Source organism: Urocitellus parryii, chromosome 11, assembly GCF_045843805.1.
Source record: "Urocitellus parryii isolate mUroPar1 chromosome 11, mUroPar1.hap1, whole genome shotgun sequence".
NCBI lineage: Eukaryota > Metazoa > Chordata > Mammalia > Rodentia > Sciuridae > Urocitellus > Urocitellus parryii.
The window spans coordinates 96,844,709-96,916,797 of NC_135541.1; the positions used below are offsets into that span (position 1 = coordinate 96,844,709).

The 72,089-nt window shown below is 39.2% G+C and overlaps 2 pseudogenes; both read right to left on the reverse strand.

Moving 5' to 3' along the window:
• Positions 1-9,284: 9,284 nt before the first annotated feature.
• On the reverse strand, positions 9,285-13,300 carry LOC113177243 (ruvB-like 1; annotated as a pseudogene).
• Positions 13,301-25,309: 12,009 nt separating this feature from the next.
• Positions 25,310-50,247, reverse strand: LOC113177244 (transcription factor AP-2 gamma pseudogene; annotated as a pseudogene).
• Between the last annotated feature and the right edge of the window lie 21,842 nt (positions 50,248-72,089).

Below are 72,089 nucleotides of genomic sequence, written 5' to 3' on the forward strand. Positions count from 1 at the left end.
TTTTTCCAAAAAGAGCCGTCATATGGCTTGGTGTCATGGCATTTTACATCCTCCTCTCTTCTGCTTGTGATAGTCTAAATTTTGGGGGCCAAAAGAGGTGAGACAAAGAACCTCACCCCCCACTGGCACCAAGGCCAAACTTGGGTCCAACAGAGGTGAGGCAAAGAACCTCACTCCCCCACTGGTGCAAAGGCCAAACTTGGAGGCCAACAGAGGTTAGGCAAAGAACCTCACGCCCCCACTGGTGCAAAGGCCAAATTTGGGGGCCAACAGAGGTGAGGCAAAGAACCTCACCCCCAAACTTGTGCAAAGGCCTATTCACAAGTATGGCTGTATGCTGGACTGGTAGTCAATGACAGGTAATATCCAATTACAATGGTACCAACCTAAGACAGGAGGCTCATGCCTTGAGGTCAGCTCATCCGATGATGGGTAAGGACCATATGTAGACTTGGACAACTTAAGACAGGCACGGTCCCTAAGCCATATGCTCTTGATTAATTAAACAGAAGGGGGGAGATGTTGAGAGCCACAGCCCAGTCAGAATGATGCCTGGCATTTGCCAGAGGAAATGGTTGAAAGGTGAAGCCAGAGAACCATTGAGATGATGATTTGAGTTAAGCTGTATATTAATGCTGTGATGCTGGATTGATTGTATTGTATATTTGACCTTTACTGTAGGGCAATAGGGCAGATCTTGCTGCCTAGGGGGCCTGCTACTTTGGAGTTTCTGTGAGTTCTCCTGGGTGTTCGGGGAGATTAGATGGAGCCTGGTGGAGGGCGTGTGTTCCTGTGTGGTGTGTGCAGTGCCAGTGAGAGTTGGGGAATAAAGAGTTGCTGTTTGAATCTACAAGGCTTTGTGGTGGCTTGGTTATTTGTGCCTAGCCAGACTGCAGCAGGAGACTGTGGCACATGGGGATTTTGTCAGCTGTGGTTCCTCTACTCCTCTGGATTTGGCAGCTGCAGCTGTGACAGGAACAGTGAGCGCTGTCCCCATTTTCTGTCTGACTTTGGTTTTGGCCTCCCCTCCCCCCCTCAGTGATGTGTGCAGCCACCATGGAATCCCTGGTCCCCACAAAGGGGCTTTTTGACTCTGGTTGGAAGCACAATATCTCTGTGTGTGGCCTTAGGGTGGTCGTTCGTTGGGTTACACCACCTCTGGGGACATGGACAGCGTCACTAGCATGTCCCCATCAACACAAGTGGTGGCACTCTCTGAGTGTTGAGTGTTCTCTTGGGGGGTGTTGGGGCCTCTGGGCTCAGGGCGACACAGTTCCCTACCCAGGCTTAGTGGCTGTGCTCCTGCCAAGGTTCCAGACAGGCCTCAAAGTGGGGCAGAGCCAGAACTGCCTTCCCCACCACTTCATGGCCACCTCATGGCCAGGGAGCTTTGTCCTCATCCAGGGGAGGCCTGGGGTCACCACCTCCACCCTCGCCTGGCTGAGCTCTGGACTCTCAGGGGACCACCCCGTCAGGTTTGCTTGTCCAGACTTCAGTCAGCCATGGTGTGTCCTCACTGTGCAGCTGCCCCCATGCCTCTGAGAAGGAACGTATTCTGTCTCCCCCTGTGTTTCTAGAATGTTCTTACTGCACTTAGGGACCAAATGCAAGTAAGGGGCCAGCTCTCTCGGCTTTTACCACATTCAGCCTCCACCACACTCGGAGGCCCAGAGAGAAGGCTCAGGCTAAGGGCCTGAGCTCAGGGTCTGGGGCTAGGACTTCCCGGGAAGGTGCTCTGGTGTCTGAGACAAAAAGACAATGACATCTGTGGTGACAGGTGATGTAGACCATGGAGCTGGGAACCTTCCCAGAGGTCTTGAGGCCCATCTCAGATGCAGCTGCAGGTTGCCTCAGGAGGGTGCCCCTATTCTACAAAGGTCCTATAAAGGCTCAATAGAGGTGTCACACTGTCCCCAGAGACCTGGGACAAGAACAAGGGGGGTCATCGCCCCAGCCAAGGCCCAGCACCTTCTCACACATGGCTTCATTTAGACCCAGTCTCCAGCAGGGCAGCCTGCCACCAGTCACCTCCTAGCCCACGGGGGCCTCCACTGTCTATCTCCTGCACCTGTTAGAGGGCAGGGCCTTCCTAGGCCACCAATGGGGACTCCATGGCCTCTGGCAGGCAGGTCTAGTCCCTGGCTCCCGGCCTGTGGCTGAAGAGTGCCAGACCTCAGAGGCGCTTGTGTTCCTGCTGGCCACATGTGGCCTGGGCTTACAGCCTGTGGGTGGTTATCACAGTAGGTGGGTGTGCAGGGGCTGACCCAGCTTCCAGGGCACTGTCACTGTGGACGCCAAAATGGCATAAATCAGATACGGTAGATAAATGATAAATAAAGCCAACATTTTACAAACTGCTGGTTCATGGTCTCGTTTCTGCTCAGGCTTATCCCCAGAGATTTGCTGGCCTGAATTCTGGCTCTCCTCCTGCTGGGAGAGTCCCTTTGTGCTCAAGCCTGCACCCACGCCTGCATCCCAATGACTCCGAAGGCTGAGGTAGGAGGATTATGAGTTGGATGTCAGCCTCAACAATTTACTGAGACCCTAAGCAACTCGCGAGACTCTGTCTCTAAATATAAAAAGGGCTGGGGTGGGCCTCCATGGTCCAGAAGCTCTGGGATTTAGTCCGTGATACAGGGAAAAACCAAAACCCCAAGTCGGAAACCTCCTGCCTGGGGAAGCACTGTGCCTTTTCTCTCTGCCCTGGGGACTTGGGGCTGTGCCTGGGGCTACCACCAAACTGTCTCAGAGCAGAACAGTTGGAGCCCAGGGTCAGATAGCATGTAGGTGTGTGTGTGGGGGGGTGTGGACTGGGGCTCAGGCCCCGGCTTCATCCACCCCCCCATCATGTTTGGAGCCGACTTCCAGCGGCTGGTGAAGAAAGTAAGGCCCCGGGCAATAGGAGGTCAGGAGGCAGCAGGGAGGCAAAGCTCCAGGCTCTGCCTACCCCAGGCCCCTGGCTGGAGGGACCTGCTTGAGGCCAGGAATGAGGGGTCCTGGTGGTTGTCAGCTGCTACCCCTGGCTCCCATCCCCTGGGTGTCCTTCCCACCGCTCCTTCCACCGCTGACCCCCACCTGCACTCTGGCCTGGCCTAGTCCTCAGGAAAATAATATCCATGAGCCTCCAGTCCTAGCCTCCAGGTGGGTGGCCCAGGGAAATGCACAGCTTCCTGATGAGGGCAGGTGCCTAAGCATGTAGCACCATCAGAGGGCCGTCATGGGCCCAAGCTTCAGCACCCACCACACCCACCACTGCGTCTCCTTGGAGGCTCCCAGGGGTGGCCCCACTACGCCAGCACCCACCTCACCCCTTGCCCCAAACCTTCTGGGGCCACAGAACCCATCTGTCCATTCTAGAAGCATTAAAGCCTGGATGAGAAGCAAACAGACTGGTTTCAGGAAAGACCTAGCAGTTTCCATGAAGCCAGAACATGTGCATGTCCTCTCTGCTCAATTCTGAAAAGAATCGTGCCTACAAGGACTTGAACAAGAGCCTTCATAATCCCAGGCCTGTGGCACAGCCTTTAATCACTGCAACTTGGGAGGCTGAGGCAGGAGGATCACAAGTTCAAGGCCAGCCTCAGCAACTTAGCAAACTCCTGTCTCAAAAAATAGGGCTGGAATGTGGCTCCATGATAGGCCATCCCTGGCTAAAAATCCAGTCCCTACAAATTAAAGAGAATATGCTGAATACCCAGTGATGGCGTGTATCCTGAAGTCTTCAGGGATGGAGGTATTGCGTGTGCAGTTCCAAAACGCAGAACACTGGAGGTGGCATGGACAGCGCAGAGGATGATGGGATGACAGGGAGTGCCTGGCGGCCAGGTCTCTGGGCTCAAAGGTGATTCTTCAACCTTGCACTTGATAAGTCTCCAAGTCAATGTCAGACAGATGCCTTGATCTGGTTTGGGGGTCTTCAGAGAGGAGGCCTGGGGAGCTTGTGGTTGGGGACCAGAGGCGGAGGGCTGGCACCATGGGGCAACTTTCACTGAGAGCCCTTTCCATGCCTTCCTGGGTTGTGGTCTCAGGGACTGAAACCAGGGGCGCCTACGGGCAGACCTGTCCCAGCTCATTAGAGACAGGTCCTCACTGAGTTGCTGAGGCTGGCTTCCACCTGGCGACCCTCCTGCCTCAGCCTCCAGAGCCACTGGGAAATACAGCCGCGCCCCACCCGCCCCACCGGCCCCACAGCGCCCTGCTCCTTCTATGTTTTCTTAAACATTAACCATGTTCCAAGCCGTCTGCCTCCCCTAGGCCTGCGCACACCTACTGAGGGCCTCGCCTGGCTCCCACAGGGGCAACTCGCTATGCTCTGCTGTGGTCCTGATGCGCAGGAGCTGGGCGCATGTGGCCATGCCCCGGTGCAGGGGAGTGGGCATGGCATGGGTGGAGCCGGACCCCGCAGTGCCTGTGGTCTGCGCAGGGGCATTGCAGTCTTGCGGTTGCTGGCCTAGCGATGGTGAGAGGCGGTGGCGGAGCCTCCGAGAACCACGAGGAGGGGACAGCATTTCTCTGCTAAGGGTGGCCTGAGGCCCAGACGAACAGGCCAAGGTCCATACCTCCTCCCCGCTTGCAGTTCGGTTCCTCTAGGGAGGGCGGGGCTATCCCCCACCAACTGGCCAGCGCTGCCACTGCAGGACATCCCAGGCCTCTGTGGACCAGCCAGTCGCGCTGGGCTCAGGGCAGCGGGGAGGCCGCTGGTTTGCAGGGACTATGCCCAGGGGACAGGTCACCTCAGGCCTCTCCCCGGTCCCCTGGAGGAACGCACTGCAGTACGGTGGGGTGCGCAAGAGCCCCGGTACCATGGCAGCTTGTCGCCACCACGCCTGAGTGCTCCAAGTTCAGAAGAGTGCAGGCGGCAGGCGGCCAGAGCTGCCCCTTGGCAGCCGAGCACGGGTGCCATGGGTGTGGCATTCACCTCTGAGGTGGAGACCCCTGCGACAGGGTTCTTGTGCAGAGGACTGAACACAAGGGCGCTGGCCACCACGCCACATACAAGCCCTTTTGGAATTTTTAAGACAGGGTCTCACTAATTTCGGAGGCCAGCCACGAATTTGCAATCCTCCAGCCTCAGCCTGCAACCTGGGTTGACAGGCGCCCAGCTGGGATCTGGGGTTCTCCAATGGCTGGGACAATGGAGAATAGGGTCCACAAGGGACAAGGATGGTGGCTGAATCTCTCGCAGGCAGGGGTGGGGTCGGGAAGCCTGCCTGGTTGTCACTGCACTCCCGCCCCCGCCCCCGCTCCTATTGAAGTCCCTTAGGTTCTTGAATGAGCGCAGCGCCGGTGCTGAGTTCTAGGGGTCCCCCTGCATGTCCTCAGGCCCACAGCCACCCCCGCGTCCGCGTCCCCTGATCTGACCCATACAGGGTCCCGCGACGTCCCTCCCCATGGCCGCCAGTGTTCCCATGAATCATGCGACTCTGATGGTGCCAATTTGTCCACGGGCAGCGTGACTGTGATGGCGACATCAGGTGATGGAGCAGGCAATTGGCGGGAGCCCATGGGCCCATCTTATCACGCTGGCCCAGCCTCCGCTGCCCATGGAGCTCACAGGGTGGGGCCGCCGGTCAAGGGCGACAGAGGCCCCACTGCAGCCTCCTGCACCAGCTGTCCACATGCAGTCCTCCAAGTGGGAGGTGTCAGTTTGGTGAATCGCCCTGGGGAAAGGACAAGGCACGGTGCCAAAGGATGGGTGAGCAGGGAGAAGGATGGCCTCTCCACTCAGTCCCAGGCTCTGCTTCCCAAGGCCTGGGACCCAGGGAGGACACTGCTCCCTCCCTTGGTGCAGCCCTGTGCCACAGTCTGGCTGGGCACAAAATCACGAGCCACTCACAGCCTTGTAGATTCAAACAGCAATTCTTTATTCCCGAACTCACACCGGCACTCTACACACGTTCTGGGGAAATCCACGTTCTAGCCAAAATCCACGTACTCCACCAGGGTCTGAATCCCAAAAACTTTTTGAATCCCGCAAGAACTCAACTGAAACTCAAGGAGCAGGCGGGTGCTTGAGGCATCAGGATAAGCCCTATTCCCAACAGGGTACACCTTAAACCTGGAACCGCCCTAAACCCAAGGAGCGGGGATACTCCCTAATCCCAACAGGATACACCCTAAACCTGGATCCGCCCTGGTCCTTGAGCAAGGTCACCTAACTCAAGCATACATGCAATGTCACTGCAAATGACCTGGGTCCAAAGGCAAGCCCATTTCCACAATGGAGAGTCCTTCCTCTAAGCAACATGGAGTAGGCTGACAAAGAAATTGCCATGCATCATTCCTACATGGCAATGGCTCTCAGAAGCCCTGGGGCAGCAGTCCAGGGTCTTTCTCCCAGTGGGGACACTGGCATCAGGCCTCCAGTTCTTATCCCCCAAATGGAGATTTTTCTTCTAAGCCCAGCGTCTGAGAGGGGAGGGTGGAGCTGGCCAACAGGAGTCTCCTTATTGACAGACTGCTAGGTCCTCTTCCTGGAGCTGCCAGGATTGGGGGCTCCTCTCAATCCAGGCTGCTTGGGGTGCTGATCACACATCACCTCCCAGGTCCATGGGATATGGTCACACATCCCCAATGATAGGAGACAGAGGCCCATCTTACAGATGGGGAAACTGAGGCTCAATAACAGAAAGGAGCTGAGCTGGATTGCAAATATCTTTCATCCCAGTATTTTGGGAGGCTGAGGCAGGAGGATTTAAAGTTGGAGGCCAGCCTCAGCAACTTAGAGGGGCCCTGAGCAACTCAGTGAGACCCTGGATCTAAATAAAATATAAAAAGGGCTGGGGACAGGGATCAGTGGGTAAGGGACCCTTGGTTCAGTCCCTGGTGCCAAAAAAAGCCCTTCCTGTTCTGGGTTCCCACTCCCACAGGGGCCCCTGAGAGCAGGCAGGAAGCTGGGATTTGATGGGCCACCCAATCCTGTGCTGGGAGGCACCCAAGAGCCGGAGCCCAGCTGTGACCTCCTCAACCACTTTCGGGGACCAGCCTCTCCCCCTTCACTTAAACATCCACAACGATTTTCAGGCTCAAGTTGAAATAGTGAAAAAAATGGGGGTGCTGTCATGGCCGCTAGATGGTGTGTCAGCACAATAAGATGAGACAAATCCCCTGCTCCCGCCTGGTCTGTGTCCTGCCCATAAGGGATTGAGACACTACCCACCTTGGGCGATGGGTCGCTTGTCAAAACTTCCTCTGGGAGATGAATGTGGTCATCAGGCCCTTCTGCCACCCTACCTGCCCTCCTGGGGCCACCTCTACCCACAGCCAGTGGGCCACCTCCCCGACACCTGAGGAGCAGGAATGAGAAGACCACTCTGGTCACTAGGGCATCTCTGTCCCAACCCACAGCTGGGGCCTGCTGTCACTGCGGCCTCTGGCCTGTTCCTGGGAAAGGTGGGGGCCTGGGTCAGAGGAGGGACCGGGGTGAACCCTGCCCTAAGAGGTCAGATCTGAAGACACACAGCGACCTCCAAATACCCAGGACTCTAGTGAGGCCAGTTCCACGCACCAAGGGAGGGAGTGTGGCCCAGGGCGCTCTGGGCTGTCATGGCCAATCAGCTTCCATCTTTTTTGGGGGGTATCATGGATTGAACCCAGGGTCGCTAAACCTCTGAGCTGCATCCTCAACCCTATTTATATTCTATTTAGAGACAGGGTCTTGCTGAGTTGCTTAGGGCCTGGCTAAATTTTTGAGGCTGTCCTCCAATTGCAATCCTCCTGCTTCAGCCTCCAGAGCTGCTGGGATTATAGGCCAGCCCCACTGCAATGGCTTCTTGGAACTTTTTACAACCATGTGAGGCCCTGGGTTCAATGCCCAGGGCCACAAGGGGGAACTTAGAATTTTAGAACAGTTTTAGATTTGCAGAGCAGTGTGACGATGGCAGTGTGTTCCTTTGAGTCACCCATCATCCTTTGTAGTTGGCACTCAGTCACCACCTAGACCCACCACCTTCTCTTTTACCTGATGCCCTCTTTTTCTGTCCTAAAATCCCAGCTAGGGGCCTTGGTGTCTCATCTCTAGAGGGTTCTCTGGGCCGTGACCTCTTCTTCAATGCCCCTTGTTCTTGGTGTCTTCAACAGTTTGGGGGAGGACTGGTCAGGTGCTCTGCTCGTGTCTCTCAGCTGAGCTCATGGCCTGATGGGGACCCTGGGTGTGGGGAGTCTGCCGTACCCTTGTGTCTGTCGAGGTGCTTGCTGTGGATGTGTCTAGTTGGCATTGAGTGCCAGCTCCTGGCTGTGTCGAGGGGACACTTCAGACCCACACGGTCCCTCCTCTCCTGTCCACCTCTGGAGGGCGGTGTCCTGGGCTCAATGGCTGCACATTTACCTCAGTGACTTGGAACCCACAGATGGCTGAGCCCAGTCCCCTATGTTGACCAAGATCCTCTGACATCAGCATAACTTGGGAAGTCACTGCATACTGGGTGAAAACCTAGAATGACTCTCTCTGGTTGCTCAGGCTGGTCCAACTGGGCCGTTGAGAGCCTTCTCTTGGCTCCTGCATCCCTTCAGTGTTTCCCCATCACTGACCACCTCAGGGTTAGAGGGCCACTGAGTGAGTGGGAGGGGGCAGCCCCTGATAGCTGGTCATTCCAGAAGGTTCCTCCCCAATAGGTCAAGCACATTGTGCATGAGCACACGGTGGCATTCCACACATGGGCAGGACCTCAGCTGCCAGGGTGTGGGGACATGGGACTGAGTGGACGAGGAGATGGTGAGCAGAGGTGGAGAAAGAGAATAGAATTTCATTGGATGAGACAAATGGAAGGGAGGAGCAGAACTGGGAGACAGGGAAATGAATGGATGTCACTTTCCCATGTTCACATAGGAACACATGACCAGGGACACCCCAGAGCAGGGCCAGCCACGGAATGAAAGTCACACCCCATGTGGGTGATATGGCAGGATGCACGCTGCTGTCATGGGGAGCTAAGATGAACAAATTCACAGACAAACCTGTGTTCCCACCTAAGACAAGGGACAAGGTGCAATATCATTCAGTGTCCTCAATAAAGATAAAGTGGGCTCTGCTGGGGTCTGGGAGCCAGTGTGAGGGAGCTGACACTCAGGTCACCAGAGCAGCCCCACCTCCTCAGGCCTTTGCTCCCCACAGAATGTCGAGCCTGAGAGGCCCGCGGAGACCCTGCCCATCAGGGACAGAGCAGCTGCGGCCTTCAGTCACCCTGCTGACTCCTTGCAAGGGCAAAATGTGCTCCCTTTGTCCCATCCTGACTTCTGACATCACAGGTGGGACAGACCCAGAGAACAGGGACAGCCGGTAGCACCTACCTGATAACACAGTTGCCTCAGTTGGAGGCAAAAATCACAATTGGGGCGATGGAAGATTCCAGAGCTCAGTGCAGGGAGGTAAAGCACTCTGTGTCCAGCATGTGCACCTCGTCCACAAACAGCACTCTGGGGACCAGCTCAGCCATGCCCTGATCAATGTACTTGTTCACCACCTTGTTGATCTCGCCTTGGACAGGGTTACAGCCAGTGTGGGAAATGTCACCTGCTCTCTTCTCCCCACCTCAATTTCCTTCAGACCCAACCCTGCAGCCTGGTTCTCCTACTGGCTCTCTGACCCCTGGCTGGGTACTGGATTCATTCCAGGTTTGATGTCATCATTTGAAAACAAGAATCATGCCAGGTATGGTGGCACACGCCTATAACCCCAGCAGCCTGGAGGCTGAGGCAGGAGGATCGCAAATTGGAGGCCAGCCTCAGCAACTTAGTAAGGCCCTGAGAAACTCAGTTGACACCCTGTCTCTGGATAAAATACAGAATAGGACTGAGGACAGGGTTCAGGGGTCAAGAGCCCCTGAGTTTAATCACTGTACCCTCATATAAAAAAAAAACAGGCATCATCACCCCCAAATGCCACAAAAAGCCTTTCGTGGAGCTGTGTGGGGTGCAGTGTCCAGGAGCCCCAAGCCTGATACTGAGATATCCCACTTGGGAGCCCCAGAGAGATGTGTTTTCATATGCAGATTCTCCTCTGCTGCACTCAGTCAAGCTGCCCTTTTGGGGGCCCTGCATGACAATGCTCAGATTCATTAACTTTCCATCAAGTGCAGTTAGAATCCTCTCCGCCAGAAATCCTGAACAAAGAGGGTCAGAGCAAGCCCAGCCTCAGCCCCCAGAACCCCCAGCCCCTGCAGAATGGCAGACCTGCCTCATGTCCTAGCCCTCACCTTCCAAACCAGCGCCCCCTGTCATCAGGATGGAGCTGTTCCCAAAGAAATGGTATCTGAGGCCTGTCTTCACCCAGAGCCATTGTCGCAGGGCTGTCAAAACCGAGTTCAGAGACAGATCTGCTCTTGGCCACTCATGGAGGAAGCTTAGGCTGCTGCGAGGTCTCAAGGCAACAGTGGATTTATGTTGAACTTACGTTTTCAGGGAGTAAAGTGGTAATGGGCCCGAGAAGGACATTAAATTGGGGAAGAGCAGGGTGCGATGGCTTATGCTTGTCATCCCAGCAGCGGGGAAGGCTGAGGCAGGAGCATCACAAGTTGGAGGCCAGCCTCAGCAACCTAGCAAGGGCCTAAGAAACTCAGCCAGGCCCTGTCTCTAAATAAACAATAAAAGTGCTGGGACAGGGCTCAGTGGTCGAAGGCCTCTGAATTCAATCACCGGCATCAGAAAAAAAAAAAAAAAGTCCAAAAAAGAGCAAGGGAGACCCACTGCCTGGTGTCAAAGTAGGCATCTTTCTGGGACCTCAAAGGAAGCAGATGCTGACCTCAGCAGGTCCAGAGCACACAGTGTGGCTACGGTTTCTAAAGGGAGTGAAGACTCAGAGCTGGGATCATGTTAGAGGCAGGGCCTCAACTTGGCTCTAGGCTCAGGCTTTGCCAGGCATCCTCCTTGTAATCTCTGTCTTCTTTGGCTGCATCAACTGACCCATCATGGACAGGATGTCTTGTCCTCCCTGTAGGAGAGAGGACTTTCTAAGGCAGCTACCAAAGCCCATCCTCCTGCCTCCTGCAGGTCCCTGATGTCACTCAACTTGGAAGCCTGAGGTGGACAGGCCCAGCACAGGTCCCCTGGAAAGAATGAGGGGCTCCTGAACTCAGAGGGATCCCCTCAAGGTTTCCTCTGACCTGCAAGAATCAAGCAGAGTCATGCGCGCGGGGGCACGTGTCTTTAAAAATCCTGGCAATTTGCGAGGTTGAGACAGGAGGACCGCAAGTTGGAGACCAGCCTCAGAAACTTAGTGAGGTCCTGAGCAACTCAGCAAGACCCTGTCTCTAAACAAAATATGAAAAGGTCTGTGGACGGGGCTCCATGGGTAAGCACCCCTGAGGTTTAAGCTTCAGTACAAAAACAAAACAAAACAAAACAAAAAAACCTGCGGCCAGGTAGGAAGAAACTCCAATCCCAAGAGTATCTGGCCTCTCCCAGGCAAAGCTCCAAGGGACAAAAAGCAAAACCAGATTCCCAGCAGAAAGCCCATTCCTGGTGGGGAGGAGGAGGCCCCCTTCAGGATGAAGAGCAAACCTGACTCTCTGACCAGCAGAGCCCAGAGCAGCGCCAGCTGGGAGATGGAGGATTCGAATCTCAGGCTCTGTAGAGGCCGGAGCCTCCATGAAAATGTAAATGCTCCCACCAGGAACCTCCAGTCCAGGGTGGAGAGCAGCCCCCAACAGGCTGGCAGGTGGCCAGCAGCAGACCATGGCCAGAGTTCAGCAGTGACAGCATCTGGACATTGGGACAAAGGGGACAAAGCTCATGTCGTGCTCATTGCTGAGTCTCATGGAGGGCCTCCAGAACGACAGAAAGGCCCTGACCAGTGGTTCCCAGGGCCTCCGGCATGTGCTGGACCAACAGGGCCTGTCCCTGGTGCCTGGTGTGGGCCACGTCCAGGTCCTGCAGCGTCACGTCCTAGATGACCTCCTTCTTCTTGTGCACGTCACCCTTGGGCAGGGCATGTCCTCCTCTTCTTCCAGGGTGAACTCCGTGGCCTAGGAGTCGCTCCTGCCCTGCCTCTGCCAGCAGACCACGGGGCACACGGACCACATAGAGCTCAGTGACAGAAAGGTCCCTGCTGCCGAATGAGGGCCCCCAATGGCGCCCTCTGCCTGCGCCCCACGGCCTGGTGCCACGCTGGGCTCCCAGACGCATCCGGCCAACCTGGGACTTTCTGGAGATTCTCTCCCCTTTCTTTTCACTCCTGATAAAGGGGCAACCAGGGGACTCACTGGAGCTGGGGGCCCGGGCTCTTCTAGGTGGTGATTTGTGGGTGACACGAGGCCTTAGGCTCATCCATGAACCAGGGAGATGCAGTAGCAGATAGAGAAGGAGCCACCTGATGCAGTCCCCAGGCTCAGGATTCAGGGAGGGACACTAGAGAGATATAAAAAAAGATGGAAGATGCCACCTGGTGCAGCAGGAAGGGACGAAGGCTGTCTGGTCCCTGTCCCCCACAGGGTTTGAGTCTTACACACTCTGCCTGCTGAAGTCACCAGGAGAGGAAGACAGAGAAAAGCCAAGGTGACTTACTTAGGTAAGGGGACAGCTGCTGACCTTCCCCCACCCACGCCCACTGAGCAAGTGATGCCCTGGTCACCCAGGTCTTCCTCTGTCAGACCTCAGGCGTGGTGCTGTCCCTGGAGAGCATACCGTCACAGCCCCGCTGTTGGCCTCCATGTAGATGACATCACTGGCCTCCACTCGCTTCTTCTGCAGACTTTCAAAAATGCTGGGGTCCAGCTAAAACCAAACCAAACCAGACAAAGGGGACTCAGACAACCATGATGCACATTCCAGTACCTTCTGACCCTGAGGGAAGGCACCTTTCTGTAAGAGACCTGAGGGGCCAGGCAAAGCGTTGCACACCTGTCATCCCAGGGACTCGGGAGGCTGAGGCAGGAGGATCACCAAGTTGGAGGCCTGCCTCAGCAACTTAGCAAGGGGAGTCTCTCTCTAAAAACAATACAAAGCAAAGTAAAAAGGGCAGACTTCTGGCTCCCTGCTTAAGCACTGCGGGTTCAGTTCACAGAACTAAACATAATAGAGGGACAGACAGACAGATAGACACCTGAGGTAGCCAGGCACCCCAGGAGTGGATGGGTATGAAGGTTTGTGGCAGGGCGCAAGAGCCTGGACTGGGGGCTTAGCACACCAGGAAGTGAACCTGAGGGTGACCGTATTTGCCTGCAAGAGACAAGAGAACGTCACCATTACTCTTCCTTGCCTTGCATTCTGGGGTTGCAGAGTGGTAGGAGCATTGCCACAGGGACCCACCTACCTTTAGAGGGGACATGTGTCCATGGCCATGCTCCACAGCAAACCCCAGGATCATCACTGCATCTCCAGTTTTTGGGTTAGGGACACCAGAACTTCCTGCTTAGCCACCTGAGGCTGCATTTGACTTGGCCCATGATTCCAGCTCTCTGGGCCTCGGTCTCCTCCTCTATGTGACAGCACCCAGAAGCACCCACAGAGGAGTCCAGCTCAGAAGGGAAATATAAGTTGGAATACCCCCAAACTGTCTGGGTCAGGAGGCTGAGGAAGGAGGATCACCAAGGTGGAGGCCAGTCTAGACCACATATCTAGTCCCTGGGGCTGGGGCACAGCTTAGTGGCAGAGCGCTGGTTCACTATGGCCACACCTTTGGGTTTGAACCCCAGGACCCGAAGAAAGCAAATTCTAGCTGTGCACACACATCTTGGGGTGATGGTGCTCAACGGGGCCTTTCTCTTCCCTAGGGGTGTGCACTGGGCAAGGACAGCAGCCTCTGCAGGACTCTGCATTGGCTCAGGCGTTTACTCATCGCAGCTGCAGGTAGAGCTCTGCCCACACACTCCCCACCCCGTCTCTGGGTTGGCTTGGCAACAGTACTTCTGGCTCACTCTGAGGGTGTGAGAGCAGAAGGAAGAAGCCCCGAGTTTTGCTCCCTAGCTGAGGAGCTGAGCCCAGGGTGTGGGTGGCACCAAGGAGCATTTTTCTGCATGTTTGTTTGGTGCTGGGGATTTAAACCAGGGGCTCTAAATCACTGAACCCCAGCCCCAGCCAATTTTTGTATTTTATTTAGAGACAGGGTCTCACTAAGTATCTTAGGGCCTTGCTAAGTTGAAGAGGCTGGCCTCCAACTTGAGATCCTCCTGCCTCAGCCTCCAAAGCCACTGGTATTAGAGGTGTGTGACACCATGCCTGGCACCTACTCAGAATCTTAATAAATGAGTGAGAATTTATCAGAAGCAAATGGCACTGCACCATTTTGCAGATGAAGAAAATGCATCTAGAATAAAACAGAACTTTCAGAGATAAGTGAGTTCACATGGGGTTGAAGACGCGCCTGAGATCCAGTCCAGCTGTGGGTTTTGCTGACCCCCATGTGATTTCTTTGTCCTCTTTAGTCTGACTTTTAAATCTAATTATTTTATTCTGATCATTGACATCATTATTGAGTTGATGTTTGCTTCTTTCCCTATACTGCTTTACATCATGTAGGTGGAAAACATATATTTACCATTTTAACTTTAATTTTGGAACATGGTACACAATCTACAAACCAGCTTCTAGATAAGACTCCTTATGAATTCAAAGAAGGTTCTAGAAAACACACCCCCTGCATACACACACACATACACACACACACACACACACACACACACACACACACACTGTTGAATCCATGCTCTTTATTTTTATACTATGGATTGAACCCAGGGGCACTTTACCACTGAGCCCCATCCCCACTCTTTTTTATATTTTATTTACAGACAAGGTCTCACTGAGTTGCTTAGGTTCTCAATAAGTTGCTGAGGCTGGCCTCCAGCTTGCAATCCTCCTGCATCAGCCTTCCAAGTCACCGGGATGATAGGCATATGTCACTGTACCTGGCTTCAATTAAGTTTTTATTCACTAATAGGTTCTAAAAAGCCAGACCAATGCAATGAAACATACACAAGTAATCCTATGGAGAACTACCTTCCAGAACCGTGCACTGGACAACCCATCTCCACCATCTCTCAGTTTCTCACTCCCATCAACTTTCATCTTAAGTTCTTCCACCTCTCTTCTCTCCAGCCAAAGACTAAGGCCCTCAGTCACTTGGTTACCAACTCTTCTACTCCATGCCTGTCTTGACCTCTGTCCCATCTGACCTTTGAACCCCAAAGCCCAGGGTCAAGCCTGCTTTTCCTTCTGTATTGCTGCTCAGGAGGAGAAAGTCATCCAGGGTTCCCAAGGAGCCTTGGTGTCATCATAGCCTCTGACCTCAGCTGAACACTCACAGCTGTACAAATGATGGTCTAATGTTGTATTAGTTAGAATGTTAGTATAACTGCATTAACGGAGAGACTCCAAACAATGGTGGATAAAGCAAAATAGAAGTTATTTATTTTTCTCAGTTGGGCACATTGGTGCACACTTGTAATCACAGGGCTCAGGAGGCTGAGGCAGGAGGATCACCAGTTGGAGGCCAGCCTCAGTAACTTAGTGAGACCTAGTCTCAAAACATTAAAAGGGCTGGAAATGTGGATCAGTAGTTAAGCACCCATGGGTTCAAGCCCCAGTATATATATATATATATATATATATATATATATATATATATATATATATATATATAGAGAGAGAGAGAGAGAGAGAGAGAGAGAGAGAGAGCTGCAAGGGATTTCCAAGAAAGAAAAGCAAAGCCCAGGACCCAATGGCTTGACTCGATTGTGAATTCTATGATATATTTAAAGAATGAACACCAACCAGGCAAGGTGGTGCACTCCTTTCATCCCAGCAGCTGGGGAGGCTGAGGCAAGAGGATTATAAATTAAAAGACAGCCTCAGCAAAAGCGAGGGCCTAAGCAACTCCTTGAGGCCTTGACTCTCAATAAAATATAAAAAAGGGCTGGGGATGGGGCTCCATGGATAACACCCCTGGGTTCAAACCTTGGTGCCAAAACAAAGAATTAAACCAAATGCATCTCAAACCCTTACCAAATAAATAAATAAATAAATAGAAAGATATGTTTTCTAATATGTTCCCATGAAGCCAGCATCATCCTGGTAACAGCATCAGGTAAAAGATTCTACAAGGAAAAACCAAACCAAACAAAAACCCAGGTCAATATCCCTGTGAACATAGACACAAAATTTGTCACAAAAATCTGGTGTTAGTAAGCCAAATTCAGCGACAGGTTTTCTTATTGATTGTGATCTTAGGGAGGGAACCCATGGATGCTCTACCATTGTGCTGTATCGCTCGCTCTCTTGGTGTTTCTATTTTGAGTCACTGTGTTACTAAGTTGTGGAGGCTAGCCTCCAACTTGCTTGCCATCCTCCTGCCTCAGCCTCCTGAGGCACCTGGATGACAGACAAGCACCACTTTGCCCTGCTGGAATGAGATTCTGCCGCTGCATCAGACTTCCTCCACCTCTGATTCAGTGTGGCATTAGCAGATCTGTTCAGTTCTGGGGGTGACAGGGAGCTCATCTGGAGGCCTGACAGTCTGCTATGAGGTTGGTGTATGACCCACTGAGGAACACACAGTGTTAATGGCAATCGCTGGCAAGGTAGGTACCCTCTGAGAAAAGAGAAATTTTCATTTCACTCCTGAAAGCATCTTTAAAGCCCAAATTCCAATCAAAGGGAAAAGTATAATAACTTCCTCTGGGCATTACCACCCTTTTCCAAATACTAATATTCCTTCACTTAACATGGCATTACAAATTGGTAAATCCATCATTTAAAAATATTGTAAATGGAAAAATGCATTAAATACACCTAACCTACCAAATACCACAATATGCTATAGAGTACAGGTTGTTCAACCTTAATATTAGAGCATGTGGCCCAAGATATGTTAAAATACAAAATTCAAAGTACAGTTTCTACAGAATGCATATCACTATCACACCATAGTAAAGCTGAAAAATCACATGTTGGAACATGCCAAGTCAGAGACAGTCTGCAGTTCCTGGTTTTACACTCCCTGGCCATGTAAAGCTTTCATTTTCCATGCCCTCTGTGGTTTCATAGGGCAAAGTGACTAGTTGTTGCAGCTGAGCTGATGGGTTAGATCTGAGCCTAACTCGCCAGGACAAAAACCAACAATGCTTTTTTCCACTGGCTCAGAGTGACCCAGAATTCCCATCAAAAGGTCATCAAAAAGAGGCAAAGAAGTAAGCTGAGTCCAACAGAATCTAAACAGAAGGTCAACATGACAGGGGCAAAGTAAACATAATCCAGGCCCTGACTTTCTGCTCAGGCAGAGACTCACAGATTTCAAGGAGATCACACCATCAGCAAGAAGCCAAATGACATGGGACACATTCAGCACAGGATGATGACTGCTCCCTGAAAACACTTAGAAAGTCCACTACAGGGTTAAGGAGAAGATGTAACTAGTCTTCAAGGTTAAGGCCAGGCAAACTCCCTCAGCATCAGAAAGAGCCAAGGACCAGCATGAGGTGCTGACGTATACCATTATGTCTCCTGCTATCATACAGTTCCACAAGGGCAGGAGACTGTCCTGTGCATCCAAATACCATCTTGCAAGGAAGGAACAGCACTAATAAATCTAAGCATTCCTGGAGAGTGTTCAACCATCCAAAACAGGCAACTGAGTACAGCAGAGCCCAGATTCTGAGGGTAATTCTATAATTTGACATAGTTGGAGACAAAGTCACACCTAACACTGCCTCTCTGAAGGCTGATGACTACGACAAACCTGGCTGGTTTATTCTGTTTGTCTCATCTGGTAACTTTAGCTCCATAGAGAATATGGAGGCTCTTAAACTAGAGGAGGAGCAGGAAAGAACCAGAGCAGATGCATGCTGACCTTCCATATAATGACTCCAGGGCAGATTCTGTCCAAACCTTGTTGTTTCAAGATGCTTCCCCATGCTACCATTTTGCAGTTTGTAAAGCTGTCTAAATAAAGCTATGAAGCTGCCAAGAAAGGGCTGTGTGCTAGCACAGGGACATATTGAAAACACACATTTTTAACTTTGGCCTGTCCACAGCACTTCACACCCATAGTGCATCTTGCAGGGTTTAAATTTTTTCCCCCTCAGGACAAAAATAATGGTAGCTTAAAAACAGAAAATTTCTTGGCCCTCATAGGTCTAAAATTTTAGAAAAAATAAATAGAATTAAATATCTGATGTGCAAAGGCAAAATAATCCCTGTTTTTCATTCACCTTTATAGAAATCTAGTTTGCAAGTCCCTTTGCTGTGATTTGAATTGACCCACTTGATAGAACATAGGCCAATTCCATTAGGCACCTGCCTGTACATAATGATGGAAATACAAAAACAAAACAAAGCAAAACAATAAACAAACCTAGTTTCTGTGGAAAAAATGTGAGGGTAAGATTCACATTGAATATTTAGTAATATTCTGATTTGTATCACAGATTGACATACTTTCAGACATTTAAAATTATTATTGAAACTCAAAAAAAAATATTTGACATGAAAAAATCACCATCCTAGGTAGGAAAGTTGGTGGAATGAGATGGATATCATTAGCCAAAGTAAGTGTATGATTACATGAATGTCATGACCATAGCTTTTGTACAACCATAGAAGTTAAAAAGTATGCTCCATTTGTGTACAATGAACTAAAGAGCAATCTGCTGTCACGTATCACTGATCAGAACACATAAATATTTTTTAAAAAATTTAAAAACATCAAAAAAATGAAATTATTATTTACTCTTTTAAGTTGTTAAAAAACATTTTCCTGGGTTAAAAGCCAATAAATTTTATATCATATGCTATTTGGGAAATTTCAGAATTCAAATAGTCAATCCTCATGAAGTAAAAAGCTATTTAGTATTTTATGGACAAATTTAAATATTTTCCCTGACCTAATCATTTTTTATTTTCTTATTTATCTTCCTGATGCTCATAACATAAATGTATATACTACTAACTGTATGGAAGTGAGAAATAACTATCTTAGTACTAACAAGAGTTTCTAAAATGCTCAGCAATGACTAGTATTGGAAGTATTAGGCAAATATTTTCCTGGCTCCACCAACAGATGAGGTAAAAACGTTAAAATACAAAATTCAAAGTACAGTTCCTACAGAATGCATAACACAGATTAGCTCATGCTAAGTCACAATGGGGTAAGGGTAGAATAGAAGTACTTTTGATTAGATAAAGGAGAATGAAGGCACATGAGTGCAGTCCATGTTCTGTGGAAACATAATCAATGGCATTGGTAAGGCCAAGAATTACAAGGAAAAAAGGAACAATCAAATCAGTTCCATTTGTCTCCATCTACCTTTGTTATGCAAAAAACAAATTGATACTGCATTCTCACTGCCATTTTTGATACAGTTGCAATCAAAGCAGTTTACAATTTCCACTGTCTCCAATGGGATCACCCATGCAGGTGACAACTTTCAGCTTTAGAGCTCACAATTTCAGCATCTGAGTTATGAACAAAGCAATCCTTTCCTGGAAATGAGCATTTATGCAAGCACTTGGGGAAGTAGAAAAGAAAAAAAAAACTGATATGATATTTTAGACAATTTCAACCACCTCTGCCAAGATCATGGCTCTGGTCTCGAGGCCTGCACTTACAGCCCCCATGACTGAAAGAATGAGAAGGTGCCAAAGAGGCTGGAAAGCAGCAGCATCTTAATTCTATGAGTCAGTTTTATTTATGGTCCCTAGACTCCATGAACAAGCAAAATGTGGAGTGAAAGCTCACATAGAGATAGTTTTTTGGGTGCTGGTTTTTTTATTTTTTAACATTTACCTGGATAAATGTGGAGTATAAAGTTTCTTAAGAAAGTTTTTGAAAAGAAAAAGTGAAAATTAATATTATAGCATGTCCTCATTTAGAATGCATATTCAGTAATCTGCTTTTATATGAGACATTCTAACTCTTAATTTTAGAAAATACAAATTTAATTTTGATGGCAACAATGTAAAGAGTCAAATCCAATTTTGTTAGAAATTTTACCTGTATCAATTGCAGAGAAGATGGAAGAAGACCCTCATCATTATACAAAATACATGTGTGTGAGTGGTGGGGAAGAGAAATGTGTCACATTTGATTTGGTAGAGAGAGGTGATATGAGGGAAGGGGAGGGGAAGTGGGGATAGGAAGGGCAGCAGAATAAAACAGACACGAGTGTTGCTGTATGTACATACATGGCCGTATAACCAATGTGATTCTGCAACCTGTACAATTGGAAAAATGAGAAATTATACCCCATTTGATTCAAATATATGATATGTCAAGACCATTGTATTGTCACTAGCAACTAATAAAAATTAATAGATAATTTTAAAAATTGCAAGATTATGATTATTGTTGGACCATGTCCATCCAAATACATCTCAGTAACAATGCCTTAGATATGAATTTCTGGTTGAAAGCTAAAATTGAGAGTTCTTCTTTTATGGAGAATTCAAATAAGTAAACTTATAACCCCTAATTAAAGAGGAAAATATTTTGGAGCAAAAAGATCGTCATATTCAAGGCTTTAAATGTGAACTGATATTTAATTGTAAATTAAACATATCCTGAAAGTAAACAACATTAAACTGTCTCTTAAAAAAGAATTTTACCTGTATCTAATGACATGAATTTTCTTAATTGGGAATAAGTTTTACTTCTTAAAATCTATCAATTTTGGGGCTGGGGTTGTGGCTTAGTGGTACAGTGCTTGCCCCACATGTATGATACACTGGGTTCAATCCTCAGCACCACATAAAAATAAATAAAATAAAGTTATTTTTAAAATCTATCAATTTAAAAAAAACTTAGTGGAGACATTGTGAGATGTTAACTTTTAAACAGTTTATGTTTCTTGAAATAAAAAGGTATGGCATATCATGTCAGGGCCACTCTATTAAATGTATACCTGGAACTTACCCTCAGGCTTTAAATGGTAATTCCAGAAGAATCACCACAAGCAGAGCTTTTAAAAATAAACTCTTAAAATGCAGTATATATATACACAACGGAATATTACTCAGCCATAAAGAGAAATTAAATTATGGCATTAGCAAGTATATGGATGAAACTAGAGACTATCATGCTAAGTGAAATAAGCCCATCTCCCCCAAAAAAGGCCAAATATTCCCTCTGATATGTGGATGCTAACTCACATTAGGGTAGGGGGAAAATAGAAGTACTTTGGATTAGATAAAGGGGAATGAAGGGAAGGGAGGAGAATGGAAATAGAGAAGATAGTAGAATGAATCTGACATCAATTTCCTATGTTCAAAGATGAATACAAGACCAATGTAATTCCACATTATGTACAACCAAAAAAATGGGAAGTTGTTCTCTATTTTTATATGTTAAAATATATTCTACTGTCATGTATAAATAAAAAATAAATGAACTCTAAGAGCATTTAATTCTATATTGAATGATAATACAAATCCATTACTATCACTACAATAAGTTTCCAGTAAGAAACTCAAAAAAATCACTGACTCAAATATGGCCACAAGATCACTTGCCGTGATGCTCAGCCCCTTTGAAACTGCCTCTCTGTCTTTGGTCACTGGAAACACCTGAACCTGCCCAGACTTCTCTACTCAGCCTTCCCAGTAGAGTTCATAAGACACCTTTCCTTTATTTGTCACAAAAGTGTTGCTAAGAAATACTCTATTACTTTTCATAAGTCAATAGAAAACAACACAAATACAGAAGTAAATAAAATGCATGAGTATAAAAGGAAAAATCATACACATAAAACAGAAAACACATAAATAATCCTTCAGGAGAAGTACTGATTCATTAAGCTTTGTAAATCACATTTCAGGAATGAGAATGAAGTTTGGTAGCAATATCAAGGAATATTTACTGAAACACACATTACATGCAATCAGAGTTGCAACTAAACCTAATCAGCTGAATGTTACTCTCTTAGAAAAAATTAACTTAAATATGCAGTGAAAGTAATCTAAATATACATGGTGAATTTAGTACTACCATTCGTAATTTCGTAATGACTGCTTATCATATTCTGAGCTGTTAAGTTTTAAAAATTATATATAATGGAAATAAGTATATTTGAAACTAGAAGACTTTTTCTTCTATATGTTTATAACTTCCAAAGTACTACTGCAGGGAAGCCTGAATCATAACTGGTTTGTGTCTCTGCAGATCAGAAACACAATATGCAAGCTCATTGGGCTTCTTTAAAATAATTGAACTGACCCTTCAGTAAATGAATGGAAAAAAACGTGACATATATACACAATGAAATATTACTCAGTAATAAGAGAGTAAAATCATAGCATTTGCAAGTAAATGGATGGTGTTGGAGAAGATAATGCTAAGTGTAGTTAGCTAATCCCCCCAAACAAATGCCAAATATTTTTTGTGAAATAAGGAGGCTGGTTCATAGTGAGGTAGGGAGGGGGATCATGGGAGGAATAGACAAACTCTAGATAGGACAGTGGGGTAGGAGGAGAAGGGAGGGGGCAAGAGGTTAGCAAGGATGGTGGAATGAGATGGACATCATTATCCAAAGTACATGTATGAAGACACAAACTAGTGTGAAGATACTTTATATACAATCTGAGATATGAAAAATTGTGCTGTAAATGTGCAATAAGAATTGTAATGCTTTCTGCTATCAATTATTTAAAATAAAATTTAAAAATTTAAAAAATAAAATAAAAAATTGAGTATTTACATAGTTATTATAATCTTTGCAAACCATTTTCTGGGTTTTTCTCTTGTATCAACTCTTTTCTATCAATGTATCTGATAACTAGGCACCATGCTTGATTTTAAAGAGATAAAGAAACTCAAGCTACACTTAAACCCAGATCTTTGAAATACTACATAAAGGGAGCAAATACTCAACTCCAGGCTACATCACCAATACTTACAAGGATGTACTTAGAAGGGGCAGAGCTCATTTTAAATTGTACTTCCTGAATGAATTATCTCACCTTTCACAGAAAAATCAGTCAACTTATTTAGAATATTTTAGAGAAATTTATTTTTATTGTATTTATTTAATCCTCTGAACTACTACTTGTGCAACAGAAAAGGTAATTTACTCAATGACACTGGAGTCCTAAGATGGAAAGATACATCTCCAAAAAGCAAGTCCACAGCTTCTTCCATACTACCTGGGAAGGAAATCCCTATTATCAGCACAGCCTTCCCCTGGCTTCCTCTCATATGATGTCCCAGGATGGTGCTCATTGCCCATCAGGCAGCCCTGGACTCTTTCCATCACAGAGATACTGTGTGGTGGCCTGCTGACTAATTTCAATGGCTCTGATGTTGGCTCTTTTACTTATTGATATATTTCAGTTTTTCATGATCAGCTCACTGGAATAGTAACCTTTTCATAGTCTATTGTTATACTAAAAAGATTTGGTATAACTGGAAATAGCTCCGATAATTCCATTCTGTCTTAATTTCCTTTATGAGTATTTACTGGGCAACCAATAAGGAAGAAATTTATCCAAAGAAAATTTTAAAAAATTAAAATAAAAAGAAAGATAACATGAAAAGTCCAATTTCTTCAATTTCATTAAAATGAAAATAATTAATTTTTGAGCTACAGGAACAAAAATAAAGATGCAAGCTCTCTCTGAGGAAGGAGCAGAGATAACAGCTGACTCATCATCTCTCTGATTTAGACATGCAAAGCCAAGGCCATGGCTACTGGACAGCTGTGAAGAGCTGCTGAAGGACACCCAAGGCAAGGCAGAGGCCAGCAGAGCATCACAGCAGAGAAAAGCAACATATGAAGGTTAGCACACTGGGAGAAGCTCTCCTTTCTCCTCTTTCTTCCTTCTCTCCTTTCTTTTAGTTAAGAGTTTAGAATTTGCACCATCTTGGTCATAAGCATATTAGTCTATGCCTGACAACAGACTAATAAGGGAAATAAAAGTCCTAGTTTCCAGTCTTTGTCATTATCCTATTATTACTATTCCCATCATGGCCAAGTCAAAGCCTTCAGTGTGATGTAACTGGAAGGTATGCAATCACTCACCATGGAACACTTCCATCTCACTGACACAGAAGACACATAAACAGCCTGAAGTGCAGGGATCATAGCAAGACACCACAAAAAAGCAAAAAAGGTGAGTTTTGATAATTGATTACCTGTATTTTTAATATGATTGGCTTAGTTTCACATATCCATAATTTAATTTTACTTTTTTATTTTTTATTTTTCCACAGATTCTATCAAGAATACTTTTATTATACAGGTATCATATGCACACTTTGCTTTGAGGAATATTTACATGCAGGGAGTTCAATTCTAAACCTCCATTTCATGCATATCAAATATAACACACATTCACCTTACAGTGAATGAGCCTCACAGGAACAAGATGTGAAGTTATTGCTTTCTGAACAGAGAGCCCCAATTAAACTAAGAACAAATCTCTGTATCTCTTAATTATTCATATCCTGTGTACAGATTAATAAAATTGAAATACATGTTATGAATTATCCCACCACCATTAAAAGTTAATATTAAAATCGAATCCTATTTCTCAAAAACTTGTAAGAAGTGCACCAGTATTTACAGATCCCATTAAACTATGCATAAATAAAGTCTGTACACTCAGCACACTGTTTCTCAAAATACAGAGCCTCCACAGGGGCTTGAGGTGTGACAGGCAGCAGCAGACACTTAGTGCCCACCCTTTTCAAGTTTACTTGAAAAATCAAGATCTGAAATAAATATACAAACAAAACTTTCAGTTCATTACGGGAACCTGTTATTCCAAAGAGTCATCCATTTAAAGAGTTAACTTTCAAAGTTAAAAAAAAAAAAAAGAGACAAAGGAAAAATGAAATTTCAGCAGGAATTGTTTCTACAAGTTTCCTACAATAGATGACCCCTCTGTGCACTGGGTTTGAATCAACGTAGCACCTGCTCACTGGCAGCAGAACACATGGTACCTTTGCCTCCTCCTGGAGGGCATCATCACTGAAGTAAGTAGATAGTCTGAATATCATCAATCTGAACTTTCAACAGCTAGGCACATGACTTCTTGTCTTCCCTGGGGAACTTATGAGAAGGTTCTAAAACTCTGTAGCACCACTTTCAGAGGAAGGAGAGATGAGGTTCCAAAAAATAAATGCTGAACAAGTAAAAACAAAACAAAACAAAAACCAGTACTTGTCACCTTGGGATCATGTGTTCAAGGACAGACACTGCAGTGCTAGAGAAGCTTCAGGGATCCTGGAGGGCAGGTCAAGATCCTGCATGCCTCAAGTGTCAGAGGACTTTGGATAGTTGGGTAAGACAGGTTGGAAACTCCTGCCCCAGCAAGAGTGCCTCCAGTCTGTCCCAGTGGAGACGGATTCCTCTGTCCTTTCCCTTCCCACCCTGTGCTCACCCGCATTTTACTTCCTGTGCTTCTCCATTTTCTCCAGGGTCTTGTTTGAATCTGCTGGACTCTCATCTCCGTGGTTCATATAGGATTTGTCTATGACAATCGGGGCTTCTTTGATGTAATTCTGCACCCCAGACACAGGGGTGCAGATGGCATGGCTGCCGAACCCGTGGGTGATCAGGCAAAAATGAGACAAGTGCTTGTGTTGTAGGTTTCTAAGACCAGGGAGGGCCTGTTGTTGCCATTGGGTGTTCTGTCTTAATCGAGGAGGTCCGTGAATTCTTTACACATTTGCTGAGACACCCACAGCAGTATTCTTCCTTGTTACCATCTTGGTTTACCCTCCTAGGTGAGGCCTGGTTAAATATTTTGCCACTGGCTTACTAGGAAACTCCAGTTCACAGCCATATGCAAAGTACCAAGCCAAGTGAAAAGCTTTTTCTTCCACCAAGGATGTCAGGAGGGTCTCAAGAGCAGCTTTCCGTCTTCCAGCAGGAAGATCTAGCCCAGTCTTGTCCAACTTTTCCCACAACAATCAGCCATTTTGGGACTTTGCTTTCCTGAGAACACCTCCCAGCAGTGAGGCATTTAAGCATTTAGAAGGTGACAATCACCTCTGCACTTCAGCCACAGTCACTTCTATTTGGACGTGGAGCAGAAGACTTCATGGGATTCATCAGGGCTACCACCAGATCCTTCTGACAGGGGAGACCCAGGGGGTTCTTAGCCATGGAAAATGGGACTTTTGCAGATTACAGACTGATCAGGCCCAAGCAGGTGTGGATTGACATTCTGCTCCTCTTTCATCTGGTGAGCCATGTAGTGGAGCCCCAGGTACTTTGCCAGACCTGCAGCGTCCAGGGCATGCCATGGGGTAACAGTAGATCTGAGCAGCTGTAAGCATCCCCGAGGGCGCCCACAGAACCTCCCTCTATTCTAGAGAGTTGGGGAAGTAGGCCAGCCAGGCACCCTAGGTGCAAAGGCAGGGCGGCTGCCCCCTCCTGGCTCTGGAGGCCAGGCCAGGACTGTTGCTGGCTGCTGGTGGCCACAGGCTGGTGGAGGGGCCTATGGCTGCAGCATAGGCTTCGCTCAGATGTGAGTAGGGATTCACCGACTGAGTGTTAAGCCAACTGCTGGTAGGACGGTGGAAAGTAGGGTAGTGGCTGGTATTCAGGGACTCTAGTGTGGGACAGCAGCCAGGTGGAGATATAAAGATGCTGCCCTGTGGTTAGGTGGAAGATGCACGGGTGGGGGTGGGGATGAGTCCTCAAAGCCCTGCGAGAAGATCTGGGCACTGGGTTTCCAGGGTGTTCAGAAGCAACATCTCAGGACATCTGGTCCCAAGCCAGATAAGTTCAAGCCTGTGCTCCAGAGGTAAGTCAGCTTGCAGCAAACACCGTGCGAAACGTGCTCGCTCATCAGCCGCAAATGTTGGAGTTATAATTTAATTTTAAATAATGACTATATTTTAACACTGATTTGTAAAACTCATGAAAAGTTAATGGTTGGCTCTTGCTAGCTGCAGAAAATTGGTACTGGCACATGACTCAATGGGGACATATTAGAAGGATTTTCTTTAAAATCAGGAAGACAACAAACTAAGAAAAGCCCAGGACCGGATGGGTATACAGCAGAGTTTTACAAAACCTTTAAAGAGGAACTAATACCAATACTTTTCAAGCTATTTCAGGAAATAGAAAAAGAGGGAGAACTTCCAAATTCATTCTACGAGGCCAACATCACGCTGAATTCTAAACCAGACAAAGACAGTTCAAAGAAAGAAAACTACAGACCAATATCTCTAATGAACCTAGATGCAAAAATCCTCAATAAAGTTCTGGCGAATCGGATTCAAAAACATATCAAAAAAAATTGTGCACCATGATCAAGTAGGATTCATCCCTGAGATGCAAGGCTGGTTCAATATACGGAAATCAATAAATGTTATTCACCACATCAATAGACTTAAAAATAAGAACCATATGATCATCTCAATAGATGCAGAAAAGGCATTCGACAAACTACAGCATCTCTTTATGTTCAAAACTCTAGAAAAACTAGGGATAACAGGAACATACCTCAACATTGTAAAAGCAATCTATGCTAAGCCTCAGGCTAGCATCATTCTGAATGGAGAAAAATTGAAGAGCATTCCCTCTAAAATATGGAACAAGACAGGGATGCCCTCTCTCACCACTTCTGTTCAACATAGTTCTCTAAACACTGGCCAGAGCAATTAGACAGATGAAAGAAATTAAAGGCATAAAAATAGGAAAAGAAGAACTTAAATTATCACTATTTGCAGATGACATGATTCTATACCTAGCAGACCCAAAAGGGTCTACAAAGAAACTATTAGAGCTAATAAATGAATTCAGCAAAGTGGCAGGATATAAAATCAACAGGCATAAGTCAAAGGCATTTCTGTATATCAGCGACAAATCCTCTGAAATGGAAATGAGGACAACCATTCCATTCACAATATCCTAAAAAAAATAAAATAAAATACTTGGGAATCAACCTAACAAAAGAGGTGAAAGACTTATACAATGAAAACTACAGAACCCTAAAGAGGGAAATAGAAAAAGATCTTAGAAGATGGAAAAATATACCCTGTTCATAGATAGGCAGAACTAACATCATCAAAATGGCGATATTACCAAAAGTTCTCTATAGGTTTAATGCAATGCCAATCAAAATCCTAACGGCATTTCTTGTAGAAATAGAGAAAGCAATCATGAAATTCATATGGAAAAATAAAACACCCAGAATAGCAAAAACAATGCTAAGCAGGCAGTGTGAATCAGGTGGTATAGCGATACCAGACTTCAAACTATACTACAGAGCAATAGTAACAAAAACAGCATGGTACTGGTACCAAAACAGGTGGGTGGACCAATGGTACAGAATAGAGGACACAGAGACCAATCCACAAAACTACAATTATCTTATATTTGATAAAGGGGCTAAACGCATGCAATGGAGGAGGGATAGCATCTTCAACAAATGGTGCTGGGAAAACTGGAAATCCATATGCATCAAAATGAAACTGAATCCCTTTCTCTCACCATGCACAAAAGTTAACTCAAAATGGATCAAGGAGCTTGATATCAAATCAGAGACTCTGCGTCTGATAGAAGAAAAAGTTGGCTTCGATCTACATATTGTGGGGTCGGGCTCCAAATTCCTCAATAGGACACCCATTGCACAAGAGTTAATACCTAGAATCAACAAATGGGACTTACTCAAACTAAAAAGTTTTTTCTCAGCAAAAGAAACAATAAGAGAGGTAAATAGGGAGCCTACATCATGGGAACAAATCTTTACTCCTCACACTTCAGATAGAGCCCTAATATCCAGAGTATACAAGAACTCAAAAAATTAAACAATAAGAAAACAAATAACCCAATCAACAAATGGGCCAAAGACCTGAACAGACACTTCTCAGAGGAGGACATACAATCAATCAACAAGTACATGAAAAAATGCTCACCATCTCTAGCAGTCAGAGAAATGCAAATCAAAACCACCCTAAGATACCATCTCACTCCAGTAATATTGGCAGCCATTATGAAGTCAAACAACAACAAGTGCTGGCAAGCATGTGGGGAAAAGGGTACACTTGTTCATTGTTAGTGGGACTGCAAATTGGTGCAACCAATTTGGAAAGCAATATGGAGATTTCTTGGAAAGCTGGGAATAGAACCACCATTTGACCCAGCTATTCCCCTTCTTGGTCTATTTCCTAAAGACCTAAAAAGAGCATGCTATAGGGACACTGCTACATTGATGTTCATAGCAGCACAATTCACAATAGCAAGACTGTGGAACCAACCTAGATGCCCTTCAATAGACGAATGGATAAAAAAAATGTGGCATTTAAACACAATGGAGTATTACTCTGCATTAAAAAATGACAAAATCATAGAATTTGGAGGGAAATGGATGGCATTAGAGCAGATTATGCTAAGTGAAGCTAGCCAATCCCTAAAAAACAAATGCCAAATGTCTTCTTTGATATAAGGAGAGTAAGAACAGAGTAGGGACAAAGAGCATGAGAAGAAGATTAACATTAAACAGGGATGAGAGTTAGGAGGGAAAGGGAGAGAGAAGGGAAATTGCATGGAAATGGAAGGAGACCCTTAGGGTTATACAAAATTATATACAAGAGGAAGTGAGGGGAAAGGGAAAAATAATACAAGGGGGAGAAATGAATTACAGTAGAGGGGGTAGAGAGAGATGAGGGGAGGGGAGGGGAGGGGGGATAGTAGAGGATAGAAAAGGCAGAAGAATACAACAGACACTAGTATGGCAATATGTAAATCAATGGAAGTGTAACTGATGTGATTCTGCAATCTGTATTCGTGGTAAAAATGGGAGTTCATAACCCACTTGAATCAAAGTGTGAAATATGATATATCAAGAACTATGTAATGTTTTGAACAACCAACAATAAAAAAAAGAAAAGAAATGGAACCACCATTTGATCCAACTATCCCACTACTTGATCTATACCCAATGGACTTAAAATCAGCATACTACAGGGACACAGCCACATCGGTGTTTATAGCAGCACAATTCACAATAGCTAAACTGTGGAACCAACCTAGATGCCCTTCATTAGATGAAAGGATAAAGAAACTGTGGTGTATATATACTCAATGGAATATTACTCAGCATTAAAAGAGAATAAAATTATGGCATTTGCAGGTAAATGGATGGAGCTGGAGAATATAATGAGGAAGTTGGCCAATCCCAAAAAACCCAAATGCTGAATGTTTTCTCTGATTTAAGGATGCTGTTTCATAATGTGGTTGGGGAAGCATGGGAGGATTTGATGAACTTTAGAAAGGGCAAAAGGGAGGGAGGGAAAGGGAGAGGAAATGGGGGTAGGAAAGATGATAGAATGGGATGGTCATCATTACCCTAAGTATATGTATGAAGACACGAATGGTGTGACTCTACTTTGTGTACAAGAATAGACATGAAAAATTGTGCTCTATATGTGTAATATGAATTGTAATGCATTCTGCTGTCATATCTAACAAATTAAAATTTAAATAAATAAATAAATAAATAAAATCAGGAAGACGACTCACTGATATCACTGCTTCTGTTATCATTGTACCAAAAGTCCTATCAGTAAACAGAAGAAAATTGAAAAATGAAGACCATATAATCTGGAAAGAAGAAAAATCAACTATTAGAACTTCCAGATGATGTAACTGCATAGATAGAAAATTTAAAAATAAAATGATCGCTTAGCTATTACCTCAATATTCAAAAACTAATGCTATATGGGAACACTAGCTATACTTACAAAACAAGAGAGAATATCAAATGGTAACAAAATATACTGGCTTCTAAGAGTGCATCCTACAAAATGATGCAAGTGTTTATGGGGATCATTATAAAAACTGTGTTGGGAAATGGGAGTGGGCTACCTAAATGCAGTCTGCAAGAACCACAAGCAGGAAGACTCCATATTTTTAAGGTATCCTTTTCCCTAACTTGAGTTCACTAGAAGCCCAATTGAAAGCCTAGGAGGTTGTTCATGAGACTTGAAGGAGGGCCCTACATGGCTCAGGGTTCTTAATCCAGGGGAATGAAGGGAAGGGACTATGCAAACATGAGTAAAAGACAATTATATCTTTGTTTTCACTAACCTCTAACTAAACTCAACATTTACTTCAATGACAGAAGTAGACCCAGCATGCCCTGTGCATTTGTTATCAAAATAAATTACAGATTTTTTTGGTAATAACTGTATGGTTGGAAATGTCTGTGTCTCTCATCTCTTCAAAGAAATAGTAGTTATTAAGTTCACCACCAGATTGTGTTCTTTTACATGCTAATTAATAGCCAAGGATGCCTATCATATTAACATTTCTAGTATTCTCATTACTGCACTTTAATAATTGCTTTTCTCTGTAATCCCAGTTGCAAATGTTCTGCATTATCTAACATTACTCTGAGAAGGTGCTCATTGTCTTGAGCAAATTGCAGAATTGATTTGTTCATGGTGCAAACACACACACACACACCAAAAAAAAAAAAGTTTAAGAAGCCCCAAAGTGGTTGGGGTGTTACTGGAACATTATATTACTGGAGTATTATGAGCATTTCAATCAATTCTCTTTGGGCTTTGCTACCTGGAGTGTTACCATGACAATTTCTCCAATGCCACCAATTTAGCAGTCCAGTCAGAGTCATTCATACTTTATGCAAAGGGAATTCTCCAATGGTGGGGGGCAAGTGAGGATTAACCCATGAACTGCTTAACCTAAGGGCCTGCTCCCTTTCCCAGTTGCAAATGTTCTTGCATCTACTAGCATTACTCTGAGAAGCAGGTGGGGGTGGGGATGAGTCCCAGCAGGCCTTCATTTATGAGTGTCCACTGACCATCATGGCCCATGGCTCCCCCTGTAGTCACCTCTGCACACATTTTTTTCTCACCACTATGGTGTCTCCCTCGCCCCCCCCACGTCCCCAAACACAAACCTTAGCATGCTGAGGACCAAGCACAGATTTGAGAAGCAGAGCAATCAGGGAGCATGAACCAGTTGACTAATCTTGGGATGTTCCTCTGTCTCAGCCTTCTCACCTATACAGTGGAGATCACATAACCAAGAGGGTTGCTGCTAGGATGAAAAGCATAAGTGTTATTTTCTTTATGGTGAAACAAGTTATCACATATTAAGACCCTACAAATAATTCTGTGAGGACAGTTTCCTCAGGTAATGAGTATTTATAATTTTTGTAACCTCCACATCCAATTTTAAATACAAGAGTAGGAGAGAGGTATTCACAGTGCCAAACAACACATTTATTCATAACCCAAAGCTTATTATTAAGAAGAAAAAAAATGGGCACAGTAGTGCATGCCAGCAGCTCAGCAGGCTGAGGCAGGAGGATTATGAGTTCAAAGTCAGCTTTAGCAACTTAGCAAGTTCTTAACCCTCTTATCAAGACCCTGTCTCTAAATTTAAAAAAAAAAAATTAAAAAGGCCTGGGGATGTGGTTCACTTAACAACAGTGCCCCTGGTTCAATTCATGGTATCACTAATAATAATAATAATAATAATAATAATAATAATAATATTTTAATATCTTTAATTATTCATTTATTTTTATGTGGTGCTGAGGATTGAACTCAGGGCCTCACATGTGCTAGGTGAGCACTCTACCACTGAGCCACAACCTCAGCGCCAATAATAATATTTTTAAAAAGAAAAAAGAAGTAACAACTTTTATAGTATAATCTTTCCTTGGGAAGAACAATCTGATACTTTTAAAAATATCATCATTTTCTTTATAAACCTTACTGGAAGGCCTTAAAATCAGCTTTTTTAGTTGATTCCTGAGGTCACTGTGAAATCCTATTATCAAAACAAGGTGCCCTGCTGCCTCTGACCCACTCGGACAACTGAACTTAAGGTTGCTAATGTGAATTTCCAGGGACACCAAATAAAACACAGACACACACTCTACATTTAAACAAGCTTCAGGATGGCTCCACTGCTCTCAGCCTCAAGCTCCCCAAATGGGAGAGCAAGGAAAGTCAGGAGAGGCTGGCCAGATAGAGGGAGCATGGTTGGAAGTGGGCTTTTATTGGGAGGACCATCATTCTTAGAAAGTCCATTCCAAAAAAAGGTCAGGAAGGGCAGGGTTACAAAGGACAAGTGAGTGTAATTCTACCCAAGAGGATGTAGGATGACATTTCTATGTCTGAAGGCACATCCTCAACTTCCGGGACCAGGGCAATATCCAGGTCACTACTAGATGTAGTGATGGTCAAAGCCTCTCTGCTCAGAAATAGAAAAAAAATCATTCAGAGTAACCGCCCACAGTGCCCACCTCCTGTGGTATCACTATACCAGATCTTAAACTATACTACAGATCAATAGTAACAAAAACAGCATGGTACTGGAACCAAAACAGGCTGGTGGACCAATGGTACAGGATAGAGGACACAGAGACTAACCCACAAAACTACAACTACCTTATATTAGACAAAGGTACTAAAAGCATGCACTGGAGAAAATATAGCATCCTCAACAAATGGTGTTGGGAAAACTGGAAATCCATATGCAAAAAAAAAAAATGAAATTGAATCCCTATATCTCACCATGCACAAAAGTTAACTCAAAATGGATCAAGGGTCTAGGAATTAAACCAGAGACTCTGCATCTAATGGAAGAAAAAGTAGGCCCTAATCTTCCTCATGTGGAGCTAGGCCCCAACTTCCTTAATAAGATGCCTATAGCACAAGAGTTAAAACCAAGAATTAACAAATGGGATGAATTCAAACTAAAAATTTTTTTCTCAGCAAGAGAAATAATATGTGAGGTGAATAGGGAGCCTACATCCTGGGAACAAATTTTTTACCTCTCACACATCAGATAGAGCTCTAATCTCTAGGGTATACAAAGAACTCAAAAAGCTAAACACACACACATACACATACACACACACACGCATACAAATAATCCAATCAACAAATGGGCCAAGGACCTGAACAGACACTTCTCAGAAGAGGATATACAATCAATCAACAAATATATGAAAAAATGCTCACCATCTCTAGCAATCAGAGAAAGGCAAATTAAAACTACCCTATGATACTATCTCACTTCAGTAAGAATGGCAGCCATGATGAAGACAAACAACAACAAATGCTGGTGAGGATGCGGGAAAAGTGTACCCTCATACACTGCTGGTTGGATATTGAGCATTTTAAAAATATATTTGCTCACCAATTGTATTTCTTGTTCTGTGAACAACCAGTTTCAGATCCTTTGCACATTTATTGACATCCTATGATCACTAGAAGAGAATATTAACTATATTGGTGTGTGTGTGTGTGTGTGTGTGTGTGTGCGTAAAGTTTTTTGATTTTTTTTTCATGGGGGCAAGTAGTGGGGATTCAACTCAGGGGCATTCAACAACTCAGCCACATCCCCAGCCCTATGTTTTTTTTTTTTATTGTTTTTGTTGTAGATGGACACAATGTGCTTATTTACTTGTTTATTATTTATTTATGTATTTTTATGTAGTGCTGAAGATCAAACCCAGGATCTTACACCTGTAAGACTAGTTCTCTAACACTGAGCCCCATACCTAGCTCTGTTTTGCATTTTCTTTAGACATAGAGTTGCTCAGTGCCTCACCATTGCTGAAGCTGGATGTGAACCCTTTTTATTTATTTATTTATTTATTTATTTATTTATTTATTTTTTATTGGTTATTCAAAACATTACAAAGATTGCAGAATCACATCGGTTACACATCCACATTTTTACATAGTGCCATAATAGTAAGTGATGTATTCTGCTAACTTTCCTATCCTCTACTATCCCTTCTCCCCTCCCATCTTCTCTCTCTACCCCATCTACTGTAATTCATTTCTCTCCTTATTTTTTCCCATTCCCCTCACAACCTCTTATATGTAATTTTGTATAAAAATGAGGGTCTCCTTCCATTTCCATGCAATTTCCCTTTTCTCTCCCATTCCCTCCCACCTCATGTCTCTGTTTAATGTTAATCTTTTCCTCCTGCTCTTCCTCCCTGCTCTGTTCTTGGTTGCTCTCTTTATGTCAAAGAAGACATTTGGCATTTGTTTTTTAGGGATTGGCTAGCTTCACTTAGCATAATCTGCTCTAATGCCATCCAATTCCCTGCAAATTCCATGATTTTGTCATTTTTAGTGCTGCATAGTACTCCATTGTGTATAAATGCCACATTTTTTTATCCATTCATCTATTGAGGGGAATTGGGGTTAGTTCCACAGTCTAGCTATTGTGAATTGTGCTGCTATGAACATCGATGTGGCAGTATCCCTGTAGTACTCTCTTTTAAGGTCTTCAGGGAATAGTCCAAGAAGGGCAATAGCTGGGTCAAATGGTGGTTCCATTCCCAGCTTTCCCAGGAACCTCCATACTGCTTTCCATATTGGCTGCACCAATTGGCAGTCCCACCAGTAATGTACAAGAGTACCCTTTTCCCCACATCCTTGCCAGCAGTTGTTGTTTGACTTCATAATGGCTGCCAATCTTACTGGAGTGAGATGGTATCTTAGGGTGGTTTTGATTTGCATTTCTCTGACTGCTAGAGATGGTGAGCATTTTTTCATGTACTTGTTGATTGATTGTATGTCCTCCTCTGAGAAGTGTCTGTTCAGGTCTTTGGCCCATTTGTTGATTGGGTTATTTTTTTTTTGTGATTGTTTAATTTTTTGAGTTCTTTGTATACTCTGGATATTAGGACTCTATCAGAAGTGTGAGGAGTAAATATTTGTTCCCATGATGTAGGCTCCCTATTTACCTCTCTTATTGTTTCTCTTGCTGAGAAAAAACTTTTTAGTATAAGTAAGTCCCATTTGTTGATTCTAGTTATTAACTCTTGTGCAATGGGTGTCCTATTAAGGAATTTGGAGCCCCACCCCACAATATGTAGATCGGAGCCAAGCTTTTCTTCTATCAGACGCATAGTCTCTGATTTGATATCAAGGTCCTTGATCCATTTTGAGTTAACTTTTGTGCATGGCGAGAGAAGGGGATTCAGTTTCATTTTGTTGCATATTGATTTCTATTTTTCTGAAAACCATTTGTTGAAGATGCTATCCTTCCTCCATTGCATGATTTTAGCCCCTTTATCGAATACAAGATAGTTGTAATTTTGTGGATTGGTCTCTGTGTCCTCTATTCTATACCATTGGTACACCCACCTGTTTTGGTACCAGTACTATGCTATTTTTGTTACTATTGCTCTGTAGTACAGTTTGAAATCCGGTATCGCTACACCTCCTGATTCACACTTCCTGCTTAGAATTGCTTTTGCTATTCTGGGTCTTTTATTTTTCCATATGAATTTCATGATTGCTTTCTCTATTTCTACAAGAAATGCCATTGGAATTTTGATTGGCATTGCATTGAACCTATAGAGAACTTTTGGTAATATCTCCATTTTGATGATGTTAGTTCTGCCTATCCATGAACAGGGTATATTTTTCCATCTTCTAAGATCTTCTTCTACTTCTCTCTTTAGGGTTCTGTAGTTTTCATTGTATAAATCTTTCACCTCTTTTGTTAGGTTGATTCCCAAGTATTTTTTTTTTTTTGAGGATATTGTGAATGTGGTGGTTGTCCTCATTTCCAGTTCAGAAGATTTGTCGCTGATATACAGGAATGCCGTTGATTTATGCGTGTTGATGTTATATCCAGCCACTTTGCTGAATTCATTTATTAGCTCTAATAGTTTCTTTGTAGACCCTTTTGGGTCTTCTGGTATAAAATTATATCATCCGCAAATAGTGATAATTTAAGTTCTTCTTTTCCTATCTTAATGCTTTTAATTTCTTTTGTCTGTCTAATTTCTCTGGCCAGTATTTCTAGAACTATATTGAATAGAAGTGGTGAGAGAGGGCATCCCTGTCTTGTTCCAGATTTTAGAGGGAATGCCATCAGTTATTTTTCCATTTAGAATGATGCTAGCCTGAGGCTTAGCATATATAGCTTTTATAATGTTGAGGTAAGTTCCTGTTATCCCTAGTTTTTCTAGAGTTTTGAATATAAAGTGATGCTGTACTTTGTCGAATGCTTTTTCTGCATCTATCGAGATGATCATATGGTTCTTATCTTTAAGTCTATTGATGTTGTGAATAATGTTTATTGATTTCCATATATTGAACCAGCCTTGCATCCCAGGGATGAATCCTACTTGATCATGGTGCTCGATCTTTTTGATATGGTTTTGTATCCGATTCGCCAGAATTTTATTGAGGATTTTTGCATCTAAATTCATTAGGGATATTGGTCTGTAGTTTTGTTTCTTTGAGGTGTCTTTATCTGGTTTGGTAATCATGGTGATATTGGCCTCATAGAATGAATTTGGAAGTTCTCCCTCTTTTTATATCTCCTAAAATAGATTGTGGAGTATTGGTATTAGTTCTTCTTTAAAGTTCTTGTAAAACCCTGCTGTATATCCATCCGGTCCTGGGCTTTTCTTGGTTGATAGTCTTTTTAGGGCTTCTTCTATTTCCTCACTTGATATTGGTCTGTTTAGGTTGTTTACATCTTCCTGACTCAATCTGGGTTGTTCATATGTCTTAAGGAATTTATCGATGACTTCACTATCTTCAATTTTATTAGAGTATAGGGTTTCAAAATAATTTCTAATTGTCTTCTGTATTTCTGAATTGTCTGTTGTAATGTTGCCTTTTTCATCCCATAAGCTAGTAATTTGGGTTCTCTCTCTTCTTCTCTTTGTTAGCGTGGCTAGTGGTCTATCAATCTCATTTATTTTTTCAAAGAACCAACTTTTAGTTTTGTCAATTTTTTCGATTGTTTCTTTTGTTTCAATTTCATTGATTTCAGCTCTAATTTTAATTATTTCTTGCCTTCTACTGTATTTGCTGCTGATTTGTTCTCCTTTTTCTAAGGCTTCGAGGTGTAGTGTGAGGTCATTTATTTGTTGGCTTTTCTTTCTTTTAAGGAATGAACTCCATGAAATGAATTTTCCTCTTAGTACTGCTTTCATAGTGTCCCAGAGATTTCGACGATATGTTGTGCCTGAGTTTTCATTTACCTCTAAGAATTTTTAAATTTCCTCTTTGATGTCTTCTGTAACCCTTTGTTCATTCAGTAGCATATTGTTTAATCTCCATGTGATGTAGGATTTTTCCTTTCTCAATTTATTATTGATTTCCAATTTCATTCCATTATGATCAGATAAAATGCATGGTAGTATCTCAACTCCTTTGTAATTGCTAAGATTTGCCCTGTGACATAATATATGGTCTATTTTTGAGAAGGATCCATGTGCTGCTGAGAAGAAAGTGTATCCGCTTGATGTTGGGTGGTATATTCTGTATATATCAATTAAGTCTAAATTATTAATTGTATTATTGAGCTCTATGGTTTTTTTATTCAACTTTTGTTTGGAAGATCTGTCCAGTGGCGAGAGAGGTGTGTGAAAATCTCCCATGATTATTGTGTTGTGGTCTATTAGACTCTTGAACTTGAGAAGAGTTTGTTTGATGAATGTAGCTGCACCATTGTTTGGGGCATATATATTAATGATCGTCAAGTCTTGTTGGTGTATGGTTCCCTTGAGCAGTATGTAGTTTCCTTGTTTATCCCTTTTGATTAACTTTGGTTTGAAGTCTATTTTATTTGATACAAGTATGGACACCCTTGCTTTCTTCCGGGGTCCGTATGAGTGATATGATTTTTCCCAACCTTTCACCTTCAGTCTGTTTATGTCTTTTCCTATCAGATGAGTCTCGTGTAGGCAGCATATTGTTGGATGTTTTTTGTTTTTTTTTTTTTAATCCATTCTACTAGCCTATGTCTTTTTATTGGTGCATTTAAGCCATTAACATTGAGATATGGTTTGTATTTCCAGCCATATTTGGTTATGTATGATACTTAACATGCTTTGTTTTTCCTCTATTCTTAGTTTTTCCTTTACTGTACTACCTCCCACTGTTAGTTTTCATTGTTATTTTTCATTTCCTCTTCCTGTAATGTTTTGCCAAGGATGTTTTGAAGAGCTGGTTTTCTAGCTGCAAATTCTTTTAACTTTTATCGTGGAATATTTTTATTTCATCTTCAATCCTGAAGCTTAATTTTGCTGGATACATGATTCTTGGTTGGAACCCTTTTTCTTTCAGCATTTGAAATATGTTATTCCAGGATCTTCTAGCTTTCAGAGTCTGTGTTGAAAGATCAGCAGTTATCCTGATTGGTTTACCCCTAAATGTAATCTGCTTCCTCTCTCTTGTGACTTTTAAGATTCTCTCCTTATTCTGTATGTTGGGTATCTTCATTATTATGTGTCTTGGTGTGGATCTCTTCTGATTTTGTTCATTCGGTGTCCTGTAGGCTTCTAGTATTTGGATTTCTTTTTCATTATTTAAGTCTGGGAAGTTTTCTAGTATTATTTCAATGAATAGATTGCTAATTCCCTTGGTTTGGACCTCTGTACCCTCTTGTATCCCAATAACTCTTAGGTTTGGTTTCTTGATGTTATCCCATAATTCTTGGATGTTCTGCTCATGATTTCTTAACATTCTCGCTGAGCTGTCTATGTTGTTTTCAAGTTGAAAAACTTTGTCTTCGTTGTCTGGAGTTCTATCTTCTAAGTGTTCTACTCTGCTGGTAATACTCTAATTTGAGTTTTTAATTTGGTTTATTGTTTCCTGCATTTCCAGGATTTCTGTTTGTTTGTTTTTTGTATTCTCTATCTCCCTATAGAGTTGATCTTTTGCTTCTTGGATTTGTTTATGTAATTCATTGTCAAAGTAATTTTTCATTGTCTGAATTTGATGTATAATGTCTTCCTTGAGACACCAGATCATCTGAAGCATGTATATCCTGAACTCTTTGTCTGACATTTCATCAGCTGCAGATATTACCTCATCTAATGTTGTATTGACCTGTATTGTTTGTGGTCCTTTCTTTCCTTGTCTTTTCATACTGCTCATGATTCTTTATAGTTTTGTGAAACTGTTGTCCTAATGTTTTTCCCCTTATATATTTGTATTTTTCTTGTATAGCTCCAAAATCCCTCTTTTGCGAAGAAAGACAATGTTAACAGATCCCAATATCAACAGTACATTATCTAAGCACAAGTTTTCATTATTAATACATTTATAGTTAGATTCTAAGACTATAGATATTGGTTTTAATTATTACTTAAGAATATATTAATTAGTTTCATAAAAGGCGTACCATATCTGGTGGCACATAGAACACTTAATTTCAGACGAAGAATGTTATACTTAGAGGGAAAGGAGTGAGGGTCTGAGGTTAAACTAACTTAGCACCTTTGGAGAACTCTAACCACTTGACTGGTAATTTATGGAAGAATGTATAGACTCAACCTCCTATCTATTTAGATAGTTATAATATGTATAGATAGCAAAAGTTAGGAGATTGAAAGTGGGATAGAGAGAATACGAATTTAAAAAAAAATAACAAGGAAGAAAAGAGAAATAAGAGAAGGAAAAGGGGAGTAAGATAGAAATAAAGAAAAAAATTGGGGGGAGGTGGGGTATATGCAATTCCTCTATATTATATTACTTTGGTAATTCAGTTGTTCATGCACAGTTCTTGGTTTCACATATGCTGAAGTTGTGGAAGAGAGAGAAGAAAAGAGAAAAAAAAGTCTCTCAGAACACTGTTTTCCTTGCTTCCAGTAGGTGATGTTGTCTATTCCTAGCTTGGGCCTCTGTATTCAGGGTGGTGGGCATAGCCAGTGTGAAAGGAAATGAACTTCCACCTGTATCATCCCTACTCTAGTCTCTGAGGTAGAAACCAGGTTCCTGTACAGTTGTTGTTTTGTGTTGATAGCTACAACCCCCAAAAGCTTGTGGGAAATATTTTGAGTTATGGCAGCTAAGGGTGGGGGAGTTGGAAACCGGGTACCTGGATCAGCCGCAGAACTGTGCTGGTGGCCACACCCACTTTGATGGGTTTTAAGGGTTGATGGGCTTCCTGCAGACTAGCCCTCGGGGTGGGGCTGGACTTCCTCCTCCCATCTGGCTGGGCACCTGGATGTGAACTCTTGATCCTCCTCTTTCAGCGTCCTGTGCTGGTTTGTTTTGAATTATGTATATATCCAGAAGACTAATGTTCTGGGGTTCAGGTGGTAAAGATTTTCTCCCATTTTGTAGATTCTCTGTTCATGTTCTTGATAATTTTCTTTCCTGTGAGAAAGCTTTTTACTTTATTACCTTCTCATTTATTGATTCTTGATTTTATTTGTTGCAATTTAGAAGTCTTGTTGAGGAAGTCAGTTCCTAAGCCAAGATGATGGAAACTCGGGCCTATATTTTCTTCTAGTGGGTACAGGATGTCTGGTTTAATGCCTAGTTCCTTGATGTACTTTGAGTTGTGTTTTGTGCAGGGAAAGGGGTAGTAGTTCAGTTTGATTCTGCCACATGCATATTTCCAGTTTTCTCAGTACCATTTGTTTAAGAGGCTGTATTTTCTTTAAATGTATGTTGTTGGTGCCTTTGTCTAGATTAACAAGACAGTATGTATGTGATTTTTGTCTTTGCGAAGTCTTTTCCATTCCATTGGACATTTTGCCTGTTTTGGTGCCAATCCCATGGCATTTTTGTAGCACTATAGTATAATTTGAGATCGGATCTTGTGATGTCTGCTGTCTCCTTCACTTTTTTTCACTAAGGATTGTTTTGAATATTCTGGGCTTTTTGTTTTTCCAAGTGAATTTTATGACTGCTTTTTCTATTTCTTTGAGAAATATCATTGACATTTTAATAGGAATTGCATTAAAACTATAGCATTTTGGTAGTATGTCAATTTTGGTAACATTAATTCTGCCAATCCTTGAACATTTGAAATATTCCATCTTTAATTTCTTTCTTTAGTGTCTGGTAATTTTCATAATAGAGGTCTTTCACTTTTTATATTGTTTCCTGATTATTTTATTTTTTACATTGTTTTGAATCCATTGTAATTTATCAGCTGATGCATAATTTCTGTACAGGATCATAATTGATTTATGAGTGTTAATTCTATATCCTGCTACTATGCTGAGTGTAGTTATGAGTTTTAAAAATATTGTGGTGTAGTTTTGTGTCTTCTACATATAAAATATTGTTGTCAGCAGATAGGGATATTTTGAGCTCTTCTTTTCATATTCATATCCATTTAATCTCTTTTTCCAAACTGCTCTAGTTAGAATTTCAAAATTCATATGTTTAATAGAAGTGGTGAAAGAGGGCACCCTTGTCTTTTTCTTGTTTCATTTTTTTTTTTTTCAATTTGGAATCATGTTAGTCTTGGGTTGTTTTTTTTTTTTTTTGGTATAGAGCTTTTAAAATGTTCAGTTACATTCATATTATCCTTATTTTTTCTACCATTTTGAACATGAATGGATGCTGTATTTTGTGAAATGCTCTTTCTTCAACTATTGAGATAATTATGTTATGTTTTAAGTCTATTAATTAATCCTGTTTTGATTTCCATAGGTTGAACCAACCTTGTGTCCCTGGGATGAACCCCACTTTATCATGGTGCACTATGTTTTTAATATGTTTTGTATATAGTTTTTTTTCAGTATTTCATTAAGAGTTGATGTATGTATGTTCATCGGGGATATTTGTCCAAATTTTTATTTCTTTGATGTATCTCTGACTGGTTTTTGTATCACGATTATTCTTCCTTCATAGAATGAGTTTGGAGGTGTTTCATCCTTTTATATTTCATGGAATAATTTGAGGAGTATTGGTGTTAGTTCTTCTTTAAGGGTTTGGTAGGAATTGCCAGAGAATTTATCTAGTTGTGGACTTTTCTTTATTGGTAGGTCAAAATATTCATGTATGAAAAATAAGTTGCTTCAAAAATGCTAGGAAGTGGTACAAACCTATAATCCCAGAAGCTTGGGAGGCTGAGACAGAAGAATTGTGAGTTCAAAGCCACCATCAGCAATGACTAGGTGCTAATCAACACAGTGAGACCCTTTCTCTCAATAAAATACAAAGCAGGGATGGGATGTGTCTCAGTTGTTGAATATCCCCAAGTTCAATCCCCAGTACCAAAAAAAAAAACTACAAATGAGAAAAAGAATTATGAATATGTATAAATGTCCATGAATCATTCAGGTAACAATTAAATAGGAAAGAGAAAAAATATATTTGAAAAAAATAGATCTCAGTGCTTTTGTGGTGCCAATGATTTAACCCATAATATCATGAAATTGAGGCACATTCTCTGTGAGTGGGCTATATTTAAAGCTGTTGTCTTCCACTTTTAGTACATTTTTATATCAGTATAGGACATGAGGGCATATAGATTGCATGCTGAAGATGTGTGGAGTCTATAAACATCTTCCACTTATCAGGAGGATTGAGAAAATTGACATCATATTGTAAAACACAGTACTAAATGGACCATCCTGCTCTCCTGGGACCAAATAAACTCTTCTTTATGGAATTTAAAAGTCTCAATAAGTCATAGTTTGGGCTTGGGTTGTGCCTTAGTAGTATAGTGCTCACTTAGCACATGATAAACACTGGATTCGATCCTCAGCACCACATAAAAATAAATAAAATAAAGAAATTGTGTCCAACTACAACTAAAAAATATTTTTTAAAGAAGTCATAGTTTATAAAATTGTCATCAAATGGTCTTTTACATCTACCTTGCCATGTGAAATAAGACTAGAATGTAAATAGCATGCATGAATTGAAATACTCCTCTTTTTTTGAGTGGTGAATATAAACTCAGTCTATATAATTTTAACAGTACAAGTCTTTTGTACTCCTCCTCCTCCACATCATCATCATCATCATCATCATTGTCAGCATCATCGTCAGCATCATCATCATTATTTATTTCACTGTTGGGATTGAAGCCAGAGCTCCTTCATTCTATGCAATACATTACCACTTAGCTCTTTCCTCTGTCCTACCAGTAGATTCTCTCAGAGTAAATGTCTTATACATTTGTTGTTGTTGTATTGTTTTGTTTTATTTTATAGTTTTAATGAAGGGGGAAAGAATTTCTTTTATATGGAGAGACAATGTTTGGCTCATTCTGAAAGCATGAGTGAGTTCATAGCTTATTTAAATATTTTATCATATCAGCTATTACTACATAACAACTTGCTGCTACCTCCCTAGTGCTTCTTTCTGTATTTCCCTATGACCATGTGGTATGGATGAGAGTGTATAAACTCTGAAGGTTGTCATCTTTCAACACTTTTGTCCCTAGGGGAAGTAAAGTTTTGTTTGTACCACACATAAGATAGAAAAAGTAGCTGGAAGTAAGAGATGAGCATATTTGCTCTCTCCTACACTGGAATGTCTTTGTAAGCTTTCTGTCCCTGACCTGTTTACTGCTTTTCTCTAATTTCTGTAGATGTTTTTTTTTTTTCATACATTTGTTGACCATCTGTATTTCTTCTGTGAAGTCCCTGTTGAATTTCTTTGCTCATTTGTTAAATGGGTGGAGGTGGGTGATGGTGTTATTATAAGTTTTAAGCTTTTTATTTTGTTATTATTATTATTATTACTTTATCTATCCTGGAAGTTAATGTGTTTTCTGAGGTGCAGGTGGCAAAGGTATTTTTTCCTATTTTGTTGGCTCACTTCTTATGTTCTGGGTTTTTGTCTTTGCCATGAAGAAGCTTCTTAGTTTGATGGAACACCATTTATTGAAAATTGATTTTACTTTGTGTTGAGGGGCCTGCCCTTTCAGCATCTACTCTTGGGAGCTTGAGGGCATACAGAAACCCCTCCAAAGACAGTTGCAGATAATTTTTTCTGCTATATTATGCAGCAAAACTAGCTTTCATAGTGGCTATGTTCCATTTTACATATAACAGTCATGATAGGCCAGAGGGGATACACAACGTATAATATTATGGGAGTCCTGCCACCAAGAGTCTAGCAACTGCCTTGTACCAACTGGGGAGTAATTTCTTGTCAAAGGAGCAGGTAAATGGTGCTTGCCAATGTTCTTACAACACTCTGTTCCAAAACATAGTGTTGTATATTAGAACATCCCTGCTGCACAATGAGAAAGATGAGCATTCCTCCATGTAGATCCAAAGTCAGGCCCATCAACAACTCCTTGTGTTTTAGAGATTTTATTAGTAAGTCACTTCCTGAGCTGATATGTTGGAGTTTGGGGCCTACGTATTCTTCTATCTGGTGCAGGGATTCTGGTCTAATGCCTAAGTAATTGATGCACTTTGAGTTGAGTTTTTGTGCATGGTGGGAGGATTAGTGTTCAATTTAATTCTACTACATATGGATTTCAAATTTTCTCAGCACCATTTGTAGAAGAGGCTATCTTTGCACCAGTATATGATATTTATGCCTTTGTCTAGTAGGAGGTAATTGTATTTATTTGGGTTTGTCTCTATCTTCTGTTTCATTGGTGGTCTTACCTGTTTTGTTGCCAATACCATACTGGTTTTGTCTTTATAGCTCTGTAGTGTAATTTGAAGTCTGATATTGTGATACCTCCTGCTTCATTTTTCTTGCTAGGTATTGTTTTGGGTATTCTGGGTCTCTTGTTTATCTAAGTAAATTTCATTATTGCTTTTTCTGTTTCTGTGAAGAACATCTTTGGGCTCTGGAAGGGAGTTGCAATGAAATTTTATAGCACTTTTGGTAGTATGGTAATTTTGACAATATTAATTCTGTCTATTCAAGAACATGGGAAGTCTTTCCATTCCTAGGACCTTCATAAATTTATTTCTTGAGTGTTCTGTAATTTTCATTGTAGAGGTCTTTTACCTTTTTTGTTAGATTGTTTCCCAAGTGTTTTTTTTTAATGCTATTTTGAATAGAATAATTTTCCTAATTTCTCGTTTAGCTCATCTTTTATTGAAGTATAGAAACAAAGTTGATTTATGAATGTTACTTTTGTATGCTGCAATTTGATGAATTCATTTGTGTTCTAGAAGCTTTCTAGTGAGTATTTTTTTGAGGGGATCTTCTTAATATGGAATCACATTTTCTTCAAACAGTGCTCGTTTTAGTCCTTCCTTTCCTATTCATATCTCTTTAATTACATTCCCTTGCCAAATTGCTCTGGCAAGAGATTAAAGGACCTCATTTGTTCAGCTCTCTATTTATCATTCAGTCGTGAATTTGGTCTTCTGGTGTTTTATTCATTTATGATCCAATAGATTCCAGAGTATTATCTCTACATTTTGTATTTGATAAGATTTGCATCATGTACTAATAGAAGTAGTGAAAGTGGGAATCCCTGTCTCATTGCAGTTTTTAGAAGAAATTCTGTAGTTGTTTTCCCTTCATAATTATGTTGTCCTTGGGTGTGTCATGTATAGCTTTTACAATGTTGAGGTATTATTGCATCATTCCTATTTTTTTTCTAGTGTTTAAAGCATGAATGGATGGGGTATTATGTGAAATATAGATGCTGCATCTATTTTGATAATCAAATGTTCTCATCTCTGTATCTATTTGTGTGATGAATTACATTAATTGATTTCCATTTGTTGAATCAGTGTTGCATTCCTGAGATGAAAACCACTTGGTCATGTGCACTCTCTTTTAAAATCTATTTTTGTATGAGATTTAGCAGTATTTTATTGAGGTTCATCAAGAATATTAGTCTGAATTTTTCTTTTCTTGATGTATCTTTGTCTGGACTTAGTATCAGTGTGAGATAGGCTTCATTTAATGAATTTGAAGAATTCCCTTTTTTTTCAATTCCATGAAATAATTTGAGTAGGATTGTTATTGGTTCTTCTTTAAAGGTTTGGTAGAAATTGGCTGAGCATCCATCTGGTCCTAGGCTTTTCTTTGTTGGTAGAGTCTTGATGACTTTTTTTATTCTCATTATTTGAAATTGATCTCTTTAAATTTTCTATATACTTCTGGTTAAATTTGGGTAGCTCATGTCTCCTGGAATTTACTGATGTCTTTTAGATTTTCTAGCTTATTGGAGTATAGATTTTGAAAAATAGCTTCTATTTATGCTCTGTTTCAATAGTATCTGTGCTGATATTTCCATTTTCACCATAGATTTTGGTACTTTTCATTTTTCTCTAATAGCTTGGTTAATATTTATCAATTTTGTTCATTTAAAAATTTTTTGATTCAGTTTTTTCAGTTTTTACATCTTGATTTTTATCAATTTCATCTTTGATTTTTATTTTTTCTTTTATTTTGCTGATTTTAGTGTTTTTCTCTAGGTCCTTAAGATATAATGTTAGATTATTTTACTCAGTAACTTTCTATTCTTTTAATGTATGGGCTCAATGCTATAAACATTTCTCTTAGAACTACCTTCATAGTGTCCCAATGGTTTTTATATATTGTATCACTGGTTTTTATATATTGTATCACTAATGTATCATTTACATTTTTTTATTTAAACTCTGATTTGTTCATCTATCTGTTCATTATTCAATAGTGAATTTAGTCTCCTAGTGTTAGCTTTTTTTAAAAAAAAATTCATCTTGTTGATTTCTAGTTTTATTCCATTATGGTCTGACAGAGTTTAAGGTATTAGCTCTATTTTTGGTACCTGTGAAATGTAGCTTTATGTACTAAAATATGGTCTATTTTGGAATATGTTCCCTGTGCAGCTAAGAAGAAAAAGTATTCAGTGATTGATGAGTAAAATATTCTGTGCATTTCTGTTAAGTCTAAATTATTTATTGTAATTTTAGTTCTATATTTAACTTTTGTTTGTATTATCTTTCTAGTGATGAGAGACACATCTTAAAGTTCCCAATATTATTGTGTTGTGATCTGTTTGATTCTCTATATTGAGAAGGAGCTCTTTGATTACTTAGATGCTTCATAGTTTGGAGCATATATATTTACCACTATTATTACTTTCTGTTGTATTACTCTACTAAGCAGTATGAAAATGGAATTTTTTTTTATCTATTCTGATGAACTTTTGCTCAAAGTCCATTATATCAGATATGAAAATAGATACACCTTATTTATAAGATCCATGTGAATGACATGTTTATCCCATCCTTTCACAGTTAGTCTGTGTATATATTTGTCTCAGAGGTGAGTCTCTTGGGTTGGGTTCTTTTTTTCCAATTCAATCTGCCAGTGTATGTCTGTTGATGAGTTGAGTCCATTAACATTCAGTGTTATTATTGAGAGATGATTTATGTTTCCTGTTATTTTGGTTCATTTTTAGTTATCAAGTTTAAATAGATTCTACTTTGATTAACTATTTTTTTTAGTTTTAGTTTCTGTATGTTTTTATTTGCATATTTTATTTTTTTCTTAATAAAATATTTATTGAGTGTTTTTTATAATGCCAGCTTTCTAGTTGTGATTTTTAACTTTTGTTGATTATGGATGTTATTATCTCATATTAAAATCTGATATAATTTAGTATTCTATGCAGAATCTGTTTTTTTTCAGAGCTTAGTATATATTATTTCAAGACATCCTAGCTTTTAGGGTCTTTGAAAAATCAGCTGAGATCTGGATCGGTTTGCCTCTGAATATGGCCAATCATTTTTCACTATCAGGTTTTAAAATTCTATTATAAGTAAAATTCTATACTTATTCTTTATGTTAGGCATTTTCATACTATTGTGGCTAGGAGTGTTGTAATTCTATATATTTGGTGTTGTATATACCTCCTTTGTTTGATTTTTCATTTCATTCTTAAGATTTTGGAAATTTTCAGTTATTTCATTGAAAAGATTATTCATTTTTTTGTTTTGAAATTCAATACCATCATCTATCACAGTGAATCTTAAATTTGGCCTTTTCTTATTATCCCATATGTATATTTTTAAATTCTGTTCATGGTCTGGTAACACCCTTTCTCCATGATGAACATTATTTTCAAGAGTATGCACTACTTCTTTATTACCTGAATATTTGTCCTTTAAGTCATCTAGTGTATTGGTTATGCTTTGCATTGCATTTTTAATTTGGTTTGTTGATTTCTGAATTTTGAAAATTTCTGATTGATTTTTCTTTAGAACTTCTATTTCCTTATTGATATTTTACTTCTTGTGTCTTCTCTGTGATTTTACTTTTTACATTATCTTTTATCTCATAGATCAGTTGAAATATAAACTTTCAAAATTCATTCTCTGATATTTTCTTCACTGTGGTTTTTGTGGAATCTGCTTTTGAGTCATTCTGGTTTGTTTGGGATGCTTTATTCCCTTGCTTGTTCATATTGTTTGTGTGTCTATTCCTTTATCAAAATGGATCTCTAGCAACAGAACTTCTATTCTGTGCATTTCTAGTGATCCTGTAGATATCTTGTGGCTCACAGATTGGGGGGGAGCCAAATAATTGCAACCAACTGTGCATTAAAAATATAGAACTAAATTGCATACTTAATTTTTGTTTTCACACAAAGTTAGTTGGCACAATAAATAGAAATGTATCAATTTATATCAGTAATGACAGTAAGTAATCATGAGTTACATGTTTCATAAAATAAAAGAATAGGTGTTTTCTATAGCTTCAATTGTATTAATTATTGCTTTAGCATTAGTAGTGGTGTGTGGAGTTTTATAAACCAAGAGTTCTGGGAGAAATTAAAAATAGAGTTCATTATGAAGAAAAAAGCAATGGTGATAGATAAGGATTAGCAGTTTCAAGATGTGAGTAGGGCAGAAGCAAAGTGATATATGATGTATTGCTTATGAGGAAGAAGGAAAAACAAGTAAAAGAAATAGAATAAAGTGAGAATAATGGAATTTGACTGTTTGTAAGAGAAAAGAAATAGAAATAAAAAGAAATAAAAGGTTTGAAACAGAACACAAACTCAATTCAAAATAGGCTAATTGAAAACTTTAACCCTTAACAACAGAGTAAGGAAAAATAACTATGTTTCAGAATAGTTCAAATGAGAAAGCATAAACACATATGTACAAGTGTATGAATGTCCTTCATGTATCCATCAGTACACATACAAAAACTAAAACGAAAAAAAAAAAGGATTATTACTGAGAGTATGTGTTTGCTGTCTCTTCCAAAGTGTCTTTCCATCTCTCAGTTTCCATTGTCCATGGGATGGTATGAGGAGCTGTGAAAGGTGCTGTCAGCTCCACCCCCAGGGTATAGGTCATGCTAGGTTCTACAATATGTTCTCAGGGGAGGCAGTGAGGTCCTGTCTTTGCCCCAGGTGTTTCATTTCATGGGGAGTTAATGGGCATAAATAAATCAGTGCACACCTAGGACTTTACTCTACTCTTCTCCCCAGGGCTACATTCATGGAATAGGGAAGCCAATCCTTTACCAGTTCTGTTTTTTCAGGGTACTGTTCTTACTTACCTCCTTAGGTCTGCCCTCAAGCACCAAGGTCCATCACTCCTGCTCATTGAGATTTTGAAGCAACTGCCACTGGTCTTGGGCACAGCTGTGTCAAGGGAGGAGAGGAGGACAGGCTCTCTTTGGCCTATCTGACTAGTATTACCCCCAGGAGAAATACTGTCCATGCCAGAAATTCTCCTGATTTGCTAGGCTCAGTTTATGTCTTGTGGATGGTGTATGCAAGATTTATATATCGGACTGAGCCCCAACACATGGACCTAAATTCCCAGTCTGAGTTGGTGCCATTGCAGTGCAGATGTTTAAATATGTCTCCAGCTTTAACTCTCTGTACATTCCAGGCAGACTGGTGGTGACTTTCATGCCCCAGTTTAATGAGCAGAATAGCTTGACCCTGTGGTCCCACATTCTGCATTCCAAGACTGTCTGCTGCACTTTTCATATATATAATCAGTTTTAGGTAGACACAGTATCTCTATTTTATTTTACATGGATTGAAACAAGTGCCTCATGCATGCTAGGCAAACACTCTACCACTGAGCCACAACCCTAGCCCCTTGTCTGCATCCCTTTTCAGTCTTTTTTTGTCCTAATGTACTGATTTCCCCCAGTCACATCAGATCCTAAGCTCCAGCTCTGTTTCTCATCTTTGTCTGATATACCCCAAATTCCCCAGTTTTCAAGGTCTCTGTCCAATATTGAGTATCAATGTCATGTTTTTATATACCACCTCACAGAGAAGCAGTTTTCTCACTCTCTGAGTCCCATATTGTAGAGCTGTGAGAAAATCCACTTCCTGCTAATCTACCATCACTTATATATTTATGCTACTTTATTTGACAATGATAAGATTTTCTTTCATTTTTGCAAATTTTTTTAAGGATTAAGATTATGGGACCAGAACCTGCAAGCCACGGGCGGGCGGGTCAGGCCCAGCAACCAGCCAAGTGACAGCAGCTACACGCGCCTGCGGGGAACGCGGACCGGACCCACTAGGACAGGTCCGGCAGATGGCTGAGGGCTAGGCCCGTCCCCTCCCCCAGTGTCTGCAGGTAGGCGGGGGACTGTGAACACCAGCAGAGCGGCCCCAAAGCCTGCTGAGGGGCGGAACCGGCCCCTCCCCCAGTGCCTGCAAGCTAGGCGAACCTGCAACCCATCGGGAGGTTAGGCCCAGCAACCTACGGAGTGACACAGGTGCCCCTGGCGCCTGCTGGGTAGGTGGACCTTTGACTGACCAGCAAAGCAGACCTAGGGCCTGCCAGCATGGTAGACAGATCACACTAATTGGAGGAGGATCACAGCCACTACCTGCCATGTAAGGGTGATTTTTCAACTATACAAGAGCAATATAAATAAATAGAGGGAAAATATCAAAGACACAACAATTTCACCAAGCAGAAAGAAACGCCAGCGGTATGAAACGACAAGGAAAGAAAGGACCACAGGCAATGCAGATCAACTCAACTTTAGAAGAGGTAATAGCTGCAACAGATGGAATGTCAGATAGAGAGCTCAGGACATACATGCTTCAGATGATCTGGAGTGTCAAGGAAGACATGAGACAGCAAAATCATACAATGAAAGATCACATTGACAAACAAATCCAGGAAGTAAAAGATCAATTTCACAGGGAGATAGAGGTAATAAAAAACAAACAAATAGAAATACTAGAAATGCAGGAATCAATAAACCAACTTAAAAACTCAATTGAGAATACTACCAGCAGAGTGGATCACTTAGAAGATAGAACATCAGACAATGAAGACAGAGTATTTCAACTTGAAAAGAACATAGATAGCTCAGCAAGTCTACTAAGAAACCATGAGCAGAACATTCAAGAGTTATGGGATAATATCAAAAGACCAAACTTAAGAGTCATTGGGATACAGGAAGGCACAGAGCTCTAAACCAAAGGATTAAGCAATCTATTCAGTGAAATAATACAAGAAAACTTCCCAGACTTGAAGAATGAGACAGAATCCCAAATCCTAGAAGCCTACAGGACGCCGAATGTGCAAAATCATAAGAGATCCACACCTAGACACATTATAATGAAGATGTCCAACATACAGAATAAGGAGAGAATTTTAAAAGCTACAAGGGAAAGGAAGCAGATTACATTTAGGGGTAAACCAATCAGGATAACAGCTGATCTCTCAACACAGACTCTAAAAGCTAGAAGATCCTGGAATAACATATTTCAAACACTAAAAGAAAATGGATTCCAACCAAGAATCGGGTATCCCGCGAAATTAAGCTTCAGGATGGAAGATGAAATTAAAACATTCCACGACAAACAAAAGTTAAAAGAATTTGCAGCTAGAAAACCATCTCTTCAAAAAATCCTTGGCAAAACACTACAGGAAGAGGAAATGGAAAACAACAAGGAAAACCAACAGTGGGAGGTAGGACAGTAAAGGGGGGAAAATAATCAAAGAGGAAAACAAATCAGGTTTAATAGCATTAATAAACAAACTATGGCTGGAAGAACAAACCATATCTCAATAATAACCCTAAATGTTAATGGCTTAAACTCACCAATTAAGAGACACAGGGTAGTTGAATGGATCAGAAAACAAGACCCAACAATATGCTGCCTGCAGGAGACGCATTTGATAGGAAAAGATAAACATAGACTGAAGGTGAAAGGTTGGGAAAAATCATATCACTCATATGGACTGCCGAAACAAGCAGGAGTGTCCATACACATATCAAATAAAATAGATTTCAAGCCAAAGTTAATCAAAAGGGATAAAGAGGGACACTACATACTGCTCAAGGGAACCATACACCAACAAGACATAACAATCATAAATATATATGCCCCAAACAACGGGGCTGCTACGTTCATCAAGCAAACTCTTCTCAAGTTCAAGAATCTAATAGACCACCATACAATAATCATGGGAGACTTTAACACACCTCTCTCACCACTGGACAGATCTTCAAAACAAAAGCTGAATAAGGAAACTATAGAACTCAATAATACAATTAACAACCTAGACTTAATTGACACATATAGAATATACCACCCAACATCAAGCAGCTACACTTTTTTCTCAGCAGCACATGGATCCTTCTCAAAAATAGATCATATATTATGTCACAGGGAAACTCTTAGTCAATATAAAGGGGTAGAGATAATACCATGCATCTTATCTGATCACAATGGAATGAAACTGAAAATCAACGATAAAAGAAGGAAGGAAAAATCATGCATCACTTGGAGAATGAACAATAGGTTACTGAATGATCAATGGGTTTTAGAAGACATCAAGGAGGAAATTAAAAAATTCTTAGAGTTAAATGAAAACACAGACACAACATATCGGAATCTATGGGACACATTGAAAGCAGTTCTAAGAGGAAAATTCATTGCTTGGAGTGCATTCCTCAAAAAAAGAAAAAACCAACAAATAAATGATCTCATACTTCATCTCAAAATCCTAGAAAAAGAAGAGCAAAACAATAGCAAAAGAAGTAGAAGGCAAGAAATAATTAAAATCAGAGCTGAAATTAATGAAATCGAAACAAAAGAAACAATTGAAAAAATTGACAAAACTAAAAGTTGGTTCTTTGAAAAAATAAATAAAATTGACAGACCCTTAGCCATGCTAACGAAGAGAAGAAGAGAGAGAACTCAAATTACCAGCATACGGGATGAAAGAGGCATTATCACAACAGACACTTCAGAAATACAGAAGATAATCAGAAATTATTTTGAATCCTTATACTCAAATAAAATAGAAGATAGTGAAGGCATCGATAAATTTCTTAAGTCATATAGTCTGCCCAGATTGAGTCAGGAGGATATAGACAACCTAAACAGACCAATATCAATTGAGGAAATAGAAGAAACCATCAAAATATTACCATCTAAGAAAAGCCCAGGACCGGACGGGTATACAGCAGAGTTTTACAAAACCTTTAAAGAGGAACTAACACCAATACTTTTCAAGCTATTTCAGGATATAGAAAAAGAGGGAGAACTACCAAATTCATTCTACGAGGCTAACATCACCCTGATTCCGAAACCAGACAAATACACTTCAAAGAAAGAAAACTACAGACCAATATCTCTAATGAACCTAGATGCAAAAATCCTCAATAAAATTCTGGCGAATCGGATACAAAAACATATCAAAAAAATTGTGCACCATGATCAAGTAGGATTCATCCCTGGTATGCAAGGTTGGTTCAATATACAGAAATCAATAAATGTTATTCACCACATCAATAGACTTAAAAATAAGAACCATATGATCATCTTGATAGATGCGGAAAAAGCATTCGACAAAGTACAGCATCCCTTTATGTTCAAAACTCTTGAAAAACTAGGGATAACAGGAACATACCTCAACATTGTAAAAGCAATTTATGCTAAGCCTCAGGCTAGCATCATTCTGAATGGAGAAAAATTGAAGGCATTCCCTCTAAGATCTGGAACAAGACAGGGATGCCCTCTTTCACCACTTCTGTTCAACATAGTTCTCGAAACACTGGCCAGAGCAATTAGACAGACTAAAGAAATTAAAGGCATAAAAATAGGAAAAGAAGAACTTTAATTATCACTATTTGCAGATGACATGATTATATACCTAGCAGACCCAAAAGGGTCTACAAAGAAACTATTAGAGCTAATAAATGAATTCAGCAAAGTGGCAGGTTATAAAATCAACACGCATAAATCAAAGGCATTCCTGTATATCAGTGACAAATCCTCTGAAATGGAAACGAGGACAACCACCACATTCACAATATCCTCAAAAAGAATAAAATACTTGGGAATCAACCTAACAAAAGAGGTGAAAGACTTATACAATGAAAACTACAGAACCCTAAAAAGAGAAATTGAAGAAGACCTTAGAAGATGGAAAAACATACCCTGTTCATGGATACTCAGAACTAACATCATCAAAATGGCGATATTACCAAAAGTTCTCTATAGGTTTAATGCAATGCCAATCAAAATCCCAACGGCATTTCTTGTAGAAATGGAGAAAGCAATCATGAAATTCATATGGAATAATAAAAGACCCAGAATAGCAAAAACAATACTAAGCAGGAAGTGTGAATCAGGTGGTATAGCGATTCCAGATCTCAAACTATACTACAGAGCAATAGTAACAAAAACAGCATGGTACTGGTACCAAAACAGGCGGGTGGACCAATGGTACATAATAGAGGACACAGAAACCAACCCACAAAACTACAACTTTCTTATATTTGATAAAGGGGCTAAAAGCATGCAATGGAGGAAGGATAGCATCTTCAACAAATGGTGCTGGGAAAACTGGAAATCCATATGCAACAAAATGAAACTGAATCCCTTTCTCTCGACAAGCACAAAAGTTAACTCAAAATGGATCAAGGAGCTTGATATCAAATCAGAGACACGGCATCTGATAGAAGAAAAAGTTGGCTACGACCTACATGCTGTGGGGTCGGGCTCCAAATTCCTCAATAGGACACCCATAGCACAAGAGTTAACATTTACAATCAACAAATGGTACTTACTTAAACTAAAAAGTTTTTTCTCAGCAAAAGAAACAATAAGAGAGGTAAATAGGGAACCTACATCATGGGAACAAATCTTTACTCCTCACACTTCAGATAGAGCCCTAATATCCAGAATATATAAAGAACTCAGAAAATTAGACAATAAGATAACAAATAACCCAATCAACAAATGGGCCAAGGACTTGAATAGACACTTATCAGAGGAGGACATACAATCAATCAATAAGTACATGAAAAAATGCTCACCATCTCTAGCAGTCAGACAAATGCAAATCAAAACCACCCTAAGATACCATCTCACTCCTGTAAGATTGGCAGCCATTATGAAGTCGAACAACAATAAGTGCTGGCGAGGTTGTGGGAAAAGGGTACACTTGTACATTGTTGGTTGGACTGCAAACTGGTGCAGCCAATTTGGAAAGCGGTATGGAGATTTCTTGGAAAGCTGGGAATGGAACCACCATTTGACCCAACCATTCCCCTTCTCGGTCTATTCCCTAAAGACCTAAAAAGAGCATCCTACAGGGACACTGCTACATCGATGTTCATAGCAGCACAATTCACAATTGCAAGACTGTGGAATCAACCTAGATGCCCTTCAATAGACGAATGGATAAAAAAAATGTGGCATTTATACACAATGGAGTATTACTCTGCAGTAAAAAAATGACAAAATCATAGAATTTGGAGGGAAATGGATGGCATTAGAGCAGATTATGCTAAGTCAAGCTAGCCAAGCCCTAAAAAACAAATGCCAAATGTCTCCTTTGATATAAGGAGAGTAACTAAGAACAGAATAGGGAAGAAGAGCACGAGAAGAAGACCAACATTAAACAAGGATGAGAGGTGGGAGGGAAAGGGAGAGAGAAGGGAAATTGCATGGAAATGGAAGGAGACCCTCAGGGTTATACAAAATTACACACAAGAGGAAGTGAGGGGAAAGGGAAAAACAGTACAAGGGGGAGGAATGAATTACAGTAGAGGGGGTAGAGAGAGAAGAGGGGAGGGGAGGGGAGGGGGGATAGTAGAGGATAGGAAAGGCAGCAGAATACAACAGACATGAGTTTATCAATATGTAAAGCAATGAAGTGTAACTGATGTGATTCTGCAAGCTGTATACGGGGTAAAATGGGAGTTCATAACCCGCTTGAATCAAAATGTGAAATGTGATATATCAAGAACTATGTAATGTTTTGAACAACCAACATTAAAACAAACAAAAAAAAGATTATGGGACCAATGATTTAATTTTAAGTATCAAACTTTTATAATTCTTGTTGTTTCTTCCTTGCATTTGATAAGTACAAAGTGGGAAACATATGAGTTGTTAATGCATTCATTACTTACCTGTCATAAATACAATTAATATTAATTCTAAAAATTTCTCCGAGTATGGGTCTGGAGGGACATTTTATAACAAAACATCAGAGTCGTAAAATTTTACATTTTATATTTCTTTTTTTGATTAATTATATATTTTACTGTTTTATTTAATAGTGAAAGAAAGTCCTAAAGATGACTCATTAAGAAGGTATGGATTTATAGATTTTAAATAAAAAATGTCTATTAACTAAGTGGAGAGTGAAGGTAGAAGGATTTGTTGAGTATACTAGTGTGAGACAGACACCACATTCAGTTAACACTTGTTTCCTAAAGTTGTCTTATAAGCACTTTGAAAGTATCTGTGCTATTATAATCTGTTAATTACTAATAAATAGCTGTCATTCATAGAGGTTGACTATTTGTCCCATATTTGTGTAATTAATAAGTTTCAGGCCTGTTTTTAGACTGTAGTCTTACCTTGCTGACAACTCCATTGTGTTTTTCTACTGTACAGGTTGATACCAAGTGGGACCTATGGAGGAAAAATCAATTTTATAATTTATTTCAATGTGTTTGACAAATGTATTCTAAATAACATATGTATTCACGTTTTAACTTTCAAATTCTGTATCATCAATTTAGAAAGTCAAAGGCAGTTGTGTGTTAATTCTGATTTATATTTTACCTGATAAGCCAGGTTATAGTCCAGGATTTTGTCCTGATATTGACGGTTCCACTAGTAATCAGGATTTTTTCTTAATGTATCAAAAGCTTGTATGGAAAATCTCACAGAGCTATGGCCTCATGTTTTCTAATAAACAAGAAGATCAGTTAAGTGCTGTAGAAAAATTATTTTACTGAAAGTTAAGAATAACATTATTTAGACAATGTTGTATTACTAATATTAATCCTTAGAGGACATTCTAATTTCTCTAGTTCCTGATTTTCCAGTTAGTTTCTCTTCAATTACTACCGCTAACAATTTTATAAAGACTTTTACTTTTGTGCTTTTATTCTTTTTTATGACTATAACCTTTTATTTAATTTCTATTTGTATTTTCTGTTTTGTTCTCTTTGTGTTTCTGTTTTATTTTGTCAATTGAATATTTTTTTTTTCTTTTGACAGATCAAAAGTTTAGAAATTTCAGAATTTTAAGGAATTTTAGAGACCTTCTAGTCTTTCGGCATGTGTTCTACATGCCAGCCAAATGATAGTTTTGAGGATGTACCTGAAACTTAAATATATTAAAGGGAGTTTTTTGGGTACAAACAATGACAACAATGAGATTTAAACTCCAGTTTCTTAATTCTGAGCTCAGTACATTTTCTTGTTATCATTTTTAAGGTGATTTTTTAAAATAATAGATTGAAGATTGACTATAGGAACCCAACTAAAGAGGACAAACTAGAATTTTTAAGTGAACACAGTGGTAGAGGATCAAAATTTAACCAGTGAAGGAAAGGGCTATAAAAGTATTCATCCAGAGTAACAACACTGTGTTGGGTAGGAATAAGCATTTTACAAAAGAGACCAAAATTTTAGGGTTTATGATTAGTTTGATGAGCACAAAACAGGAATGAAGGACACAGAATATTAAAAGTTCTCTATAAAGGCATATTAATACAAAATTTAGAGGAAGTCTTAATAGCTTGTATTTTGACTGTTTTCATCTCTGCAATGCAAGAATGGATTAGAGACTAGTGAAACAGACTGTGGAAATTGTTAGAATACATGAATCTGTGGCACCAAACAGGTTTTCATTCACCTTCACTTTCTTTCCAAATTGCTGATGTCCTTACAATGTACATGTAGTGCTGGGCAAAGAAGTGATTGGCAGGGAAAGTTATTACAAAGCTTCAGTTGAGTAGTTGGAAAGGTATTCAGACAGGCCAATGATTGAGACTCCATTTAGTTTAACCTTGTGTCAGGAATCTGAATATTCAAGGGATGTAGATTTCAAGTTTAGAGACTGCCACTGAGTTTTGCAGATGAGTGACTGGGAAATGGATTCCCAGAGGAAGGAGGGTGTTTACATAATAGCTAGGGAAACAGAGGTACAAATACCAAGACTCTGCTTTTCTGGCACTCTTTCCCCCTGGGTGTCTGAGTGCTTGTAAAGGTTTTAAAGGGCTTGCTAGTTTATGAGGACCTGAATAAAGTGAGACTTATACAGGAAATATCAATTTTATAATTTATTTCAATGTTTCTGACAAAGGTATTCTAAATAACATATATATTCACTTTTTAACTTTCAATAATTTTTAACGTTCCAGATAACTCTGTGCATTATTTGTGGTAGAGAGAATAAATAGTGTATTATTATTGGTGATTCCCATGCTGAAGAACAACATTGCTTAGTATTTGACTCCTGAATATTTACGAGAGAGAACTGTGCCTCTTGTTATCTTGTCTTGTGTTTCCAGAGGTTTGTTTCAGTTCAGGTGAAAAAAAATGTCAGCCATTAATTGGGTTTTAAATTCAGCCTTCAAGACAGGCAATATGCAAGAACAAATTATTATCTGTTTCTGCTCATGTATTGGCTATTGCTCTGAATTGGAACTAAGAGTGCCTTAATATCTATATTGAATATTTTATAGATTCACAGCAGTAGAGTCAAAAAGAGGTGAACGCAAGCTATTTTTTTAATTGGAGGTCATATTTTAATTATATCAATCAAGAAACACCATTTAATAAGTTATACCTTAAATTAAACAGAGTTTATTTTATTTTATTTTTTAAATATTTATTTATTTATTTTTTAGTTTTTGGCGTACTCAACATCTTTGTTTGTATGTAGTGCTGAGGATCGAACCCGGGCCACACGCATGCCAGGCGAGTGCACTACAGCTTGAGCCACATCCCCAGCCCAGAGTTTATTTTAAAAAGAAAACTATTCACCATTTTTGTTATACACTTTTGCTTTAAAGATATATCAAAAAATCACACTCAGGTGATTCCTTGTTTGCAATGGTTGGGGGCAGCTATGAAGCTCATATTAAGGAAAAGTGATCTTTTGTAAAAAACCTCATGTTCTTGCTCTGAATTTTGTGTTTTAAGATGTTAATGCTGAAAATTTAGATATTTTTTTTTATATTTTATATGAATATTTGCTAAGAATCCATTTTAAAGAATTATGTTGATTTTTTTTAAAAAAAATGCTTTTTGTATCACTGTTCTCTCAAGTATTTGGGGATTGTGGGGGCTGGAAGTAACAATGAGCTGTGAAATACATAGTGAAAGAAAAATTGCATTAGAAACAGCTTTATAACTATAGAGAAAATATAATATTTATTCAAGGATTTTTTGTATCAGTTTTCATTACTGTGGTTTTTAAATCATTCTTACATGACTTACAATACTCATGCCTAAATTAATTTTTATAGAATTGTGGAATTTCCCTGGTGCCTTTAGTTTGGAATATATAATATACATTGCACATAACTTTTCTATTTTTATTTGGACCCTTGATATTTTGGTATCATAGCATTCAAGGAGACCTATATTCTCTATTTCTTTCCGTGGTTCCATATTTATATTAAAGTAATATTGGGAATTATGGCAACCCAGAAATCTAGAATCTGTATCTTAATACTTGTATTAAAATGGCTTGCATATCCATACTTTGAGTCTTTCCACTAAAAGTGACAGTAATTAAAAAAAAACTATAAGTAAATAGCAGAAAGATTAGAATAACAGAAGGAATTACTAGGTCTTGAATTAGAACAAATTATATTCTTTGCTTTTATAATTATATTCTAGTATATAACTTCTATTTTGATGTATACCTGAAAAGAACCAATAAAAATTCTAAAGAAATATGAGGTAATGAAATTTTCTAAAAATGTACTCTTCATCTAATCAAAGATTAAATGGTGTGTGCAAAGTAATAACCAGTTCTGGAAACAGAAACACTCAATAATAATATAGTAATACTTTAGTTTCAGAACTGTTGTTTTTCCATTATAGTTTCTTAAAATATATAAATTCTATGTCAAATTTTGAAATTTCAAATTTTAGATGTCTCTGTATTTACTTACTTTAATGTTTACTGTAAAACACTACTATTTTTATGAACTATTCCAGGTTATGAAATATATTTGCAAATATCCTGGAGAAGCTAAAATAAGGTTAAATGTAAACAATATCTTTTGTTTTTGAAATTAGTTTAATTTTATTTCAGTTATGAAGAGCTAAATATTATGTGAGTAAGAAGGGTGTGATTTTTAACTGGGAGATAAAAGTATAGAGTTATCATTCTGTGTTCCATTTAAAATGCTACTTTGGTATTATTTATAACTCAACTGAGCTCATTTGGCCTGGAGAAATGCACCATTTCTAAAAGCTGGTGTTGTATACAATGTTGAACATGAGTAAATGTGGATAAAATAAATATCTACTTGCTGAAATGTCCTAAGTAGTATAATATGCATGAGATAACTAGTAATTAGGTCTACTAAATTAAAAAAATATGCTGTAAGTTTGCATTCTCTTTTAATATATGGGATGTGAAAGTTTTGAGTAACTCAAATTAGTGCCATAAAGAAAGAAAAAACAAGTTAGAGTAATCATAAATATGTTAGTAGAAACAAGAATATCCTCCAAGCCTTCTCCAAACTTGAGTTTAGATTTGAACTTCAGATGAAAATTTGCTAGTTTCTTCCTTCTTGCTTGTCTTTTAAAAAAATGACTTACTCCACTATCTTTTGTTACCTATGTCAAGCAAACCTGAAATTAATTTTGTGGCAGCAGCACCTGGTTTATTAAGAAATATTTTATTGTTTTATATCTTATTATTTTGTTAGTTTAATTATATGAAGGTAATGGAAGAAAAAGAATATGTCTCCCTTTCTAAAACAATGACTTACTCTAATACTTAATATTTCCCTGCAGAAAACATCTCTTCAGTGTCTATTCATTGTTCCATCTCTGTCATTGTAGTTTGGTTATTGAGTCAATGTTTCTATTTAGCAGCTCTGTGTGGTTATTATTCATTGATATAACCCCCACAATATGGTTTTTGTCATTTATCTTTTTTTGGAAGCAGCAAAATTTGTATAATTATTTATCTTTAGCTGTTTAAAACATAAGATGGACAAAACTTATACTATTTATGAATCCAATCAATCTTCTTTAATAGATAACTCTAAAAGCTCATGTCTTATGAGCTTTCCCCTCAAGAGGTAATACATGCCAATATAAGTCATAAAAACACATTAAAATATCACATATAATTTCTCATATTGTTAGTCTTTTTCAAAAGTAGTCTAAATAAAGATGGCTACAATTTTTATTCTACATAATTCAACTTAAGAAAATAGTATAATGGATTTCAGTATTTGTGTAAAAATCAATTGTAGACAAGGGGAGTGACATTTTGGGAATCTCTCTGTCATGGCTCATAATCCTTATCCCATTAGAAGTTATAGCTTACTAAGTGAGAGAATTGTAGTTTGAGTATACATCAGAATGCTTATTCTGTTGTACGCTACAGTAGTGGAGAACAATAATTTTTGTCATATTTGGTTCTTATTATCCCTTAAATTTTTTCTTCCTAGAACATCCCAGAAAAAGGAGGAGAATTAATTGAAGCTTCCAGACAGTCCATGACGGATGGTAAGCTATGTGAAGACTGCCTGAAATTGTGCTGCTTATTGACTTTAAATTACAGAATTTTTATATACTCTTTATTTTGTTTTTATTGTCAGAAGTAAAATATGACACTGGGAACCAAAAGAGTGGAAATTTACCTGATAACAGTAAACCTGCCATTTGAAAGAAGGAAGTACTTGAAACCACACTTGTGCAGGCAATCAGAATAAAGAATGATTGTCCTTCAATTCCATCACCTGACTCAAAGGTAATGTGTTAAAAATCTTTCCATTTTTTAAACGTATCATCTTCCAGGAAGAAAATCATGCTAGAAAGAAATAAGGCAACAAGGTTAGAGTAGAAAACAAGGAGAGCAACAGGTGAGGTATATGTATAGAATTAACATTGCCAGAAAGTGGTGGGAATAAACAATTCTTCAGTGTGCCCTTATGGAAGGAAAGAAATAGAAAAGAAGGAAAAAGAACAGCTTGATGAATATGAAGCTGATAAAAAGTGGATGCATACAAAGAATTCATTTATGAAGGGAAAGTCAAGTGTCCAGATTGAATAAGAGAGTCAAGATGGCTGATACATAAAATAAGACATATTGAAATTAAAAAGAGCAGCAACTCAATATTAGGCCAAACATAGGAATGTACATGCTGGACAATAGAATAATGTGTTATATTTGTCTATTACTTACTCTTGACATCCTCGAATGACTAGAAAGCAGGGTGTGGGATTACAATCACAATAATTTGTGATTATAATGAATAGAAAAATCAGCAAATAAATGTGGCATATTTTAGATGCTTAAGAAATAATTCTTTTCTTTGCTTCTGATCCTATTAAAGCTTCAAGTAATTTATATTTAGTAACAATTAATATAGACTTAATATGTTGATGGTCAGTGCTTGTTGGATTATATCAAAATGGATTCTATTCTCACATATAACTAAAAAGAAATCAATAAAATAAATATATATGCATATATAAATGGTACTGCTATTAAAAAATACAAATCCAAACAAATGAGTAATAGTGGTAATGAACATGATAAATAAAAATAAATGAACTTCTGAAAATTAAAAAAGATAATCAGTTTTTTAAAAAAATGATACACATTAATTATACAGAATTTTCACAGTGGCATATTTTTACATACATATAGATCAAATATACTCTCCTAATGCTATCTTTAGCATTACTTCCTCCATACTCCCAATTTTATGTATGCTAATGGATAAAATTTATTATTCATCTATTTTTATGTTGAACATTTCCACCTCTAGTTTTCCATGTGAGAGAAATATGATACTTGTTTCCTGAGTCTGGCTTATATTATTTAACATTATGCTTCCCTGTTTTATTCATTTTCCTAAAATTACTTAGTTTTGTTGTTCTCTATGCATAGAAATCTTCCTTGTTTATATATCACATTTTCTTTATCCATTCTTTTATTAACTAGCATCTAGCCTGATTCTATAACTTGCCTATTATTAATAGTGCTATGGCAAAGATGGGAATATGTATAATCTCTAAAATAAGTTGACTTTAATATTTTTCTGGTAAGTACTGAGTGGTATATTTGAATAATAAAGTAGTTCTATGTTCAGTTTTTTAGTAGCCTTCATATGAATTTCCATAGTGATATAGTAATTTATATTCCTGCCATTCACATGTAAGAGATTTTTCTCCTCATCTTCCCAGTATTATTTGCCTTCTTGATGATTGCTTTTTGAATGGTGGAAAATGGGAGCTTGATGTTGTTTTGATTTGCATATTCCCGATTGATAAAGATGTTATGTTTTTTATTTTTTTTCCCTAAAGTGTTGGCCATTTGTATCTCTTATTTTGAGAACTAGCTGTGCATTTGCTCATTTATTGAAAAGGTTTTTGTTTTTCTGGTGTTAAGATATTTGCATTAATATTTTTAGGATATTAATCCTCTGTCAGAAGAATAGCTGGCAAAGCTGTTCTTTATTTCTGGAGGCTACCACTTCTTACTGTTTTGTGTTTCACTTACTATGCAGGAATTTTTCAGTTTGATGCACCCTCTCTTGTCCATTGTTGCTCTTATTTTCTGAGCTGTAGGGGGCTCTATTCAGGAAGTTATTGCCTACATACTGAAGTGTTTTCCGTATATTTTCTTCTAGTATTTGTAAACCTTCTAGTCTGGTACATATGTCTTTAGTCCTTTCTGAATAAACTCTTGTACAGTGTTAGAAAATAGGCATCTATGTTCTTTCTTTTACATACGGATGGATATCTAGTTTTTCCAACACTATTTCTAAAATGTTGTTTGTCTTTTCTCCAAAATATGTTTTTGGTGTCTTTGCCTAGGTATCACTTGACTGTACCTGTGTGGGTTTGCTCTCTGATTTCTCTTCTATCCATTGGTCTATGGGTCTTTCTTTACACCAGGACCATGGTTTTTATTACTATGGCTCTGTTTTATATTTTAAAATTGGGCATTGTGGTTTATCCATTGTTTCTCTTATGATCAGTATCACTTTGTCTAAGTATATTTTTGTTTGTTTGTTTTTCTTCCATACAAATTTAGAAGTAGTTATTTTTCCCCATTTCTGCAAACAATACCATTTGAATTTGAATGGGAATACGTGGAATCTATAATTCACTTATGGTACTATGCCCATTTTCACAATATTAATTCTGCTTGTCTATGAACATAGCAAATCTTTTTACTTCCTATTGTTTTCTTATTTTTTTTTCTTCAATGTGTAATTTTTCTTGAAGAGGTCATTCACTTTCTTATTTAGGGTTATTCCTAGCTATTTTTAAAGTTATTTGAATGAGCTATTACTCTTGCTTTATTCTCTCTAGGTTTGCTATGGTATATAGACAAACAGTTTATTTTTATATGTTTATTTTGTATCCTGTTACTCTGATGAATTCATTCATCAAAGTAGAATTTTCATAATATATTATTTATGTTCTTCTAAGAATAGGACTATATCATTTGCATATAGAAATAATTTAACATTTTAACTTCCCTATTTGAATCCCTTTTATTTCTTTCTCTTTTTCTAAAATTTTAAGTACTGTGATTAGTGAGATTGGTGGCAATGAACATCCTTGTGTATTTCCTGATTTTAGAGAAAATGTTCTTCTTCATTTTACTATTGGCTTTGGATTTGATATACTTGGTCTTTATTATCTTTTAGTAAAATTCTCCTATTTCTAATCTCTCAGGGCCTTGTCATGAGGGCCATTGAATTTGTCAAAGTCTTTTCCTGCAGCTTCTTAAAAGATCATGTAATTTTGCTCTTGATTCTATATGTGAAGTATTAGTTTTATTGATTTGCATGTATTGAATCATCCTGGGTCAAAATCAGCTTTTATGGATTTTTTTTTTTTGTATGTGACTAGAGTCTCAAACCAGGAGCATGGTACAAAGGAACCACATCCCCATTACCTTTTATTGTTCACTTTGATAACAGGGCTCACTAAATTTCCCAGGCTGGCTTTGAAACTACAGTGTTCCTCGAACAACCTGATGCTTTTCTGAGAGTATAGACTTACAACACTATGCCTGATATGTATGTTATTTTGTAATGTGTTGTTGAATGTGGTTTGCAAAGATTCTATGAGAATTTTTATACTATGTTCCTCAAGGATATTGATATCTAGTTTTTTCTTGTTCTGTCCAATATTCACTTTTCCAGTCAGGGTAATACTTTGCAGAATTGCTTTGGAAGCATCTTTCCTTTGCTCTTAAATGTAATGGGATATTAATATCAGTTCTTCTTTAAATATCTGATAAAATTTAGCCATGTATTCACCTCTGAACCTCTGGATCATAAGGCTTTTTATTATTGCTTCAACCTAATTGCTTGTTATTGAGCTTTGGTTTTCTCTATTTGATTCAACATTTTATTACATATTTAATTAATATCACTTAGATTTATTTATCTTTTAATTTTATTCTTTAAAATAATCTAAGTTTTTTCCCATTCATTGAAATATAAGTTTTCTAATAGTCTCTAGAGACCTACTGGATTTCAGTGGTATCTATTTTAATATTTCACTTTTTGTTTCTAGCTTTATTCATCTGTATCTTCTTTTCTCTTTTAGTTCCCTTGGCCAAGGGTTTATCAATTTTATTCACCATTTTAAAAACAAAATATTTTCTTCATTATTACTATGTTTTTTTAAAAAAATATATCTATTTTATAATTTTGGCTTTGACTGTAGTTAATTCTTTTCTTGTATTGGTTTTAGAATTCATTTACTGAGGTTTTTCTTAGACCTTGGGATGCATTATGAGGTTTTTAAATTGAAATATCTTAGATTTTCAAATGGAGGTAGCCCTTAGTATAAACTGTCCTCATACAACTACTTTTGGTGGATTAACGGAGGAATATCAGAAGGGATAGAAAATGTACTGGGCAGTAATATTTGTCTAAACATGTTATATGCATTTCTGTATAAGTTATAATGAACCCCATTATCATATATATATATATATATATATATATATATATATATATAATTTATACATGTATATAATGTTTATATATATATAAATGTTTATTTATAATGTTTATATATATAAAATGTTTATATATATACATAATGTTTATATATATATATGTAATGTTTCAATAAAAGAAAAAAACATAAAAAAAGATCTGCTTTTACTTTAATCCATAAATGTATAGATGTTGTATTTTGATTCTCATGTGGTTCTCAAGTTTATTTAAAACTTCCCTCCTCTAATTTCATTAGTGACCCTTTTATTATGCAACTGTATTATTCATTATTCAAGTGTCCATGAAATTTGTATAGTTTTACTCACTGTTTGCTTCTTTTTTATTAATTAGATCATCATTTCACATATAATATTGAGGTTCATTTTTAAATAATAATACAAGCATGTTATAAAATTTTCCAATTTTATCCCCAGTTCTCTCCCTTCCCTATCTCTGTTATCTCTCTTCTACTCCACTGTTCTTTCTCGTATTTATTTGTAGTTGTTTTAATTAGTGCATCATTGATATTCATAAAGGTCAAATTCAGTGTGATATATTCCTAAGTGTACAAAGGAAAATTTGTTCAGATTCATTTCACGACACTTCCTCTAGCAGTCCCTCCATCCCTCCTAATCTCCTTCCTTGACTCCACTGACTTCTCTTCTGTTTTTAAGGACCCCCAATTTTCCCTTTATTTTTATCTACCTTCTTAATATAAGGGAAAATATTCAGCCTTTGACTTTTTGAGTCTGAGCAGGATATTTACTTTGACTTAGTGAGACATTTTTTAGTTTCATTCATTTATTAACCAATGCCATTATTTTTTTTAATTGATGACTTACTGAGTAGAGCTTTATTATATATATGCCACATTTTTTATACATTAATCTGTTGATTGGCAACTAGGCTTCATTTGATAGCCTTTCTATTTTGAATTGTGCTGCCATGAACTCTGATGTGGCTACATCCCTAAAATATGCTGATTTTAAATCTTTGGGATCTATACCAAGCAATGGAAGAGTTGGGTATATCTTTATTCTGCATCCTCATCAACATTTACTATTATTTGTGTTTTTGATAATTGCCATTTGGTAGAAAGTGAGATAAAATCTCAATGCAGTTTTTTTATTTGTATTTCCAAACTGCTGGAGATGTTGAACGTTTTAAAATATATTTATTGTTCAATTGTAATTCTTTTTAGAAAGATCCCTTTAGTGTTTTTCAATTTATTCTGTGAGTTATTCATTGTTTGTGATAAGATTTTTTAGTTCTTTATATATTCTGAATATTAACCCGCATTTGTGAGTCAGGTGGCAAAGATCTCTGTTTCTGCAGCCTCTGTCTTCATGCTCTTATTTGTTTCCTTTAGTGTTCAGAAGTTTTTAATTTTATGCCATTGTACGTATTGATTCTTGGTATTATGTCTTATGCTTTAGGAGTTTTGTTAGGACATTTGATGATTGTGATAATATGTTGAAAAGTTCAGCTTACAATTTCATCTAGCAGCTGTAGAGTTTCTTGTGTAATTCCTAAATCTTTGATCCATTCTTGAGTTGATTTTCCTCTTCATGTGTTTAGGTATTTTTTCCCCAGACCCACTTGTTAGAAAGGCTGTATGTGTTGTTTTCTAATAGCAATCCATTGTGATCTGATAAGGGATAAATGGAATTATTTTGTTTTTGTATTTACTAAGACATGCTTTGTATCCTAATATATAATCTATTATAAAGAAAGTTTTTTGTATTTCTAAAAAATTATGAGTTCTGTTCTTGACAGATTAAATAGTGCATAGACAACTATTAAGTTGTCATAATAAAAAGTAAAAGTGATTTATAGGAAAGTTATTGATGTTTTGTCCACCTAACCAGTCACTGGTGATATTAGTATTAATGTCACCCACACTTCTGTTTTTTATTGGGTCTTTTCTGTCCCTTTAGGCTGAATAGTGATTAGTTTATAAAATTGATTGCACTACCACTCATGTATAAATATTTAAAGCCATTTTTCTTGTTGTTGGATTTTTCCCTTTAGCTGTAGGTTGTGACCTTCTTTGCTAACTTTGAGTAATTGTTCAAAGTCACCTTTATCAAATTTGCAAATAGCTATTACTTTTTTTGGCTTCCATTTACATTGAATATCTCTCTATTCTTTCAGTTTTATTCTGTGAACATCGTTGCATGTCAGGCTGTGTTTCTTGTAGACAACATACATTTGGGTCTTGTTTGTTAATTGAGTATTTTAATCTATGTCTTTTGAGTTGATAATTAACTCGATGTGAATCCAATGTTAATGAGGTGTGTTTCTTTATAATATAGTGTTCACTTTTTATTCCTATTTGCTTATTCACTCTTCTAGTTACATTTATTCTTTTATATTCTCCCATGATTTATTTTAATCTTCTTGCGTACATAGAATTCCATAGTGAATCTTCTACACTGGCAGGTTAGTTGTCATAGTTTATTTTAGTTTATTTTTGACTTGAAAGGTGTTTATTTCTGAAGAATAACTTTGATGCAGATAACAATGTAGGCTGGCAGTACTGAAGTAAAACAGATATGACTGGACACCAGAGGAATTAGCAAAGTTCAGGTTTATTGTCTGCAGCCTGTTCAGAGGGGGCTTTCACTGAAACAAATTCTCTCTATGAATGCTGAGTCTAGACATTTGTTGAGCTTTATACCCGACTGGTGGTGTGGAAATGGGAGCCTGGAAGTACACATTGTGTAGGGGTCTACATGAAAGTTATTTTTTTTTCTGTGAGTTCTCAGAAGTAACCTATTGTCTCATTTCTTAGAACTGTAAGGGATTTTACAGATTATACCACAAAAGCAGAGTACATTCATTAAGTCCACGGATAAATTCAGTCTTTTCAATACAGAGCAGATCAAGAGAAAATAGGATGTATAACAATATTTGAGTCTTTTTGTAGAGATCTTAGTTAATATATTTTATACAAGAACAATTGTGGTGAGGGTCTCTGGGGAAGCTTAATGAAGATGCATTTGTGGAGGAGGGGGTGCCACTATAATATTTCTGTTTTAGTGCTTGAAATATATTATTGCATGTTCTGCTGGCCCTTAGAGTTATCCAGATGCATTACCATTTACCAATAACTTGGTGCTTCTCTCTTGAATTTGTAAAAATCTTTCTTTGCTCTGAATTTTGGCATTTTAACCAAAATATAATGTAGACAGTTTCTTTTTGGCCATGTCTATTTGGCCTTCTAAATGCTTTCTGTGCCTAATGTTCTTATTTCCACAATTAATTTTTTTTTTCTGGTGTGAGTTCACTGAATAAGTTTCTATGCCATTAGTCTGTCTATACATTCCTTCCTTCAAGACCTTAATCTCAATTGGTCTTTTAAAGTTGCCCTAGAATGCTTGGATATTCTTTTTTTTTCTCATACACAATACATGATATTTATTTATTTATTTTTATTATGATTTTTTTATTAGATACATATGACATTACAATGATCTTGGCAATTCAAACATTTGAATAAGTTGGGGTATAATTTATGATTTTTTCTGATTTTAGAGATTGCAGAATCACACTGATCATAGAGTCACCTATATACATACAGCAATCATAATGTCTATTCTATTCTGCTGCCCTTCATATCCCCCCTTTCCCTCCCCTGCCCTCCCATCATTTCTCTCTATCCAATATAATGTTACAAACTTTTTTCTCTTTTTAAAGTCTCTCATTTTTATTACATTAGGAAAGTTCTACATCATCCACCTTGTCTTCAAGACTTAACATTCTTCCATCTACCTGATGTAGTATATTTTCAGTACTTCTAATTTTGACTTTTATTTAATTTAATAAACTTATTATTTCCAAATTTTCTGACCTTTTTCCCCACAAACTCTATTTCATTGTGAGGATATTCTTTCAAAACCTGGATTTCCTTCATTAATTCATGTTTTAGTTCTTTAGTTTCTGAAATTATTTTCATAATAAATTGTTTGAATTCTTTGTTATCCTACACATCAATGTATGTGTAGTAAGTTATTAGGGATTTAAACACTTTGAGTAATGTGTTAGTGCCTTGCACTCTCATTTTCTTGTTTTAATATACAGAGGTTTGTGCAGATGTTCAAATAGATTTCTATTCTCTTAGATGTGGGCCATTTTATTCAGCAGATTTCTCTTCAGATATTCCCCAAACAGAGTGTATGTTGTATTTTAAAAGCCCCAACTCAATGACAAAAATGCTGGGACCACTAATTCAAAGTAATTTAAGAGGAAAGAATAGTCACCAGTAATATCTAAAAGTTAGAAGCTAAGCACATGTTGACTTAAGACCAAAGCAAAAATTTTTAAAAATGATCTCAACAACTCAGGTAACCAATGAAGAAGTGGTAATAATAAACAATATCCAAAATTCAGTTGTGAATGATTCTAAAATTAATACTAAAATACACAGAAAAAAGAAGAAAAAAATGAAAAAAAGATGTAATTCAAATATAGACAGTTTCTTCCCCAACTTCTACTTTTAAGATTAACCATTTTGGGGGTGTTTCTGGGGAGCAACTATAGTTGTACTTGTTTCTTCTCAATTCTAGCCTGAACAGGTCAGTACTGGTTGTGGAGTCCTGAATGTTGAAAAGTTTCATTCTTGCCTACCAGGAAGTACTATAGAACCATTTTTATATGAAGAGGTAAATCAGTCGCAATATTGGTTTTTTATGTACCTGAGTATGGGGCTCTTTTTAGAGTAGGAGCTATCAACAAAACTCTAGGACATGGAGCCTGTGGGTCAGTCTGTGCTGAAAATCTCAATTCCACACTTCTATCAGTGAGCTCAAGATCATGCAAGACTTCAAGTCTCCGTGGTTGATTTCACTTCCTCTAAGCATGGTAGAGATGGACTGCATGCAGGTCTGTGCTTGGTTGGGGGAGATGCAGGAAACAAGCTTTTCAAAAGACCTTTCATGTGAGGCTCAATGTAGTGAAATACTTTATGAATATATTGGGTCTTAGACCAGCTCTGTCAGTGAAAGAGCAGTGAGCATGTGAGAGGAGAATATTCAGGCCCAAATACATTATTGCCTACATGATAATTTAAACTAATTTTTAA